This window comes from Amphiura filiformis, chromosome 13 (assembly GCF_039555335.1).
Source record: "Amphiura filiformis chromosome 13, Afil_fr2py, whole genome shotgun sequence".
Classification (NCBI taxonomy): domain Eukaryota; kingdom Metazoa; phylum Echinodermata; class Ophiuroidea; order Amphilepidida; family Amphiuridae; genus Amphiura; species Amphiura filiformis.
In genome coordinates, this window is record NC_092640.1 from 8,422,308 (window position 1) to 8,494,396 (window position 72,089).

Genomic DNA, 72,089 nt, shown 5'->3' on the forward strand with positions numbered 1-72,089 from the left:
ATTAAAAGTGAAAGTAATTAATAAACACCAGCGTTGTTCCTGTAAAAGTCAAAACAATATAGTTGAAATTCTACATGATTACACACAAGAATATTAGTTTCTTTTTGAAATTTATTTTTCAATTCAGTAAACTGAAGAGTTAAATCTGTGTCAATAAGAAGAACGTATAATTTATGTTTTTCTCCATAGTGCCGTATCCACTCTCCAAATTCATGTGCTTCCATAAATACATTGTTCTGATGACCTCCTTCCCTAAAAACAATTTAGGCAAAGAGCCAACCATCAATAAAACCTGATATTTTTGCATCAAAAGATTTAAGACACTCATTTTTTTTCAAACCAGAATTTTTATATTCTGTTTTGTTAAGTATTCGTCCGTCTTTTGTAGGTCTATATTCCGCCGTTTTCAAATTTTTAACATGAATCCCTACTTGACTTACAACCTCATTGCATTTGTCTAAGACAAAAGATTCATCTTTTACACCTTGGCGTGATGCCATTTTACTAATTTTGCTGGCAAGTAATTTTGCAAATAGATAATCATTACAACATTTATTTAGCAAGTCTTCTAAACTAATTTCAAGATCTTCTAGCACGCGGTTAAGCTCACTGTTATTACAATGTTGTTTGATTAAATATGTATTTCCTGTTCTCAATAATTCAAACATAATTTTGTTGTTTTCCTTTTGACGAACAACACGCAAATTCTTACAGTCTATGTTGATAGGAAAAATATCTTGTACAGTTTGTGTCATTGTTTTTATATTAAATTTGTTTATTTAATATGTTTTTTTTAAATCACTTAAGACAAATAAATGCCTATAATTTTTTTATCATGCTGTTTGCCTTTTCCGACAAAAGATATAAAAGTAGACATTAACTCAGTTCTTATTTTGTTTTGTATGTCAAGTGGCATTGCTTCCCATTTTTTAAGAATGGTTTTTATTACATCAGTTAAAAAATTAGTTGCATTTTGATTTATATCCATTTGTATATTTTATAGCATTATATTTTATATTTTTTTAAAGCAATTAAAGACTTATAAAATTATATATAATATATGGAAGATGCTGTAAATATTCAGGTTAAAAAGTTTATGAGCTTTCATAACATTACTAAAAACATAAGCCAAGCATTTGCATTAGACGATTCTGGCAGATTATTTGTCCAGTACAACAATGAATGGTTTCCGCTTAACAAAGTTAAAAATTCTAGTAATTTTTATTCCAAATTTAGTTTGCAAAACCATGGTGTTGGATTTATGCGTGCTTTAAACCTTAAACCACCAGAACAGCCTACTTTATATCACCCTCCAACAATGGCTGATTTAATAAATGAGATGACGCAAGATTATATTTTAGATCAGCCTGTTTTTCAAGGGGGTCTTTCCACTCCCTTAAAACCAATCAAAAGAGCTATGACAACTAAAACATTAGAATTTAAGCAAACAGCTTTTACAATGGAAATTTTTTTAAAGGGTATGAAATGAATGTGCCTGATGGGCAAAATAATGAAAAAGACCCACTTACATTTTTGCAAAATGTTAAACCACAAATTCAAAATATATCATCACAAGAAGTTAAAACCTTAAGTTCGTTAAAATTTCAGTTAGGCTTTAGAATAATGATGTCTAAATATAATTACGGTGAAATAATATATGATACTCCAACATTTTATCATGAGCAAATTCCTATTATAAATGTATATTAAATAAACATGGATACTGTTTTTTGCTAGCATTTTAGAAAAAATTGAGAAGTGGGTTAAAAATGGTTCAAATTGGGTTATTGAACGTGTTGAAAATGTGTGGATCAATATTGCAAATTACCAACCTCTTCGCGGTGGTTCATATATTGATTTACCACCAGCTTTAAAAAAATAATAAACACGCAATTATTAATGTAAAGAACAAAGACGACAACTGTTTACGCTGGTCTCTTCGTAGTGCGTTATTTCCTGCACAAGATCATTCTGACCGACCTGTAAAATACCCTACTGAAGACAGCTTAAACTTTACAGGTATTGACGCACCAACACCTATTAGCCAAATACATCTTGTAGAAAAAAATGAATAATCTTGCAATTAATGTTTTTGGTTGGAAAGGATGTGTAATAGTACATCAGTTAAGTAAACAACCTTCTCATATTCCCCGTACTAATTTGATGATTATTGAGCAAAATGAAAAGCATGGCATTCGTACACACTACACTTGGATAAAAGGTTTGAATCGTCTTTTATATGACCAAACTAAATATCAACATCGAAAATACTTTTGTAAACGATGTCTTCATGGTTATACACGTGCAGATCTTTTAGAAGATCATAAACCCGAATGTGAAGGAAATGGAGAGAGGGCGCTTCGAATAGAAATGCCAAAACCTGAAAAATCAATATTAAAATTCGAAAACTGGCACAAGTAAATGAAAGCACCATTTGTAATCTATGCTGACTTTGAATCTATTATTAATAAAATTGAAGGTCCTGCATTAAATCCTGACAAAAGCAGCACTCAAAAAACCCAGATACATGAAGTGTGCGGTTTCACTTATATCGTTGTACGATCTGATGGACAAACGTGGGAACTAATTACATACAGAGGACCTAATGCAGCTGAAGTATTTTTGCAATGTCTTGGGCAAACAGAAAATGAAATAAAGGAATTTTTAAAACCCAACTTCCTATAAACATGACTAAAGAAGACTGGAATAATTTTAATCATTCAACTCATTGTTATATTTGCAAAAACCGTATGACAATAAAACAAAATAAAAAAAAAACCAACAAGCCTTACTTAGATAAAGTACGAGATCACTGTCATCTGACAGGCAAGTTTCGCGGTGCAGCACACTACATGTGTAATTTAAAATTAGGATTAAAACCAGAAACAACTGTTATTCCAGTTGTGTTTCACAATCTTAAAGGATACGACGCCCATTTAATCATGCAGGCCATAAGCAAAGTGGATGGCAACATTAAAATTATTCCTCAAAATTTAGAACGTTATATTTCTTTTTCATTACGTCAGCTACGCTTTATTGACAGTGCCCAGTTTCTTCTTGCAGTACTTGATAAATTAGTCAAATCAAACAAACCAGAAGACTTTCACATTACAACTAAATTTGAACCTGATCAAACAAAACGCGCACTGCTTCTTAGAAAAGGAATTTACCCCTATGAATACATGGATAGTTGGGAGCGCTTTCAAGAAACACAACTGCCAGCTATTGATGATTTTTATAGTTCACTAACAGATGAAAGTGTTTCTGCAAATGACTATGAGCATGCTCAGAATGCATGGCGAACTTTTGGATGTCAGACGCTAGCCGATTACCATGATCTTTATCTTAGGACAGATGTGTTTCTTTTAGCTGACGTGTTTGAGAATTTCAGAACAACTTGTCTTAAAGAATATGAGTTAGATCCTGCACACTATTTCACATCTCCAGGTTTAAGTTGGGATGCATTACTAAAGAAGACTGAAATTCAGCTAGAATTACTAACAGACTATGACATGCATTTGTTTATTGAGAAAGGTTTAAGAGGAGGAATTAGTATGGTTTCAAAGCGTATTGCAAGAGCAAATAATATACTTACTCCAAATTTTAATCCTAATGAAAACCCAAGTCATATAATGTACTTGGATGCAAATAATCTTTATGGGTGGGCGATGAGTCAATCTTTGCCCATAGGAAAGTTTGAATGGATGCAACTTCAAAACTGGGCACAAGTTCAAGAGATAATAAATAATCCTCCAAATGCTGATAAAGGATATATTAGAAGTTGGTTTGGAATATCCACCTGAAATACACAACATGCATAATGATTATCCTCTGGCCCCAGAAAGTTTAGAAGTCCAAGATGAATGGCTATCTCCTTATCAGAAGAATTTGTTAGACAATCAAAAATTAACAAAGATTAAAAAACTTGTGCCCAATCTAAGAAACAAAACAAAATACATCGTACACTACAGAAACTTACAATTATACTTATCATTAGGAATGAAATTAACATATGTACATAGAGTGTTGCAATTTGACCAAAAACCATGGATGGAACCTTACATCCGAATGAATACTGAACTAAGAAAGCAAGCAAAAAATGACTTTGAAAAAGATTTGTATAAATTAATGAACAACTCTGTGTTTGGCAAAACAATGGAAAACTTACGCAAACGCGTTGATGTTAAACTAGTGCGTTCATCTGAAGAAACAAACCTAAGAAAATTAATTGCACAACCATCATTTGCAAGACAAAAAATATTTGACAATGATTTAGCAGCACTGCACATGTATAAGAGTAAATTGTATCTCAATCGACCTGTGTACGTAGGTATGAGTATTCTTGACTTAAGTAAATTAATAATGTATGATTTCTACTACAATGAAATGAAAAACAGTGTGGCAATAGAGTAAATTTACTTTACACCGACACTGATTCATTGTTAATGCACATACAAACTGAAGACGTGTACAAAGATATGGCACAACACATGAACCTTTATGATACTAACGATTATCCTAAAGATCATTATTTACATAGCACTGAAAATAAAAAAGTGCTTGGAAAAATGAAAGACGAATGTGCAAGTAAACAAATTTTTGAATATGTTGGATTAAGACCTAAAATGTATTCTATCGTAAAAGATGATGGAAACATACGAAAGGCAAAAGGCGTTAAAAAATGTGTTGTTAAAAAAAATATAAATCATGAAAACTACAAAGAAGCACAATCTTCCGACACGGAATGAATATGTTAAGAAGTGAAAATCATCAAATATATGGGCTTCATTTAAATAAAATTTCACTTTCTCCTTTGGATACAAAACGATGGATTGCTGATGATGGAATCAACAGATTAGCCTTTGGTCATTACGCCCTTGGGAGGTAGTTCTGTGTTGGGAGGAACAACAAGTAATTCCTCATGAACAAAACCTCTTTTTGGAGCCCCTTCACTAATATAATACAGAATAGGTTCTTCAGGTTTTATAACACTCCGTTCTATCCGATACACATTTAAACTCCATATAGGGTCCGTACTTCTTCTGCGTTCCCCGCCCTCAAGTTCACCAGGTTGATATAAATACCGCACACCTACAGTAGATGGTAAACGTATTTCATTTGTTTCTTTTGTTGGTGCAGAAGATTTTACTGCAACAGATTTATTTTTTATGGCTTCTGATGGCCTTTTGCCTGTTAATCTAGTTGTCTCATTATTTAATGCTTTGATTACATCTGGTAGATGAGCGACCCATTCTGTGGATCGCACATTTTTTTCGCTTCTTGCTTCCATTTCTTGAGCATATTGATGTCCAAATAATTTGTTTGCTAAAGTAAGATTAAATCTTTCGACAATTCCCTGAGCCCTGTGTAAACCTGTTTCACCTCTTCTTATTGCAACATGTTTTGATTTCATTAATTTGCTTACTTCTCCCATAAATTCACGACCTGGATCAACTTGTAATAATTTAGGCCATGTGAAAGGTCCACGTTTATAAATATTTGAAAACGCTTTTGCAACTTCGTCAGAATTTTTTGAGGTTAGGGGTTCCGCAGCCTTATAACGAGAAGCAACATCCACTACAGTTAGTGCATACTTAAATATTTTACGCCCTCTTGACAAGCGATCATGAGGTAAAAATAACAAGTCTGCTTGATGAGCTTGATTAGGAATAGTAATATTAAATTTTGGTCTAGGAATATATTTTGGAGCAGCTAAATAAATCTGCCATATTGCTTGTTTTTTAGCCAATTTTTTGCTACTTCTTCAGAGACCTTTGCTTGCAGATGATGCTAATTTTTCAATTGCAGATATTCCTCTCCAGTATCCTTTAGGACTGTAATAAATTTTAGCTAATTTTTTTCTATTGAAGACATGATATTGTTTGTATATATATTTAATGAGCACAGATAATTTTGTTGAAAGCCTTCAAAGAATTACTAGATTGGATGACATGCAAGCTGCAAGATTAACAGAAATTTTTTTGGAAATGCATAAAAAATATTTAGATACTGAGGAATATAAAAAATATCAGAATGACATATATAATATAAGAACAGGTCAAACTGACCGAACAAATCAAACTGACCCATGCCCTGACTGTCAAATACCAATGGAACCAGATGAATACAAGTTATGCTGTCCAAATTGTGGCCGTCTAAAAAATCAAGACCAAACACTCATAGAAGACCAACTGCCTATTTATCTTCCAAAGAAACCAGCTCATAATTGTGAAAAACATTTCACAAATTGGATTGATCAAATTTTAGGATTTAATACTCCGCTTATAGTTGGAAATAGTTTAGATACTATACGTGCTTATATTGTGCAGAACAACATTTGTGAATTAACACCTGAGGATATGAGAAACATTTTAAAAACACTAAAGCTTTCTAAATACTACAAACATACAACTTACTTCTATCAAGAACTAACAGGTGTTAAGCTACCTAGCATACCCCTTACGTACTTATACAAGGTTAAAAAAATATTTGTTGTTTTTATTAAAACCCGTGAAGAAATACGAGAAAAAACCCAGGCTTTGGCCCTAACACTCCGTCATATCCTTATCTTGTTTACAAGATTTTTGATTTGATTTTACCACCAGATGATATGGAAAATAGATGCATTTTAAACTTTATTCATTTACCAAGTCCAGCAACGCTTAAAAAAAGAGAATCAGAATGGCAAATTATTTGTAAAAAACTTCAAATTAATTTGTAAGTTAAATATCCTGTAATTAATAACCCTACACCAACAACTGCTATTTCTCCTTTTTGCAATGCTGACTTTTGATCTTCATCAAGAAAATCTGATAATTGGGGTTCTGGAGACATTTCTGTTGCAAATTGTAAATTATCACCAGTTAAATAATAATATTCTTGCATGGCTTGATCTACATTTTGAAAAGTTCTTTCTGCATGTCCTTCTTGTTGAAGCTTTTTATTAACATAATCAATTCGTTCTAAACGTTGTTTGTTCCATTTATCTCGTTCGCTTGAAAGTTTTTCAATGGCTAAATTATGCCGTTTACGATCTGCTGATCCACTTATTTGACTAAATGAGAAATTACTTCCTGAAAATGCAAGAGCATTTGTAATAGCGCCACCAATCATAAGTACTGCAGCTGATGCCATTTGTATAATAATACATTATTTTTTACGCACTTGGAATCGGGTTTATATTAGGAGGTAATATACCATTTTTTATCAAGGCATTTTTAATCATTACTGATATATACACATTGGTTGTTAGCATTGCTCCATCTTTCAAACTTAATTGACCAAGGTCAGCTGGTTTTACTTTAAGAATTTTTTTAGCAATCAGTGAGTTTGTAAGTATTAATCCACTTAATACTGCTGAGTGATATGCTCCATTAAGAATTGTGTTTGGATCCATTATATTTTTAAAAATTTTTTTTTACTAAACCATATTAAAAGGATCTTCTTTAGGAGTTTGTTCAGGTATTTGTGCAGGTGTTTGTTGTACAAAAGATTCCTGCTCTACAGCATTTCCCCGCTGCATAAAATACACAAGAAAAATAACTAACCCACCAACAACGATTGTTCCACTAATAATGTGGTAATTAATTTGAGTTGTTAAAGTATTTTTTGATTCATTAGGAATTTGTTTAGGTGTATCTTCAAGAGTAATTTTTTGTACAGCAGCAGGTTTATTAGTTTGTTTAAGAAGTTCTTTATTTTTTTTGTTCCACTCTGCTAGCATTTTACCCTGCGCGACGCGTTTTGGGTTTTTTTCTTTTTTAGTAATTGGAGTTTCCACTTTTGGAGTTTCTACTTTTGGAGTTTCTACTTTTGGAGTTTCTATTTTTGGAGTTTCTACTTTTGGAGTTTCTACTTTTGGAGTCTCTTCAGCATTTTCATTAATAATTGTTTCTGGGTCCATAGTATATTTGTAGCAAATATTTTTTGTTAATAGCTAGTTAAAATTTGTTGACAGCTAGTTAGCATTTTGTTGATAACTAGGTGGGTCGATAGATAGGATTTTGTTGACAGCTAGTTGAAGGTGCTTGTTGATAGTTAGGTGAATTAACATGCTGATTGTTGCCAGGTTGTTGATTAGCTGGTTGTTCAAAATTCAACAGTGTAGTAGATAAATTAACATTTTGTTGATTAACTGGTTTAACAAAACTACTTGTTAACAAAGCGGCTTCAAGTGGAGCTAAAAAATGACCGTATTCATGATACATTTTACAAGTAAGAGAAGTCAGTGCCAAGTCTACAAAAGGAGCATTGTTTAAATTGTTATCTAATTCATTTGTATTTTGTAATGCAAAACGTCCTTGGCTTACCGTTGGGCAAAGACATTCAACTGTTCTTGTGTAAGCATAAACCATATGTTGTTTTAAAGTTTTTGTTATTAAACCTCCAAGAGTAGCTTCATATCTTGCGTATAATTTTGCTAACTGCGTCTCGTCCAGTTTTTCTATTTCATCTGTGCTATATTGTTTGCCAAGATAAAACATACTTTTTCCGCTCATAACAACTTGTATTAGTCGATCTTTTGTTTTACTTTCTTGAGGTAATAGTGTAGCAGGTTGTTCATTTAAACTTTGTTCCAGCAGATTATCAATGTCCATGTATATATGATGAAAATATTTTTTTATTTGAGACACTTTAATAACTAAAAAATACACTTGCTATAATACAAATATTAGCAATGATGCCTGTTATTTGATATATTTCACTAAGCATAATTATATTTTAAAACAGATAATTTATTTTTCAAACCTATAACTTGTTGGTTGTTCTGTAATTAGTATCAGCTTTGAATGTTTATGTTCAGCTAATAAATCGCGCATTCTTTTTCTTTCTTCTAATGACGGTATTACATCAATTTCACGAATGGCTTCGTCAAAAGAATCTCTATCTTTGCAGTAAAATAAAGCCAGCCATTTTATCTGTTCACGCAGATCAGTAAGGACAGAATTATACTTTTGTGTAAGAATCCAAACAGAACAATTAAGATGTCTTCCACTAAAAGCTAATTCTGATAACATTCTTTTCTTTTTAGTCATGCCTTTTTGTGAGCTGCAGTCATCAATTAAAAAAAGCACATGACTATCGTCTAGCTTTCCGTGTGTTTCAAAAAATATTTTTAATGTATCATTCAAAGAGTCATTGCTCTTGGGCATTAATTCCTGTGGGTCAATAAGAAAAATATGATCTGGGTCCTTAATTACGATTTAGATAAGCTTTGTTATATCTCCATATGGGACAAATAATTATGATGTATTTAAAAAAATTACGATATTCTGTTTCAAGTTGATCTAATGTAAACTCTGTTTTACCGGAACCAGTAGCACCACAAATAATTGCTGAATGAGCTTGTTTTACCGACATATATATTACTAAATAAATTAATACATTGCATTGATAAGTCTGCCGTTTTCAAAGTTAAGTTGGGCATCTTGAATATAATATACGTGTGCATTTAAATCACCAGCGGCTTCAGCATTTTTTTCTATCTCAACTTGAATAGATTGACTAGCGCCCTCTATTCGTCTTCCACTGCCATGTAATGAATCATCATCTGAAACGCGCATATCAAGCCAAAGTCCATACTTTGAAGTTAAGTAATCAGGCAAGGAAACATCAGCCAATTCAAGTTCTTTTGCAACTTGGGGATTAGCACGATGTCGGCCATCAGCAAAGTGTTTTCTTATTTCATCAAAATGTTGATGTGGTTTCATTCCACTTGCAAATAGTTGATTTGGATTTCCATCAAGGGTTGTTGATACTTTTGTAATTTTAGGATTGTAAAACTTTTCTGTATCTCTGCCATATGAAGCACCACCATTTGCAGGATCAACAAATAGTATTAAAATTCCTTTCATGCTTTTTGCTCGTGTTGCCATAGAAATATTCCACACTGTATCTGATTTATTTAAGGATAGCTGAGAGTGTCTTATTACCCGGTCGTAAAGTACAGTAGATTTGCCTTTGTGTTGATTTTTAGCACGACAGCCAGTTCAGGAGAAGTTATTGTTTCAAACTCCAAATGAATATCAGAAATAGTATAAGTCGCATTTGCGTCTGTACTTACTACAACCTTGCCATAATTATTAAATGTAAGTTCGTATGATAAGCGGTCTTTAAGTTCACTTTGAAAAAATGGCATGTGCGATTCAAGTTGCTCAACGTCTAAAGGAATACTTAAAACATTATCATAAGCTGTTCCAACTGCAACATCTTTTACGGCGGCGCCTTTGTCTCCGGCGTTGATTCTAATTTTTCTAACTGCTTCTGATTTTTCAAAATGTTTAAGGTATTAAATATTTTTGATATGTTCAATAAGGAAGTTGCTATATTTATGTTTAAGTATAATAACAAAATGTTACCTAGATCTTTTGAAAATTTCTTCCAGACTCACAAAGAAAATCATAACTATAATACAAGGAATAGGAATGATTATAAAATACCTATCCACAAAATCAACAGTATCTTAACGGTTGGACCAAAAGAATGGAATGCATTGCCAAAAAATGTTAAAATGTCAGCAACCTTAGGCCATTTTAAGTCAAACTTGAAATCTGTTTTTTGATATTTACAAGTAAAATTCATTGATATGGTAACATTTGGTTAATACTACTGAATTTTATATAAATTAATGTTTTACACATATAAATTTATTTTTATGTGCATACCTTTTTATTACATGCCTATGACATTTTTGTGGTGGAGTGTGCCTGGTGTGAGTGTGAGGTGAGAAATCAAGTGTATTATCTTTTTTTCCTTTCAGGCTTGGTATATTGTATTTTTCATTTTGTGTATCTGTGTTTATATATTTAGGCTCTTTAAGTGTTTCAGGGGGCACAACATTTTACAGGCTTTTGCTTCTAGTTGTGTCTCCTCCATCGTTTTATCAGGTTAATTTAGTAGGCACCAGCGATATGAATCGGATACTTGTTACCAGCAGTATTCGTTAAATCTCGCTGCTAGACTACTAGTCTTAGTCTAGCCTACCATGCAACCGATCAATAGTGATACTGTTTTAGTCTCATTATGACACTGGCAATGCTACGAAGTTGCTGCCAGCCACGATGATGTGCTCTGGCTCATGTATACCAGTAAACATGGTAAACAGGTACATGAGTGTCCGATTTATCAGGATTAGCCTATAGGCCTATATAATATAGGTAGGCCAAGGGTGTTCATCCTGGTTGCTCATGTATACATGTACGTTAATGGTGGAATTTGGCCGCTTGGTTTAGCTGGCATTTTAAGTATAATCAGTTAAAATTACGTGGCCCATTATGTGACCTATTTTTGTAAGCATGCGCGTATTTTGGGGGGGCTTTGGGGGCGCCAGCCCCCCGGGGTCAAAGTAGGGGGCGGCAAAAACGAAGGGGCGGCGGAAGAAGAAGGGGCGGCAAAAAAGGGGCGGCCAAAACGAAGTGGGCGGCAAAACGAATTAGCAAATAAAAAGGGCTTAAAAATTGAAAAAGCATAAAATTGTTGAAAAAAGGTTGCTTTTAGGGCGCTAGCGCCTAAAACCGTTTTTTTTTTTTTTTTGCTCTTCACTTTTCAAACGACCGTGAAAAAAATTGGGTCAACCTTTTCGGGCTGTTAAGGAAGGGGCGGCAAAATTGTTTCTTCTTCAGCCCCCCGGGGTTGGGGCGGCCACGGTACGCCACTGGTAAGGGTGTGTGCAATAAGCTTGGGGAGGATAAAATTGGCCAAAAAAAAGGGGGGTGCATTTTTGTCATACATTCATGGGGTGCCTATTAAAGAAAACTCTTTAAACAGGCTTCGGAAAACAGTACGAAAAAGCTTAACATGCTAATTTTCCTGCTTGCTGCGCTCGCAATATATATAGGCCTATCGAGTAAAAGTTTGCAAATTGGGATCCCAAATATTTGACATGTGCAAATGGGGGGGGCAATATTTTTGGTGGACCAGGGGCTGAGATTAGTATACCTCAGCGGGAGGGGCAAGCGAATTTTGGCAGGCCGTTTAGAAATGTATCCCTCGGCTCAGAATTATGGCACAGCCCCTTACAAGTTACAAGAAAATATCATGGAAAAAAATATTAAAACATCAGCTCATAATGCCGAGGCAATCATTATTATTTTCAAGGTTTCATTATAAAGCGGCCTTTCACCGATGCTTAGGGAGTGATCGTTATTTACGACAGGGGGGGGAATGGGCGTTTTGAGGGGGGAATCCGAATTTTTTTTGGGTCTTGAGGGGGGAACGCGAAATTTTTTGTTGAACCAGGAGGGAATGTTAAGTTTTAAATGGAGAAATTCAGGAAAACAAGGCAAGGGGGAATCCGAAAATTTTGAGCGGACGCGAGGGGGGAACGCGAAATTTTTTGTCGATATTTTTTCCAAAACGCCCATTACCCCCCCCCTGCCGTAAATAACGATCGGTCCCTTATTCTATTTGGGTATCGCCAGCCCCAATATGATGTCACGAACACACATAGACGTTAACGTTTGTAAAAGTATAGGCCTAATTATCTTGCTTATATTCCGAAGTATATCAGTCTTCTACACTCCAATTTGTACAAACCTCTCCATATACATTTGAGGATAGGGGCGGGGGTGGGGTGACTCATTTATACAAAAATAACACAGTATGAACTATTTATTATTGGCACCAATAAACACTATCTTGTGTTAAAAACATAAACATCTTCATATTTCTAAACGTGTTTTGGTGTTTATAAACTAACATCCCTGTACCTTCACTGTACAAACAAGTGTTTATGAAGTGCTAAAGTGTTTATTAAGTGTTGCTCTGCTGTTTTTGCAGTGATAAGTATGATGATATGTGGGACTGGGATGAAAAGCCGGCATAATTTTGACCTTTCGTATTGAAGATATGGATTTTCCCCAAAAAAACACCAATTGCTCGTCGTCGGTCTTTCCTCCCAGCTATGAGGTCATGCAGGTCATTGTAAACTACCCACAAAAAAATACGCGACATAGGCCTATAGCAACATGTTTATTATTAAACTAAGGAAAACAAAAATGACACCAAAACGTGAATTTTCTTGCATTATAGGTAGGCCTATACCCATCAACATATTCAAGTAAGGTTTTAACATGGGTAATGTTGTTTTATCTAAATTGGGAACGTGCGGGTTTTGTTAAAAATTTTATGCAGTTGTAAATCTCAGTATTCGATTTGTTTTTGGCATAACCTGAGGTAAAGACAAAGATGTGCACAAGAAGCACGTTCGCCCGATAAGGATGGGGCATGTTCGCCCCATGCTTGCCCGAGGCGGACTTACCCCAAACTCGAGGGCAGACTGCCCCATCCGTGTCCGTGTATTTATGCAAAATATTGATAATAATACATGTACCCGGCATGTACCATTTTAACATGTTAAAACCGGTAAACCTGCTGGAAAGGCTGTTTTTAAATATTCATTTGGTATTAGTATTATACCTGTGTATGTCCTAAACCATTATCCCCCTGAAGTTGTTCAACAAATATGTTTTTGTTCACTTTGGACCCCCATATATACCCTCCAAGTCCCCGGAAGAGAATTTTAAACTCCTATAACACACAAATTTTTATATGAAATGTGTTGTTACACAATTTTTTGAATAGGGTGAACTTACACCACCATATGCAGTGATATGGGCGAACTTGACGAACTTGACATGCCCCAGCATGGGACAAGTTCTACACTTTGAAAAGTTTTCTTTTTGCTTTACGCTGCTGCTATGGTAAGACATGTAGTCCTGAGAATGTGGTGGTATTTAGCCAATAACTTTCACATGAGCCAATCAAATCCGTCCAAAACTTAATTTTGACATTCGCTAGTCGAAAAAAAAAATAGGGCGAACACTCGCTGCTCTCCCTGAATGGTTCCCGGAATTGTGGATTTGAACTAGAGACCTCGGTGTCCCTATGTCATCTTAGAACTGTGCCCCAACCCCGGGCCCCAACATGGCTGTCATTTCAATCAATAATATACTGGTCCGGTTGATTTATTGCATAGGCCTATTTAGGTCTATTATGATTTCCCAATTTTTCACTTCCGATGAGAAATATGCAAAATCAAGACGTAAATATACCCATGGTTGAATGATTCTGCAAGCCACTAGAAAAATATTGATTATTAATTTCTGCTGGTAGCTTTCGAAATTCAAGTACTGAGTTCGACATTTTAGCAGCCTGAAGTGAAAAAGGGTGAAATCAAAATGGAAATTCTGACACAACTATACACTCTAATTCGCGATTTACGTATTTTTTAAACAATCTTATACCGGTGTGTTATAAATACGCTCCCTTCTAGTAGTTGTTAAAAAGCCTTAAACTTCAGTTGCCATTTTTTAAACGTTCAAGCAATTGTTGTTTAAATCTTTAACTCAAAACCCCATTATAAGCTTTAATCCAAAACAGATTTTAAAGGTTTAACTCTTGCTTGGTTTAAAAGTGTTCAAAACTTAAACACTCGCTGTTTAAAAAGTTAAAACATTAATTGTTCAAAACTTTAAAACATTAAACTAGAGGCGTTTAAAAGTTAAAATTGTTAATGGTTAACATCCAACCCTTAACATCTAGTTCTTTAAAAATTTAAAACATTTATTGTTCAATGTGGTTTAAAAGTCTTTTATATGTTTGCAAACACTTTTCTCGCAGAAATAATACTCACTCCATGAGTCTGAATGAAAACTTCACACAAATTTTGCTCTATTTTCTTTTTTATTAAACTTCTAACAAAACAACACAACATAAGTTTACAAAGTACACTGGGAAGTTAACTATTCATAATCACAAATCAGATTTGATTCTTGATTGGGACAAGGTTCAAAATTCGCCCTGGTTTGACTGCCAAAAGTTTGAAAAACTTAGGGATGAAAATATCAATTCAAAATGAAAACATAATTCTTTTAAGGGGGGTACTACACCCCTGGCCAATTTTGTGGCTATTTTTGCATTTTTTCTCAAAATTATAGCACATTGGTGATAAGTAAGATATGTATAGGGGCAAAGACTACAACTACTGTACTGAAAATTCAGCAACTCAAAGCAAGTAGTTATTGATTTATTGATCAAATATTGGTTTCCCTCATTTTTGACTGTAACTCCACAACTGTTATCTGTGCTGAAATAAAATTTTCAGTGCAGTAGTTGTAGTCCTTGCCCCTATATTATACATATCTTACTTGTCCCCAATGCGCTATAATTTTTTAGAAAAATGCAACAATAGGCACAAAATTGGGAAGGGGTGTAATACCCTTAAGGGTACAAGCTGTCTATAGTTTCTTATTTTGCAACCGAAAACCTCACATTTTATGTTGTTATTCCGTTAAAAATACGGTTTTCGGGTTGTAAATGGGCACTTTTTGGTGACAATTGTTTCTACCAACTATTACAAATTGTCCACCATACTCTGAAAATAAAATTGCAATGATCTTTCCGATCTTTTTTTATGATAATTATGGTCGACTACTTAAAACAGTTTCCAAATAAATATATTAAATATTTTGCTTGTAATGGTCTCTTAAAATTGATAAAAATCTCCATAAAAAATTAATTTAGATTTTTCACAAAACTTATTTGGATTTTTCACACAATTTGGTAGGAAGGGCCTAGAATGCGGATTGACCCCTTAATCCAATTGTGTTACCCCTAGTCCATTACCCTTTATTTTTTGAAGGCTTATAACAATACAGGCATTTGTTTAAAAATGTAGAACATGAAAACAAAAAAAGCTAAAGACCAACAAAACAATTGCTTATGCCTAGTACAGTCGCCAATAAGCCATTAATTTTGTAGAGCTGTAGCTAATTTTGTTTTGACGAGCTACTTTTTTTAACACATGAATTTTACCAGATTTCCACTATATTCAGACATTTTGGGCATGTACAATCCAATAGGGAAAAAATCAAGTTCAAGATTTTGCATTTTTGATGTCATATTCTGAAAGTAAATTTATACTTAAACTTTAATATCAACTACATGTACCTTTGGCAGTAAAACCGGGGTCAGATGTTGAACCTTGCCATAAGTGAACAAGCATAATCACAACCAGCCTTGTTTCTTGATTGGTGTAAGCCTAAGTGAATGCTTGCTTAAAGCCATGTGTGATTTGCTTCACAGCGATGCCCTCAATTTTACTCGGATTTCCACTTTTTGCATAATTATAATGCCCAGTTGTGTACCTTAATACCATGTTAAAGACCAAGCCTGAAGTGCTTTAATAACAGTAAAATTTAAGTTTTTATATTAAAACCGGGGAGACCCAGTTTTATTCAGAGTTCACCGATCCAATGCTTGCTAACATGTCAGCTTATGTGTACACACGTCAAGCGCGATGCAGTATTACATGTAATACGATCGGCGAGCGATACGCACATTGTAGGCGCTGGAATGAAATCGCAATTTTCTTTGTTTTACCTCATTTGTTTGGCTCAAAATTAAAAGGGAATAATGTGATCATTGAAAACTAGCATTTAAATAGGAATCTATTCTTTATGCAAATCACACATTATGGCTTTAAGGTTCACTCAAAACTACTCATAATGGTACAAGCATAAGTGAACAAGTTTTTAAAGTTTACTCAAAACTCAGAACCTTCGTTCTTGATTGGTTCATGCCAAAGTGAACACTTTTTTAAAGATTCATTTAAAACTATACTCGTACTCACAACCAGCCTTGGTTCTTGATTTTCGCAATGCTAGGGGAACGCTTTTAAATGGTTCAAGCAAAAATACTCATAATTACATCTAGTTTTGGTTCTTGATTGGTACAAGCATAAGTGAACAAGTTTACAAAGTTTACTGAAAACTACTCATAGTCACAAGCCTCGGTTCTTGATTGGTTTAAGCCAAAGTGAACACTTCTTTAAAGATTCACTCAAAACTTCTCAAAATCACAACCAGCATTGGCTGTACAAGCACAAGTGAACAAGTTTTCAAAGCTTACTTGCAGCTGCTCATAATCACAACCAGCCTTGGTTCTTGATTGGTGCGAGCCGAAGTGAACACTTTTAAATGGTTCAATCAAAACTACTCATAATCACATCTAGTTTTGGTTCTTGATTGGCACAAACATAAGTGAACAAGTTTCATTGGGTTACTCAAAACTACTTATAATCACAACCAGGCTTGATTCTTGATTGGTGGAAGCCTAAGTGAACACTTTTGTAAAGTTTGATTAATCAAAACTACTCAGTTACAAGCTTTGGTTTATGATTGGTACCAATTGAACAAGTTTCCAAGGTTTAATCAAAACTACCCATAATCACATTCAGCCTTGGTTCTAGATTGGTGCAAGCCTAAGTGAACACCTTTTTTTATAGATTCACTCAAGCTTTAACAAGCTCTGATTGGTACAGGCATAAGTGAACAAGGTTTCCAAGTTCACTCATTATTACGCTTTGAGAATCTTCCATCCTATACTTTATACACATTTTCAAAACCAATTATTCTGGATATCTGGCACCCGCTAGAGTCACGAACTGAAATTGGTGCCCAATTTCGCCCGATATCGTAGGTCTCTGCATCTGCTTACAGTCCACGATCACCGTACATGTAGCGTGTAGATATCGTAACACTGTTTAACAACCCACTTTAAATGGTTACAAAATGTAATGGAGAAAATCACATTTTTGACCAAAAATTACATTTTGACCAAAAATCACAATTTTGACCAAAAATCACAATTTTGACCAAATATCACATTTTTGACCAAAAATCTCATTTTTTGACCAAAATTAGATTCTCAAAGCATATTAATGATAAAATCGAATGGATCCTTTCACACGATACTCAAAGATATTGGTCTCGCTGTGAGTTTAAGAGATATCTTTAACTCACAGCTTGACCAATATCTTTGTGTATCATGCTCAATCCATCCAATTTTATATCAAAACTGCACACTAAGATTCCTATGGCTAGTTATTGGGTGCTACTATAGCAGTGTCTTGCCAACAGGGTTTACTTTAACGCACAAAACACGCGTATTTACGCGTTCAGGCACTTTTCTGACTCCTTCAAATCCATAGTCCCAAAGTCCAATGCGTACAAAATCTTGAAAACGTACGCGTTCAGATTGGCCTATTGCAAGATTTGAATAGAGAAACACCCGATATTGTGCATTTATTCTCTGCTTTTGGCATTTAGGACCTACTCCCGATATGTAGGGCCCATCACATTTTGTCAGCATCGATCCATGTATGTTTTAGTGATTGCGAGTCTCTAAAATTGTATAGTGTCAGTTTGAAATCTTGCAAATTGGGTTCGGGTCCTTTTTTCTGTTTAAATGATGCACCAAATATGTCTTCAATTGGACTTTAATTTTGCAAAATTTTCCCTCCCAGGGGGGAACATCAGACACCCCCATGCGTAGTGGATAAACAAGTGACCACTGATTTCGCTTCTGCTTTCGACATTTGCCAATTTAGGCCCTATGTTTAACACGATTTATAGGTCTAATGGGGAAAACGTGACAACGAAAGGCTGTATAGACCGTCATTTCACTATTTTCGGCTTTTCAACTGTTCAAACTTCAATTTTACACAGTAATAGTTCCATAATGGTCCACCAAATTGCTTTCAATTAGGTCTTCATTTTGCAAAAGTTTCTTACTTCTCAGGGGGCATTTTTAAATATTACTACTTTCTTCTAAAATTGGCCTCACCCCTTCTGACTGCTTTAGATCCGCCACTGCTCCAAACAGTGGCGTACACATATTGTTTAAAATGTCTTCAAAAATAATATTATAAAAATACCCCTTGGGCAATGTTTTTGACTCCTTCAGAGGAAAAATTCACAATTGAAAGGGTCAAAAAAATTTGAAAATACCCCTTCAGCAAAATGCTTAAAGAAAACCCTGCTTGCCAAGGCAACACCACGCTGGAGTTGCGCTGGTGGTACTTCAGAGCTACTCTGGTGCTACTTTACAATGAGGTCGCTCGTGGCGAATTAGCTGCACATGCCGTAGCTCATGGTAGACAAGCCGCAGAGTAGCTCTGAAGTACCCCAGCACTATTCTAGCTTGGAGTAGCTATGCAGGTACTCTGCTATAGAAGTATCCATTAACTGGCCATAATGATCTTGGTATGTATTCATAATCACAAGCTTTGGTTCTTGATTATGGTTATTTGGTTCTTGATTGGTACAAACCTTTTTTGAGATATTCACTCAAAACTATTCATAATCACAACCAGCTTTGTTTCTTGATTGGTAAGTGAACAACAAGTGTTCATGGTTTAAAACTACTCATAATCACAAACCAGCCTTGGTTCTTAATTGGTGTAAGCCTAAGTGAACACTTTTGTAAGGTTCAGTCAATTTCACTACTCATAATCACAACCTTTGGTTCATGATTGGTACAAACAAGTGTTTACTCAAAACTACTCATGATCACACAAGGTCCAGCCTTGGTTCTTGATTGGTGCAAGCCTAAGTGAACACTTTTTAATGGTTCAATCATAACTACTCATTATCACATCCAGTTTTGGTTCTTGATTGGTACAAGTGAACAACAAATTATCATGGTTTACTTAAATCCACTCATGATCACAAACCAGCCTCGGTTCTTGATTGGTGGTTGCAAGCCTAAGTAAACACTTTTTAATGGTACAATCATAACTACTCATTATCACATCCAGTTTTGGTTCTTGATTGGTACAAGCATAAGTGAACAACAAGTTATCAAAAACGAGCCTCAGTTCTTGATTGGTGCAAGCCTAAGTGAACACTTTTTAATGGTTCAATCATAACTACTCATTATCACATCTAGTTTTGGTTCTTGATTGGTACAAGCATAAGTGAACAACAAGTTATCAAAAACCAGCCTCAGTTCTTGATTGGTGCAAGCCTAAGTGAACACTTTTTAATGGTTCAATCATAACTACTCATTATCACATCTAGTTTTGGTTCTTGATTGGTACAAGTGAACAACAAATTATCATGGTTTACTTAAATCCACTCATGATCACAAACCAGCCTCGGTTCTTGATTGGTGGTTGCAAGCCTAAGTAAACACTTTTTAATGGTACAATCATAACTACTCATTATCACATCCAGTTTTGGTTCTTGATTGGTACAAGCATAAGTGAACAACAAGTTATCAAACCAGCCTCGGTTCTTGATTGGTGCAAGCCTAAGTGAACACTTTTAATGGTTCAATCATAACTACTCATTATCACATCCAGTATTGGTTCTTGATTGGTACAAGCATAAGTGAACAACAAGTTTTCATGGTTTACTTAAAACTACTCATAATCACAACCAGCCTTGGTTTTTGATTGGTTCAAGCCTAAGTGAACACTTTTTAAAGATTCACTCAAAACTCTTCACAACCACAAGCTTCGGCTCTTGATTGGTACAAGCATAAGTTAACAAATTTTCATTGTTTACCGAAAACTACACACAATCACAACCAGCTTTGGCTCTTGATTGTGCAAGCCTAAGTGAACACTTTTTAATGGTCCAATCAAAACTACTCATAATCACAACAAGCCTTGGTTATGAACACATTTTAAAGATTCACTCAAAACTCTTTATAATCACAAGCTTTGGTTCTTGATTGGCACAAACATAAGTGAACAAGTTTTCAAAGTTTACTCAAAACTACTCATAATCACAACCAGCCTTGGTTCTTGATTGGTTCAAGCCTAAGTGAACATGTTTTAAAGATGCACTCAAAACTCTTCATAATCAGAAGCTTTGGTTTTGATTGGTACAAACATAAGTGAACAAGGTATGTAATCTCTGCTGCAGGATATGGTGCCCAAACATTATAGGCCCAAGGTGAACTCATTATTGAGTTACATAGAGGTTTGTACAGTACTTATTAGGTGCGGGAGTTGTAAGACTGAACAATGTTAAAAAATGCATTGAACTCTCTCACGCAGCTATATATCTCCTGTTTAGGAGCCATCTGAAACACCACTGCCTCCATGAATTGCCACACTGCCTGGCAATGACTTTGATATTTCAATCCCAGGACGTAGTAGTGAGTCTTAAAACAAATGTCTATTGCCTTCAATACAGGTGGAGTGGACATGGCCCTACGTTCAATTATCACAAAGACCTGTCTAGCTATAGGTGTCAGTCTGTTTCCCAGTAACAAGACATAGGGCTGTGGCTTCTCTGTTGCACTAATTGCACTCAAATGTGTCAATGTTGCAATTTTCCTGCAGAGGAAATAAAATAACACATTATTGTATTAATATAGTGTATAATAAATAAGGAATTTCAGAACAGGGTTCCCACAGCTTTCTACGTTCTCTGGATTTTCCAGGACTTAACTTCATTGACCTAAATTTTAAAAAAATTCAGATCAACACTTAATAAAAACAAATTTGACATTGGCATATCAAACTTTTGCTAAATCTCTGGCATTTGTTAACTCATTTGAATACAAAATTCTGATATTTACTGGAATTTGGTCATCAATATTCAAGACTCTTGAATTTTCCTTGACCAAATAATGAAAACACCTCGGCCACCCGATGCACGCTACCGACGAGGAAAGCTAACCGTTTAGCTTTTCCCTCCCTAATCATGAGCGAGGATCATGACGTCATCACACGTGCACGCATGCGCAGATGTCATTTTCCAGTGAGACATAGTGAGATACAGTACGGTTAGGGCTATTGCTCTACACATGTGAATTAAAATAACCCTAACCACATAAATATGTGTTTTTGTCTGAGTTACGTCAAAACCGATTGGCATTGCAAACTCGGATGTAAACGACACCATAGCAACACTAGGACAGACCACTCTCTGCGGAGGTAAATTGGTTCTATTTAGACAAACTAATAAAACCTTATTAAAAAAATCAGCAACCCTATCAGTACATGTAGTAAAAATAAGATGTTTTTTGTCTTTACTGCAGCACTTACACTCTTTTGGTCTGTAAATGAAGCAAGTGATGCTGCATAGCCGCACCTTCCTTTCCCACCTTTAGACCTTCCTTTCATGATTAAAGGTAACAACTGCAGAGCAGTGTTTACTTGCTCATCTGAAATGAAAATTATTAATGGTAACAAATCTTTTGTTGAGGTATATTTAACAATGTAATTAGGATACACTGAAGCATTTAGATTGATAATAAAAGCTAATGCTACGAGGGGCGGTCAATAAGTTCGTAGAACAAGGTACTTGAAAGAGTACTAGCCAAATCCTTTCTATCTCTCTCTTGAGCATGGTCACTACATACCGTAATGTACCTGTCGCAATTTTTCTTGAAACCTTTTATGTCAATAAAATGGAAGTCTTCCGATAGCTCCTTGAGCCATTCTTCAGTGAAGGCTCACTAGCATTGATCACCACCAAACCTGATATTATGAAGGTAGGACTTAAAATTCTAAAATAGGTTTCACTAACTGGAAGTCATGCCTGAACCACAATATATGGTTACTTTAAATAACTGGCCCCTCTGTCGTGAATGGCAGCTTGACAAACTAAGAATAGTGTACAGGACACAATCCGAGAACAGCCACATTCCTACCATCAACCTCCTCCACATGATTGTTTGCCTCAATTTTGCTATCAAAATTTGTATGATATATGCCTATGATTTTACTTTCATTTGGCAAATGATCTGTCATCAAGACTATCCCTGGATGTCAGAAACAGCGATGAAGATCTTGCACTACGGTGACCGAGCGATGATCTTCTGAGGGGTGTCATAATTCCAGTGATTAATGTATTCCTTATCACCTTTAGCCAAATATAGATTAAATTTGCCTTGGTCCTCATTCTAAATGTATAGAAGGTGTGGACCTGAATATGTCAACTGGTATTATTTTGTGCATGAAGATTCTGGGACCCCATCGAGAAGACACCCTGGAATACCCAAATGTTAATGGATTAATATTGAAAACACATTCATCCGAGTTGTCATATTTTGTGGCTATCTCATCTTTCTTATTTGGCTCTTTATTCATTATCAATGCCACTGTACCAGCACATATATCACTAGTGGTGACGTCAGCAAGTCTTTTGGACCTTGGATGATCTTCAAGCACGCTCACTCCATTCTTGAACTCTAAAAATCATTTCGTTGCTATTGAATACCAAGTACTTCATTACCATTTACAATAACTGTACATTGTTAAAGTTCATTTGAGTTTTCTCCACCGTCGGGAGAAATTTCCATGATGACCCTGTATTCATTTCTGGTAGTACCCGGGAATTCATGGAGGTAGGCTTCCTCTGAACAGTGTCCTGCCCGTATACAGTGATGCAAAAATATAATATCTTTGCAGTAATGTTTTGAAGGAACAAGCTTTCAAATGAGACCAAATGCAATACCGTGCGACAAAGTAGCATACCGAGTTCTACAAACTTTTTGACCGGCCCTCGTATATTATACCACATTAAAACATTCTGCAACAGTTATTGTTATCCCTAGCTAGAGTAAACATACAATCATATTCACATGCATGTAGATTAAAATGATGCCCAATACAACACAATATTGATGTTGCTGTCAAGAATTAAGTTACAATACATTCAAGAAAATAGAGGTACTGGCCTATATTTATAGAATGACTTGGCCTATTTTATAGACAAGATGTGTGTTCTTTACAAAATCGAGCACTCTCTATATTTCCTTGAAATCACTATTTTTCACATCATTGTAATGTACATAAAATAACAATACACCAGAAACATGAGTCTACAATTTGTGCTGTAGATTTGACAAAATCTGAATAAGTTTGCTTTTCTGTTGCTTCATTCAAATGCAGGCATCATAATACACATGTACGTACTAAGCATGTTTGCAAAATTCACGTTTGCAAAATGCATGTACGCTCATCTTAAGCATGCACACCAGGGCTCAAAAAAATTTATTTCCCAGGAAGCAAAATTCAAGCATGCTAAAGTAATTCCACAACTTTCTATAGATTCTTACATTGTACGAGCAAATGTAGGGCCTACCAAAAGAAAAATTTCCTCTCTAAATTTCAAGATTTCTCCAAATATCAAGATTTCCTGGGAGCATCCAAAATTCCCCACTTTTTTAAGCCATGGCAAAGACATGCCTAAATTAATAACATTTACATGTACAGGGGCATTTATAGGAAAAATGGGGAATTTGGAGAAAAGTTAGAGAAATCTTGGAAATTGGAGGGAATTTTGCCTTTTTTTACATGAAAATTTGGCTTGCTGGAATCTGGAATTCTTGCTGGAATCTTGCTTGAAATTACCTTTTTTGGAGTCCTGATAGGGGGCAACATTAAATGTTGGCAACAATCTTACACTTCAGTCATCTTATATACTCCTGAGTCCTGACAAAATCTCATTAAGGGGGTACTACACCCCTGCCAAATTTTGTTTGCCTATTTTTGCATTTTTCTCAAAAATTATAGCGCATTGGTGACAAGTAAGATATGTATATTATAGGGGCAAGGACTACAACTACTGCACTGGAAATTTTATTTCAGCACAGACAACTGTTGTGGGGTTACAGTCAAAATGAGGGAAACTCAGTATTTGATCAATAAATCAATAACTACTTGCCTTGAGTTGCTGAATTTTCAGTGCAGTAGTAAGTAGTAATGCAAAAATAGGCACTAAATTGGTCAGGGGTGTAGTACCCCCTTAAAGGGCAATTGAAAGAGCCCAAAAAGCATGTTACATACCCCTTCATATTCTCCAGAGGTGATAATGTTTAATGAGGTTAAATGTAGGTCAACATTTCTTACAAATTTCAGTATATCGTTAGGTTTTCGTTTGGATCTAGACAAAACCCTACTGAAACTATAGAACATCTCCAGTTTACGCTCAAAGTAGTTTTTAGTGCAATATGTATAGGCAAAGTTAGGCAAATTTAATTCTAGGCTATGAATACCTGTTGATGCATGACCCATCTTCACTCAGTGTAATGCACCTGTTTTCTTATTTTAGTTCAATTATATTCATGAAATTGCAAAACAATATATTTTTCTGCTTATGATAAAGACTAATGTTGTTTTATCATTTTGTTAATTATGGAGACAAACCAAGTTTTTTTTCCAGACAACCTTGTGATGAGCTCCTTTAAAAATGACTAGAAAAGCTTACCTTTCGTTCGTTTTCCTAAATCATCTTTATCAACTCAATCAACAGTCCATCCAGGCTCTTTGGTGTTCAAGTATCTCAAATAAACACCAGACACCTCGGGCCAATGCTTTACTTGTCTTCTCAGGGTACATTATTGTGAATTCCTGCTCAATCTGCAAACCAAAATATAACATGCATCATTATTTATTTACATTTTCTGTCTGTAAATAGGCAAATAAACAATTATTTTGGTTGTCAGACCTCGTCCGATCGAACCCTCTCCCGCCAATGAGGATGTCTTCAAATTTTAAAAGGTCCAAGGAAGCAGGGGAAACCAAAGAAGATGTAGAAGAAACAAGTAAAGGAGGCGAGGAAGTAGGTTGATTAGAGGAGGGATGCGGTCAAAGGCTGGAGTGAGGATGATTGTGTATGGTGATGTGAGTGAATCTGGTGACAAACCCTGATCAAAACAGGATTACTACATGCACATGTATCCTGTCACTGTCAGGTAAAAGGCCAGTTATGCCTGCCCGTGGAATGCAACATTTAAGGGGGTACTACACCCCTGGCCAATTTTGTGCCTATGTTTGCACTTTTCTCAATAGTTATAGACCATTGATGACAAGCAAGATATGTATATTATATGGGCAAGGACTACGACTACTGCACTGGAAATTTTTATTTCAGCACAGACAACAGTTGTGGAGTTACAGTCAAAATTGAGGGAAACCAATATTTGATTAATAAATCAATAACTACTTGCCTTGAGTTGCTGAGTTGACTTTTCATACAATAAAAGTCAGCAATAAAAATGCTGTTTTCCTTTCACATGTCATGATTGGCATCACTTACACATTCTTCTGTTGAATTCTACCATTATTACTACCATATTTGTTTTTAAATTGAATTGAATAAAATAATCTAAAACAGGCACTGTAAATTATACCTAATTATAAATACCTATTTTAAATATTGATACTCTTGCCCTGCAGTTGTGCAAAGTAATATAAAAACATGTGAAGTGGTCTATATAGAGTACATACCATTCCAATACTCAGAATTCTTGGAAACTGAGTTAATATTTCTGCCAAAGATGAGCTTTTCACCTAGTTTTGTTGAGCTTTAGCCATTCTATTTTTCCTGAATTTCGTCACTTCTGATGTATCTTCTCCAGTGTCCTTCTCAGGTTTCTTTTCTGTTTTATCTGAAAGACAGAGAGGTAATTTACAATTGATATTAGTGTATTCAATTGTTTGTTTACACAGTTGGTTCATCCAGACCCAACCAGTGAATGCAATACCAATTACAATAATTCTGAACAAACCCTGATCACACATCTTACTATAAATAGGGGAATGTTGTATGTATGTATGTATGTATCTATGTGGTTTATGTAAAAGGCTCCGTCAGTTTCGATCCAAATGTCGCCAAATTCATACGGGAGATCGAGGAATATACGGGAAATTGCCTGGACTTTATTTGGTTGAAATCGGTCAAGAATTGGCTGCAAAAACAGTGAAAATATGGGTAAAAACGGGTTTTTGTTATGAAAATCAGTTGCCAGCCTGCGCGTCACTGCAGCTGGCAGGCAGCGCGTCGGGGCGCGAGCGTAATGCGCACTACGCCAATTCGCGCATAAACGGCGCAGAGCCACGCGACTTGCGAGCCAGAGACCAGTGGACATGATAATACAGAAAGAAGGAAAAATAAATAAAAATTAAAGGGTAAAAAGGTACATGGACGGGTCACGGGATTATGATAACGATGAACACGTCCGCATACACGCTATGAGAGGACGTATACGGGAAAAATATGTGTGTTGTATAAACAAAATGAAGCGGTAGACCTACTATAAAGAAAAAAAATGAAATTAAAATGACAAAAGAGGTACGAGTAATAGGCCAACGGGTTAAAGTAACTAGATGAAACGGGAACGAAACAAAGAAGGAAAGAAACTAATCAGGAAATGTAAGAAAAAGAAGAAGCTTTAATATAAATGATAACAGAATTAAATAAAAAAAACATGGAAACGGGAAATCGCAAGCAGCAAATAAAAAATGAAGCTAAAAGGGAAATGTTACAAATAACAGATTTAGAAAAAAAAAATGGGAACGGGTTTTATAAATAACATGAAAACGGAAAATCACAAGCTAAGCAGCAAATATTTTTTGGGAAAAAAATAACCCCATGTAGAAGAAACTGAAAAGAAAGGAAATGTAAGAAGAGACAAATTTATATAAAGAAAATGTATCTTTTAGATGATTCTATACCTGTTCAGTAATTCTTCCTGTTATAGTGAACGCTCCCATTTACTCATCTAGCGGGGACCCGCGCGAAGCGCGGGTATCCCGCTAGTAGGTTTAAAAATGCTATTTATATCAGTAGATAGGCCTAACAAAATATATTCAAACTTTCTCAATTTCTTTGTATTTTATAAATAAATACTTTCCATATCTATAGCGGAAAAACTAACAAGCAAACAAATAAACAAACAAACAAAAAACATCAAAACAAACTTTCCTAACAGACGTTTTCTAAATTTGTGAAATATATTCTGTGTTGTTTTATTAAGCCCGTAAAGCCGTCTGCGAGTTCCGAGAAAATGATGCAACCGGTAAGTAGGCTTTGAGCGCGTTTTTTACAGCAGTTGATGCGTGATGTCGCAAAGGGCCTATAATGATTTGCAAATCACACTGTAAATTATATATACTAACAAACAAACAAGCAAACAAACAACAAACATATATAGTACAAAAAATATACCAAATGAAATTTCTGACAGGGCCGGATTTACCTTTTTGGGGGCCCTGGGCCAGGCCAAAATTTGGAGGCCCCAAACGCACCGTGAGGAAGGTATGTGCACTCAAGATTTTAGATTTAGATTCTACCATGACATTTGCGCGCGAAGCGCGCGAAAAAATGTCAATTTTAGACTTTTTTAGCCTAAATTGAAGCTGAATTTTGCTATATAGTAGTCCAGTGCACGCGAAGCGGGCAAAATTGTGCAATTTTTGTACCCTATTTTAGCCAAAAAACATGGTGTTTTTCGGCTAAAATGGTAGATGCACAAGTGCTGCACAGGGCAATTTGGGGCATCCCAAAAATTTGGGGGCCCTGGGCCCGGGCCCATCTGGCCCTATGGTAAATCCGGCCTAACAAAATATTGTCAACCCGTAGTTTCTTACTTATCTTTCTATGATAAAATATAAATACTATCTTGAGTAGATAGCGGAAAAAACAAACAAACAAAAAAGCATCAAAAACAAACTTTCCTAACAGATGTTTTCTAAATTTGTGAAATATTTTCTGTTGTTTTATTAGGCCCGCAACTTCTATCTTAAGAAGACAGCTGTTTGTGCGTTCCGAGAAAATGATGCAGGCCGTAAATGATGCAGGCCGTAAATGATCAGGCCATGGCTCTCGCGTGTTCACAGAAGATGCCGTAAAATAGGGTAACTTTGGGCATGCACTTTTCAGAGTTTTTAAACCACTGCTTCCAAACCAAACCAATTATATTTCTAATTAACTCTTTTTTTATGACATTAGGGTTCCCTTCTACACCTTGAAGTTGAAAAAGGTTATTTAATAATTTTGTAAGGGTGCCCTAGAGGTTAAAAGTAGCCTGACCAAAGTTACCCCGCATTTGGGGCAACTTTGGTCAGAGTATTACCATGAAGAAAAAAAAAAATCACAAAAATTGATCTTCACTGTATATGGGCAAGTTGTTGTTTTTTGTGACATTTGACCCCTTGCAAAATTAATCAAGCACACATCCTTGCTCACAGATATCGATTTTTATTTTTTCTGAAATAATGCTCATTTTTGGTCACAAATCCCGATGTTTTCGTAAATTTAGAGGAAATTGGACATGAGCGACTATTATTTCTTCCAAATAAATTTCTTAACAAACTGACACCAAATATGACTAAAAACAAAATTGCTGTACGAAAATATGACCATTAAAAAAAGTAGGCCTATATTTGACCGACCAAAGTTACCTCGCTGACCGAAGTTACCCCATTTTACGGTGATGCATAACGGGTGATTTGCAAATCGCACCGTAAATGGTATCTTGGGTAGATAAAAACAAACAAACAAACAAACAGACAAACAAACAAACAAACAGACAAACAGACAAACAGACAGACAAACAAACAAACAGACAAACAAAGTGGCCTTCTTTTCCTTGTTCTTCAAATCTGTTTCTCAGTTCTCTTTCCATATACAGGCCAGCATGCTTATATAGGCTTTTTAGCCTGGCTTGAGCATTTTGTTTGAGCCTGGTCCCATCAGGACCCAAGCGTGTCTCCACACAGAGCGACCATTTAAACAAACAAACAAACAAACAAACAAACAAACACGCCCGTAAAGTTTGTAAATACGTCACCTACTTAATTATTCATATACCGTTCACTGTTTGAATACAAGATACGATAATCCATGTATTCCAACCGTTCAAGATTGGTATGAATATTTAATCATGTGACGTAACGCACTTACAACCTGATTGCTTTGTTTAAATCAATAACCAGGCATGCAATTGACGGCCATCGCCAGGTGGACAGTTAAAATCTCATGCATCATGCAGTTATTGTTACCTACTGTATGACATGACACAGAGGCACTCACAATCGGTACCGGGTAACTGACCTGTACTGGTAGCGTTGTGTTGTAGCCTTGTAGGTATAGGACGGCAACTAGTCTTACTATAAATAGGGAAATGTTGTATGTATCTATGTATCTATCTATCTATGTATCTATGTATCATGGAAAGGCTCCGTCAGTTTCGATCCAAATGTCGCCAAATTCATACGGGAGATCGATGAATATACGGGAACGTGTATAAACTTTATTTGGTTGAAAACGGTCAAGAATTGGCTGCAAAAACAGTGAAAATATGGGTAAAAACGGGTTTTTTGTTATGAAAATCAGTTGTCAGCTTACGCGTCACTGCAGCTGGCCGGCAGCACGTCGGCGCCTCGTGCGTAATGCGCACTACGCCAATGGGCGCGTAAACGGCGCAGAGCCACGCGACTACGAGCCAGAGACCAGTGGACATGATAATACGGAAAGAAGGAAAAATAAAGGACAAAAAGGTACATGGACGGGTCACGGGATTATGATAACGGGTGAACACGTCCGCAGACACGCTATGAGAGGACGTAATAAATACAGGAAAAAGATGTTTGTTGTATAAACAACATGAAGCGGTACTATAAAGAAAAATTCAATTAAAATGAGGACAAAAAAGTACGACCTGTTCAGTAATTATTCCTGTTATGGTGAACGCTCCCATCTAGCGGGGACCCGCGCGAAGCGCGGGTATCCCGCTAGTAATAATAATAATAAAAGACATTTATTAAAAGCGCACTAATGCATGCAAAGGCAGCCTCTAGGCGCTATAAAAACAGGTTTTTAAAACAACAGCGAAATTCAAATTACAAATAAATTCTATAACAGTATAATACAAAAGTAATTAACTACAATAGATAAAATCATACAACATGCCACATATAATCAAGGCAGTAATAGCATCAAAACATTGCTTAAAAAAGTTATACCATAGAATAATATTTCTTATACAATTGCATTCAAAAACATACATATAAGGCAAGCATATATAATATTGTAATAACAATTAAAAATACTACTGGAAAATGGTTATGCGAGGAACGTTCACATTGTGCTAATGCATGCAAAAACCCATCCGGGGAGGAACAAAAACCACTGGGCGATGCATGCATTAGAAAAAGCGAAACGTAAAAACATTAATAAAATGCAATGCACCAAAACTTAACTGGTCCCCCGCATGGGTGCCTGCAACAATTAGCCAAATAAATTGTTTCCGAGTAGAAAAAAGGAACAACAAACAAACGCCAAGGAGCAGACACCACGAACAAGGGAACAGAAGCATAATAAAAACAAAGCTATTACTGATAACTTGAACAGAAACAATTGAGAAACAATCCGAAAGCTGCATAACACACGATCTTCATGCAGAACAAGAAACAATTACATAAAATATTGCTCAAACAAATTTGTTTTTAGAACTGATTTAAATTAATTGTCCAATGGTATTCTGATGCCTGATACTCGTAGGAAGCTCATTCCACAATGCAGGAGCGTACGCAGCAAAAGCTCTTGCGCCATAAGTGAGACTCTGCGGCATTCGAGACGGTTGCTTCAGAAGGTTTTGAGATGCTGAGTGAAGAGCGTGCGCGGGCTCGTACCAATTGATCAGTTCCTTCAAGTATGATGGGGCAAGATCGTGAAGACACTTAAAAGTCAGAAGTAAGACCTTGTACTGAACTCGTTTACAAACTGGCAGCCAGTGTAGTTCAAGGAGAACTGGGGTGATGTGCTGGCACAGCTTAGTACACGAAACAAGTTTGGCAGCGGCATTCTGGAGTCTTTGAAGGCGATGCAATTGTTTTGTGGGTAGTCCAGCAAGTAAGCCGTTGCATGAGTCAATACGAGATGTTATGTATGCATGCACTAGCCTTTCAGTAGATGAGCGGTCCAAAAACATCCTGATCTTGCCCAGTTTATAGATGCATGCCCACCCTGCACAAAGGATGTTGGAAATATGAGATTCCATCGTGATATGTTCGTCAAAACACTACTCCAAGGTTGCGAGCCTGCGAACATGGGGTAACAACGGAATCGCTGATAATTACTGGATCGATATGTTACAGCTGGTGTCCTTAAAGCGTGTGGTTAGGTGCAGTACGTACCTCAGTCTTAGAGTCATTAAATTGCAACTTGTTAGTGACAGCCCAGGCTTTTATGTCTTTCACGCACTGTTCAACTTGGTGAATGGCGGAGTCTTTGTCATCTGAATGGAAAAGAAGGTCAACTTGGGTGTCATCCGCATACATGATATGGCTGGTGTTGTGGCTCTTTATAATGTCACTGAGTGGGGCACTATAGAATGTGAAAAGTGGAGCTCCTGCAACCGAACCCTGAGGCACACCATAAACAAGATTTCGAGGACGCGATTCAGAATCACCAATGATAACTGTTTGAGTTCAACTATCCAAATAAGAGCGAAACCAGGAATGAACTGCACCGCAAATACCATAGCGCTCTTGAAGTCTGTCAAGGAGAATGGTGTGGTCTTACCTGGTCTATGCATGGTGTCAAAAGCAGCGCTTGGGTCCAGTAGGATCAGCGCTGCTTCCTGATGTTTGTCAAGTCCTTGCAAGATGTCGTTTTGGACACATAGTAATGCCGTTTCTATTGAATGATTGGGCCTGTACGCAGATTGGGCTTCCGCGTTAAGATCATTGGACATAGAGTACTCTTGAACTTGTGTCAGGCAACACGTACCTCTCCAGAAGTTTACCCATGAACTGCAATTGAGAAACCGGGCGATAATTCTTGAAAACGCTCTTGTCCAAATTTGATTTCTTCAGCGACAGAGACACTGTTGCTGTTTTAAAACTCGAAAGCACAGTTCCTAGAGACAGCGACTGGTTGATTATTTTGGTGACTACAGGGAGAAGACTCTCCATGCATTTTTTGAAGAGATCAGTTGGGATAGGATGAAGCGGACAGCTTTTCGTGAGAGAATCCATAATGATTTCGCGGATGTCATCACCTGAAAGTTCACGAAAAGTCTCAAATGAGCTAACACAGGAGCCTCCAGTTGCAGAAGATGTCTTGATCAACCAAGTGCAAGTCATTGCGGATCTTCCGGATTTTTTCATCGAAGTATGTAGCAAATTTTGGGAAGGGCTAGTTTCAGCAGCGGGATTACATAACTTGTCAACAACGCGAAACAACTCCTTGCTGTCACAATCCTCTATCTTGGATCGGTGATGGTTACGCTTTGCCGTCTCAAGCATAGTCTTGTAGCTTTTGCTATGATCGGCATAAATTTGCTTGTCTATTTCAAGTTAGGATTTGGTGTACTTTCTTTCCTCCTGACGCTTCTTCTGCTTTGCCAATCGTAGTTCGTCGGTGTACCAGGGACAGTGCGGTCTGACAATTACAGACTTCTCAACAAGCGGAGCGTGCTTATTGAGGAGCATGCCCATTACCGTTTCATATTGGTTAACCAGTTCTTCCAGATCAGATGCAGGATTAGTATAGAGTGACGATGACTCAATATCACGCATGAATTCAGTTGTGTCTATGTCTCTGATTTTGCGATTATTTCGTAGTCTTTCTGGGTGCTTTGGGGGGTTGTAGATTGAGGTAGCAGCCAACAGGATAATGATCAGAGAATATCTCTGGAATTATTTCAACTACACCTATGATGACATTAGATGTGTCACGACTGATCATCAAATCTAAGGTATGTCCTGATTTATGCATTGCGCCATTGATATGATGTTGCAAACCAACCGCGTCCAACAGATCTTGGAAGGCTCTGGCAAATCGGTCGTCTGCGTCGTTAACGTGGCAGTTGAAGTCCTCTAGGAGAATTATCACGACAGGTATGGCTGAAATGGTCTCAAGGAATGTCCCAAACTCCTCGAGAAACATAGACTGAGTAAGTTTATTTTCCGAGGAGGGTGGTGGGCGATATATATTAAACACCCTGACAGAAGATCCTTGGGAGATTGTCATATCCATATATTCGAAACTCGGGTACACTGTACCCTTATTGATAACAGGATGGTATCCTTTTTTGAGGATGAAACAAATTCCACCGCCTCTTCCGGATTTTCTAGGCGACTGGAAATAGTCAAAGTTAGGCAAGGTGTAACATATGTCCGCAAATGTAAAATTGTCTCGCTCGTCACCACATAGCCACGATTCTTGAATGGTGAGAATATCAATTTCCTTTCTGATTATAAAATCACATTGAATGTAGCAACTTTAGTTTGAATATGAGGTTTGGTTGTCTTACGGAAAGTTTTCAGCAGTTTTACATTCGTTTAGAGCGCTCTGCTGATTATGGTTGATAGGGATATATTGGAATGATTCACTGCAGGCCTGCTCGTCTGGCAATCGGGTATTGAATCGTGACTAATTGTAACAATCGAGGGGATTTTTTGCTGTTTATTTCTAGATTTACCCGCTCGACAGCCGCGTCTGGTTTTCTTTCTGGCAGATATACCAAGCTCATTGATGATGTTCCATGTCTGTGCATCAACCTTGTTCTGAGGTGTTTATCACACTTTCCGCAATATTGATCAGCGTGGAATTGGTGTATTGCAGAGTAGGAATTGTTAAAGTACTAGTTATAAACAAATCGATATGTCGATACTTTTTCGATACGGTAATTGTCTCAAGACATCAGGAAAACACAACACCAAAGCATTGATTAGACTCCGCATTGCCCTCACGATCATGAGGACCATTTATTAAGCTATTTATGACCATTCAACAATTTATATTCATATACATAAATATAATTGAGATACATAATGATAGATTTCATAGCACTTTCATAGCAATTAAGACCTGACATAATATAAATAGAAATAACCATACTGAATTAGTTATCTTCCAATAAATATTATTAATAACACAATACAAGAATTATTGGAAAAATGTGTACAACAAGCCAACCATACAGGCTGGACATGCAAGAATTGACTTCTGTATCACATTTAACCAAATACAGATACCTCTTTGGATCAAACAGAGGATTGAATTGGAAATCAATATTTATAACGCAATTATTAAATAAACAGAAATCTCCAAAAGAAGAAACAATGCCAACTCTATCAATGAATTAAACCTTTAAATCCCTATATAAGCTGGTAATTATTGAAAAGTGAGCCAAAATTTACTATAAAATAATATTAATAAATGAAATAATCCACTGACAAAAACAATCAAGCCAAAAAGATACTTCAAATAAGCATAAATTACTCTACATAAAGCGTAGTAGAAAGTGGAGACAATCTACTGACGAGATTCCTCAGGATTTGAAGAAACTCCAGACAACGCAGCGTAGTAGAAAGTGGAGACAATCTACTGACGAGATTCCTCAGGATTTGAAGAAACTCCAGACAAAGCAGCATAGTAGAAAGTGGAGACAATCTACTGACGAGATTCTTCAGGATTTGAAGAAACTCCATACAAAGCATTTATTAAGCCAGCACAAAGCGTAGTAGAAAGTGGAGACAATCTACAGACGAGATTCTTCAGGATTTGAAGAACTCCATACAAAGCATTCATTAAGCCAGCACAAAGCATAGTAGAAAGTGGACACAATCTACAGACGAGATTCTTCAGGATTTGAAGAACTCCATACAAAGCATTCATTAAGCCAGCACAAAGCGTAGTAGAAAGTGGAGACAATCTACAGACGAGATTCTTCAGGATTTGAAGAACTCCATACAAAGCATTCATTAAGCCAGCACAAAGCGTAGTAGAAAGTGGAGACAATCTACAGACGAGATTCTTCAGGATTTGAAGAACTCCATACAAACCATTCATTAAGCCAGCACAAAGCGTAGTAGAAAGTGGAGACAATCTACAGACGAGATTCTTCAGGATTTGAAGAACTCCATACAACCATTCATTAAGCCAGCACAAAGCGTAGTAGAAAGTGGAGACAATCTACAGACGAGATTCTTCAGGATTTGAAGAACTCCATACAAAGCATTCATTAAGCCAGCACAAAGCGTAGTAGAAAGTGGAGACAATCTACAGACGAGATTCTTCAGGATTTGAAGAACTCCATACAAAGCATTCATTAAGCCAGCACAAAGCGTAGTAGAAAGTGGAGACAATCTACAGATGAGATTCCTCAGGATTTGAAGAAACTCCAGACAAAGCAGCGTAGTAGAAAGTGGAGACAATCTACTGACAAGATTCCTCAGGATTTGAAGAAACTCCAGACAAAGCAGCATAGTAGAAAGTGGAGACAATCTACTGAGGAGATTCCTCAGGATTTGAAGAACCTCCAAACAACGCAGCGTAGTAGAAATTGGAGACAATCTACTGGCGAGATTCCTCAGGATTTGAAGAAACTCCAGACAAAGCAGCATAGTAGAAAGTGGAGACAATCTACTGACGAGATTCCTCAGGATTTGAAGAAACTCCAGACAACGCAGCGTAGTAGAAAGTGGAGACAATCTACTGACGAGATTCTTCAGGATTTGAAGAAACTCCAGACAAAGCGGAGAGTAGCATAATTTGACATACTTTTATTGAAGCATCTTTGACAAATGAGATAACTGATTTACCCTTCCAGCTACTGGGAGGGTGGGTGGGATTTTTGGTCCAGCATGATCGGAGGAGCAAATGCAAGTGGCTTACTAAGAAAGGTATGAACACAACAAAAGAAATGGAATTAAAGCAGATACCTGATTGGCTGCACCCCACTAAAGTGCCATCTGAATGGCCAGGAATCTGGGATTGTTGCTATAACAACACAACAACTCCTACAACATTCCAATACCATGACCCAAATCAATAGCATAAGTTTCAAGAGCACTTAATTGATATGGCTCAAGTGGAACTGATAGGATAATTGTCCAGACTTGGCTGCACATGAACGCCCAAGTTTCCCTGATGCTGAGACAATCTGGTTTTTAAAAGATTTTCAACTTTGAAAAACGTCAATATGCGGAGATTGTACACACGCAATAGCTCAATGTATAAAAGAGCACAGTAGTCGAGACGAAAATGAAGTAAAATACCCCAAAACATAACAGTTAAAACAGTTTCTGCAGCACAAAATATTCTTGATGATCAGATAAATGCAGCAATAAAGTAAAATTTAAAAATTCGAGTCAAATACGGTAAAACAATCAAGTTGATTTCCAGCCCGATGTGATGAGCAGCCAGACGAGCGCCATCCACACAATATGGCACACACACCCCTACCATGTACTGTTATAATGAAAATAGGTACCCGTGATTGTTTCCAATATTGCTGTCAACTGTCAGCACGCTCCATGAAATTCTTTATAAAGGGGTATTTTACTAAAGTACGCAAATGTGGTTGACCACATTGTTTCAAACATTTTTGTTTATAATATCTGAAGGAAATATTTGACTAGGGTAATAAGAAGATATGGGCTTTCTTCTGATACCAAATTCGTCCTTTGATGGTGAAAAGTTGGGGATGATGCTGTCCTTCAGGTCATACACTTTTAATTAAATAAATAGGTTAAGAAATAACCACCGGCCCCTATCCTCCAAAATAACAACAACAACAACAAAATGTTAATGTTATTTTTTTAAATGCAGAAAAGTCTGACCTGCAGATGCTTGACTAGACAATGCGAATAGTCTATCCATATATTATTGATAAAACTATTACACAGGAGAATATCCCTAGGCAAACACATTCATAATTAAGGGGAGTATAGGGTCTATGTAAGGTTCATTATGCTCTTTGTTCTCCCCATCTTGAAATTTCCCATGTTTATATACAGTGTAATGGGCTTTAAGAGCCAATCTCCCTTATTATGTACCCATCTGTGATACAAAAAAAATAGAATTTTCTCTAAAAAATAATTTTGGTACATATTAGCACCAACAACTCACATGTAAAATATGAGCGTGCACAGCGCCCTCGTTCAGCTTAAAAAATTCTTGAAATTTCAGCCTCTCTGAGCCTTACTTGCAAATGGTAAACTTTGGAGGTGCATAACATCGTGCGCCATCATCATCCCAACCTGCATTTTGCATTTTTGTAAAGTACCAAATGGTTACATTACAAAAACCAAGAAAAAATTGGGATCTTGATGGCGCACAAAATCAGCAAATCCAATGATTTGATGAAAAGCGCCCTCGTGCAAACTTCAAAGCATCATAACGGGCTGCGCCATCAAGATCCCAAGTCCGAACAAGTTTGAAATTAAAGACTTCCATGGCAAGTTTCATTTTTCAGCAAAAAATGTTTGGGATTTCGTTGGCGCACCGAGTTAACAGAGGTCAAAGGTCAAAATTTCCTATTTTCACACATTTTTGCACGCCTGTATTATTGCGCGCCAACGTCACACGACTCTCCGAATAGGATTTCATCAAAGAAGAGGTAATTCTCTGCAAGAACTGAAAAAATTAGCTTGGGATCTCTTGATCTTCATATTTTTCTGATTTTTTGAAAATGGACTTAGCCTCATTTTTACTATCCTCTACCTATGATCCATAGACGACAGGCAGGTCCAATATTTTTTTCGTAGTGGGTACCGGCTGCGCCCGCATCCATTACTCAAAATATTGGACCTGCCTGTCATCTATCACACGGTAGAGGATACAGTAGTAAAAACAAAAATTCCTATCGTTTATTCTCTAAATGAGGCTTCATTGGAGTGGTGTTTAGCTAATTGCAAGGCTTACTTTTTTTACCATTCTTGCAAGTCCTGGCATATTTCAACTGTATGTGCTTCAATTCTTCCTCTCCCTGGCCAGCCACTTGAACCTTGACAAAACCATGCTTCCTAAAATGAATAGAAATTATTTATACTAGCATTACTTAATATGAGTATAACACTTATACTTATATGAGTATAAGTATTTTGCAAGATTGACTTTTGCTGTACTCGAGTAGAAAAATAGTTTGCTGTAGCATAGTGATTGCATAATGCGTGGTGTACGCACAGCATGCCTAAACCCTGCAAAACAGCAAAAGGCATTCTTGCAAAATACTGTACACAGTTATGCATGTAGCATTGTAAGACCAGCCGTTTTAAGAGGAAGATTAAAATCCCATGTAGGGATGCAATGAAAATCATGAAGACAAACCCATTTGTAGTTCTAGAAAACAGCTAATCTGTGTGCCCATAGACACTGAAATACCTTTCAACTTTTCGGTTCCTTCGTTTTATTCAAAATTTCGGATTTTGACAAAACTCCAGTACCTACAGTCTTGATTTTTGCAGAGTCCCTTACCAAAGTGAACAGCTAATTAAGCCTTCACTAGGCTGTTACTTAGCAGAAGTTTGAACAGCCAGTAGCTTAGCTTAGCTAGCTGTACCTAATCTGCACTAATTCGTCATTTTGAAGGCTGTTTGAACAGCTAATATCTGAAGGCTAAATTACCTGTTCAGTGAAGGCTTTCAAACAGCTATTTGAAGGCCTTCATTTGTGGTAAAGGGTATCTCTGTTTACTTAAGTACATTACAACCATGTAAAAACCAGAATTTAACATTTTTTAGGGCGTTCTCTTCAGCAAATGTTATAATATGGCTTTAAGTTTATAATGGACATGTGCGGATCCCAGAACTTCATTTGTGCAATGTAAACAGATCATCAGAGCTATGAGAGATCAGTATATGAAAATATTAGGTGACGAAAAAAGAAAACCATGTTCTACGAGGCCCAACCGACCCAGATTTGGCATTTGGGAAACTTTTTAATGTAAAATCCGCCATGGGTGCTTAAAAAAAAGAATTTTGCGGTTCTCAGCTTTAGCGTTTGCTATATTCAGAGAATATAAACCTGTGGGCCACTTCACATTTCCCACTTCTATCCATCACCAATTGTTATATAACTATGAAGTAAACAAAAAAATATAATTTAGGCCAACTGAATCTACATGTACAAACAGACTGTCTATACAATGAATTGAGCGGCATAGTGGAAGCTAAAATTAAAAATACAGTGGTCCCTCCTTGATCTAGACTGTGACAGGGCTTCCTGTCACTATCTCTGAGGACCCGGAGGATGCTGAAGAGCACACATGTGCACCTGTGGCGTGAGCGGAGGTCCAAATGCCGCCTTGGACCAGATCCCCTCAAGCAGTTGCAAAGATACAGGAACAGCAAGGGTGTACATTGCAATGTACAAGCACAACTGTCTCAATCAGAAGAAATATGCAAATGAGCTCATTAATATGCATATTTTCTGTCATCAGTTTGCATGGGTAACACTTGTATCTGTCACTACCCACATGCCAAGCGGCATCAAAATCAGACTTTGCTTTCTTGGTTCACCTTTTTGGCGTGAAAGGGTTGATGGGGGACATCTGTACATACATCCAAGCAAAAGCTAAGTGTCAACATGCTGGCGACCCACAAAAAGTAAAGAAAAAAAGTATGCCAACTGACCGACCGACCTTACTTCAAAAGACTGCTTGCACATAGAGCAGGGCTTTCTTTTTCGTTTGACACCTAATATCGTTGAATAAGTTCATCAGGTTTGTTGATTAAATAAACAAGAGACATTTTTGTGTGACAAAACCAAGTGAATTTTTACTCACTACAATATTTCGTCCTTTACATCGGAGGACTTCATCTGGTATGACTGATATGGTCATCTGATCCACTTTCCCGGGAGATGGGTTTCCGGTGATGGAGTCTTTAAAAGCGGATCATATGTGTGGCCATATACGTGGCTAAGGCCACTAACAAAAAGTACACTCGCTCTGAACGCAAGTTATCAGAAAAAGAACGGACCAAATCAGCAATTTCTGATCATGTTGCCCGGGCCAACCATGTTATTGGGATGATTCAAAGATCCTTGGGCGGGAGCACAACAAGACGTCTAGAGAAGTTCGAGAAGCCATGGAGATAAGAAGAAGGGGGAGCAAGACCTTAAACAGAGAGTAGGGCACATATTTCCTTAGCCACGTATATGATCCGCTTTTAAAGACTCCAAAAGAGTCTAAGCATCACTGGAAACCCATCTCCCGGGAAAGTGGATCAGATAACCATATCAGTCATACCTATTGTAGTCAGAAATATTGTAGTGAGTAAAAATTCACTTGGTTTTGTCACACAAAAATGTCTCTTGTTTGACACCTAATAATATATACTTACATAGCCTGTATGAGCTGTACATCCGGGCAGATCCTTAAGAAAGGGAAAGGCCCTTACAACAGCTTGAGCCATTGCATCCTTGATAAATGAGCCTGGACTGCAAAAGAATTACAATATGTAATTATATAATAGTGGATGTATTTTGTTTCCACAGAAAGTGTCGAGTATTATTTCTGCCATATCCTCTCAAAAACAAGTTTTATAAGTATTTAGGTATCATTTTCTGCAACTTTCATCTCACCATGACCCCTCATTTTACTGCCATTTTTGGCAAAATTGAGCTGTGTGGCGCTTTCCAAAAAGGTTGCACTTCAAATATTTCCTAAAAATCAGACTGTAATTATAACGATGTGCCGCTTTAATACTACATGCATGCTTAAAAGTTTTCAATGAAACACACACAACTATTATAATAAGGTCCTTGCTGACCCTTGTATGCATGAGAGCATTTTATGAAACTTAGAACTTGCCACCAAAATTTAGCACTTTTTCAGATTTCTCCCCAAAATGATTAGTACCCATCAATTGTTTTTGAAATGATCTAAAACTACATGTATAACCTAATATGACCCATAATATAGCCCACCTCTACTATAAATAGCTTCTTTGCAGGGTCATATTTCTTTGCACATAAGGCCTGATATATCTTTTTATTAATTTGTATGCTATAATTTTCTGAATATATATAATATACCATTCATATAAAGAAATGTTGCTTACCTATACCCATACCGTGAAATTATATGCTGTACCAGAATGTTGTTAACAGTGTTATAGTTTCATTGATGGTGAAGAGATGCTTCTTTATGTTGCCATTTTTGAGTAGTTTTCGGCCTTCTGTTGAGGTGTTCAAAATACTCCCAACATCCTGTGAAAAGAATTTTGAAAAGACACAAATTACACAAATTTGCAATTCAGTGTGCAGTCATGTCTGGAACGCACCAATTTCATACTGTATGTGCACTTTCTGTGTACATGTACAGCTGTCCGTCACCTGACAACAAGCGCCCTACGCCCAAGATGCGCACATTGATGCACTTAGCGTATTTCACTGCAATTGCTACGCTCAGTAAAATATTCACTGCGATCTGTGCTGTATGATGTGTCCCAGATTAGACTGAAGACATAGTAAGAACATTTTCACCAGCTACAATAAAATATATCATCTTACGATCATCATTATTTTTTCTCTCTCCATATTCCCCATTCCACACCTGCATACTCAGTTTGATACAGCATGCAGTTTCATCTCCTATGCTAAATTACTTCATATTTCGTATTTAGGCTCCAAACCTGCAAAATATTTATCTAAATTTTGTTTTGAACTCACAAAATTTTCAACAACGGAATGTCATATGAACTTCATATTGCACACAATATGGGAGTATACCATATGCTTTGGAAATTGTTGATAAAGGAATTGGCTTTTTTTGGGCGGGTGCGGCTTGCCGCACCCGCCCTATATTCTCTGACTATTGACCTACTTTTTCACATGCCGCAGTGTTGAGAAAATATTCGTGCCGGTTATATCCCAAACACCCACAGAGGTGATAGTTTACGGCAAGTTTTGTAATTATTACTTGCTTTTGATATGTAAGTAATACGATAAAGTCGTCATAGGCAGTAATGTGTTTGTATTAAAAGAAATAACAAAAATAATTATTTAAGTAATAGAAATACTATTTGGAAATTGCAGCAAGATTTGCAGATGTTTTTATTTGAACAGTACCAGTTCACCAGTTTTGCTAGTTTTCCTAATCTTTGGGCTAAATTAACAGCATCGTGAAGGTCATATATATCATTTTATACTGACAGCTTCTGTATGGAGTTAAATACAGCTTGTATGTACATTGTGTTCAGTGTGTACATAGGCTATTTACTTTTCAAATCTTGTGACAAATTGTGCTTGGTGATGTTTGTATAAGGTATTATAGACAAATTATTAGAATGCATGTGCACCAGTAGAAATGGCCCAGGTTGAATAAAATAAATAAACATATGAATGAATATTTTATTCCTGGATTATTTTGTTGTGACAAAATAATGATATAGTTTGACGCTTTGAAATACAGTTATGTTAATCATGATAAAGTTACAAAGTTAAAAAATAATATCGAAATATTGTAAATTTAAAGTTTTCCCCTCGTAAGTTGTATCAAAACAACATATTGAGGAAATTGATATGACAGATTTTTAAACTTTGATATGGAAAGATACCCCAGCCCTGTTGTCTAATCAGAGAAGATGAGCAGAAGTCTTTCTATCTGATGATAAAAAAAACTCTAGGTATGATTACGAAAATGTTTTAAATAACTATTATCTACAAAAGTTTTATAACAATGTTTTATATAAAATGTTAACATAAAACGTCTTCTGTTATGATGTGAAGGGTTAATATATATAAAAACAGGGAAAATCTGTTCCAACTGACCAGTAGAGAATAAAGGATAAGCAATAGATAAGATTAAAATCAGGGAATATATGACACAACCTCCAATGGGGGAGTAGCAAACGTATAAACGTATAAACGTATAAAGTTAAAAACTCTTTTAACTTTGTTTATACGTTTTGTGTTATTCCCCCATTGGAAATCGATGTTGTGTCATATTTTCCTGTTTTTAATTGTGAAGACTTACTCATTCTTTCATTTCTCTTGACAATTTTTCATTTGCCCGCCCTATTCCTTTTAAAGGAATTTTTATTAGGGAGTGGTCAGTGAAACATAACCTAACCTACACAAATTTTATGATTAGTTGGTCTAAGCTGTCGCGTGCAAAGTAAGTTTTTTGTGCTACATCTCAAAAACAGGAAATCATATCAAATTGTTGTTACTCACAAGTTTTAGGTAGTTATTCTCCTTTTGAAATATGTTACCAAAAATTTTATGGCAAAGAAATTTGTTTATTTAGGGAATAGTTATTGAAAACATCCATAATGCTGAGTTTTTATAGGCCAAATAAACATGTTTTCTAACGAATATTAGGTTGTTCTAATTCAACGCCTATAATTATTGTTGAAAACAAATAATATAACAAAGTAATAGGAATTTGTCATAAATCATTCATTACATAATTATGTATTAGTTATCTTCAGTAGACAACATGGTTCAATGCGTACACGTAACCGCTTGATAAGAACTTGAACTGTTAAACAGTTGAACTGTGCACATTATACGTTGGTGCTAATTTTTAATACAGGGGTAACCTGCCCATAGCAATATACAGGGGTCAACGACCTTTGTATCACATGTAAGTCAATGGAAGCGTCTCTATACATTTTCAAATGGATACCACGCACAAGTGAAATAAGGTCAAATTTGGACAGATGCTGTTATTTATCTGTAACTTTGATTTGATAATAAGAAATTATACAATTTTAGTAGGGGGGATATGTTACAGCTATTAGGCTGAACAGCGCCCTCACATCCTAAATTGGCTCTTAAACTTGCATCAAAACATACGATTTGTGTAAAAATTGCCCAAATATATCCAGGGGCCCAAAATCATGTAAATAATCATTAGAATCCAACAAATAGGCAAAGAAAACGCCTATAATTGTCAAAATAGTGAAAATATGGGGGTCCCAAGAAATCCCCTTTGTGCGTAGTTTTTTGGGTCGGCACTGTCTCATTTTTCAACCGATTTTTTTTTAAAGGTGTCAAAATGCTCAGGAGGATTAGCTGCTTCAATTCAGCTGGTACCCTAAGCTTTTTGAAACATCACCCCTTTTTTGGGGCTGTACAGCCTATCACTATTGTTAATAACATTCACCATTTTATCTTAAATATATATATTATAACTGTATTGATGAAAGAATAAAAGGTATAGTTTCCATCCACTTCAAACATGACGAACGGGTAATTTAAGTTATCAATAAGGAAACACCAGAAATATTAATTCATTTAAAAAGACAATCAAAGAAAAAAATAACAACATTGTCATTCAGATAAGTTTGGCCAAATTAAAATTAACAATTCCAATACAAGTGACCTTTTGAGTGGGAAACAAACAAAAATTGAGCCCAGTTGAGTTTTGAACCGTGTACCTCCCGATTGTGAAGCGACATCTGCTACCATTAAGCTACACGGATGGACGTGAAATTGGTCTTTCATTTTAAGCCATAATGGTTGTCATCATAAAGTTGCAGGGTCATTCAAGCAAACGGTATACCAAAACAAACGCTATTGAATTCAATGGAAACTGCATGGTAATCCATTATATGACAAGTTTTTTTTGGTGGATTATCGAGGAATATCGTCAGTTACTGCACAACACACTGACATCACCTGGCTAGTAATTATACTTTGTCAGCAGTGATACTATAAAATACCCAGGATCGATACACGTGAATTTGCTATGCACGAGTTTGATATGAGAAGAAAATCTTTGGATACCGGGGTAGAAAATGATGAATATCTCCCGTAAATGATTTCGTATAAAGAAACCAGATGTGGTTCCTTTTACACTTGAATGTATATTTTGAACAGATATGATAGTCGTTAGCTTGCGTCATGAGAGACTGGCTTGCGTCTTGAGTCAAAAACTGACAATAATTTGGATTTATATGTGCCGAATTATATATAGCGCAGTGTATAGGCTAATCATGTAGGTAATCTAAAAGCATATGACCTATAGGTGTACCATGCTCGACTCGACACACAGCGAGGTCAGTCACCAAGCTAATCGGGGCTATTGTCAGTAGCCTTAGTCATATGTCCTTCGGCCCATTATGCAATTCAAAACTATTAAACAGATCGATACAAAATGGCCATGCGTGGCGGTGGATTCAACCTACCATGGCGATTTCTGCCATGAAGATATCGGGGCGATGACACTGTGTGCAACGCCATTATATTTTGAGGTGTTTCTGCACACAATATGAATATATATCGTGGATTACCGAGTCAATTTGTAAAACTTCATGCATAGCGAATAATTTATTCAGTTTACACAATAGTTACAGAAAAAAGTATTCAATACGCGTCATGGTTTAACATCTTCTACGTATTAGTACAATGATTCAAGTCGTTATCACAGTTGCACATAATAGTCCAATGGTGTGATTGGCCCATGATCTGGAGTTTCACACATTTGTAGACTTCATGCAGATATCAACATGATGCGTTACTCTGCAGCATATCCACATTATCCAAATATAAGACGCTCTTTTCACACGCAAAATGCATATTACGAATAGACCTCTCAGCTCTCACTTTACACAAGTATTGTCCGATTTTTCTTGGTCTGTTTTGCATAACAACCCTATGTCAGTCTTATTATTACAACCCTATGTTTTCAACAATCCTCGAAGTAAACTTTCAGTTTTTAAGCAATCATTTGAAAATTTTGACCTTTCATATATTTTTTCCCCAAAACAGACTTGCTTCTTTTTTGGGTTTTCTTCGACAACTGTTAAGTAGTCCTATAAACAATATCAATATTTAATCATTTGCCATACAATGTAAATTATATTGCGAATATCAAAATTATTTGATATAATAACGACATTCTTAGTATTCAGAATGCAACTCAAATGCTACCTTAAATGTGTGATATGCTCTCATACAATGTATCATGTCCCACCAAAAATAATATCCAAGCGCTCATACCCCAACCCTTAAGTTCTTTGTGTGTGTGTATCCGGGGTGTGTATGTGTGTCCCAGTTCAGTCATTCATACCATTATATACTTATGTTAAACATTTACAATACCCTAAATCATTGACAGTTTTCTTTGGTACGCCCATTTCCTTTTTAAAGGAATTTTTATTACACCTCCTCTCTACATGCCCAAAAACCTTTTGACACCCCTGTTCATACACCCAAAACATTTACCCCCCCCCCCCCCCCTCCTATTCAGGACTCCAAAAGTGTTATGTTCCCCCCTACATTTTTTACCCCCCCCCCCTAGGTATTTCTGAGCACTCCTGCATGTATAACCATAGACCATATCATTTCTTAAATCCAGCTTAGGCCCTTCACATTAAATTTTTAGTTTACTGTTAACCGCCCGCATCCAAAATAGAAAATCGCAAAATATTTAATTATTTTATTTTTATTTTCCTTAGTTAAAAATAACTTTTAATGAATTTTACTTGCTACTTTATAACATGAATCATATCAACAATAATGATGAATAAACAAACAGCATAACTGCACCTTAGGCCCTTAGTTTCCTGTTTCATGGTTGAAAACAAGGGATGAGGCGACTTTTAATTATTAATTATTAATTATCTATTATTTTCTTTATTTTTAAACAAGTGGTCGCATCCTACATCATTCTGTTTTGATCGGAACATGCATTTAATTATTTTACAACTATGTTTGATTTTATACTTAAAAGTAATGGTACAGTTTAGTCATCATTTATACAAGCAAAGTCAGCAGAAAGTAGCAAATGGAAGTCATTACAAGTTATTTTTTAGAGAAAATCCAAAATTAAAATAAAATAATTAAATATTTTGCAATTCTCTACTTTGGACATGCGCAGGAAACAGGAAACTAAGAATTAATTGTAACGGGCCTTATTCCTTATAGTATGTGTAAAAGTAAGCATAGTAATAAAATAATTAAATGCCGACTCCTGTCAAAACGGGTTGATAATTGGTTGTGATAACTAATACTAAATAAAGAAAATAATAGATTAATAATTAAAAGTCACCTCGTCCTATTTTAAAAATCTTGAACAGTAAACTCGGAATCAATTGTGAAGGGCCTTAGCTAGTGCCTAAAATAAACAATCAGAACATTGTACATTTTTTCGATCCCCTCACTATAAAATGTCAAGATGTTTGTCATACAGTTTGTGTAGAGTTGTGACCTTGTGAACTCATGCATGGCTATATCACATGGTTGAACTGTACAGGTACATGTATGTTTATAATGTACAATATAGTCTACAGGCAGATGAGATGGGTAAACATTACCTAAAATTGCATGCAGCAGTATAATTGTGCTACAACTTGTAGATTAAAGTTTTGACCCTATTTTTTTCATAGCTGAAAACATCAATTTTAAGATGAATGGTATAATAAAATTCCTGGATACCATTTTATGTACCAATTACACAGGCTTAAAAGTAGGCCTATATTCATTGCTGGAAAGCATATTATTGATGTTTATATTTTACAGGGTTATTTATCATTTTGTGTTTATTTCACCATCAATGCTTTTGAAGATACATAGGGGACGCAGTGAGAAGGGTGTCCGATATTCTTTTTCATACCAAATATAGAAATATTCCTGGGATTTTACTATTGATTTTGAAAAAGCATACGATTCTATAGACTAAACTTTATGTATTAAAGTCATGAAGATTTTTAATTTTGGAAGTTCAATTCAAAAATGGATTGGTACTTTCTATAAAAACATATTAACCATGCAGGTGTGTCATGAACAATGGTATGTCTACAGGATATTTTGATGTCATGCATGGTCTTAGACAGGGAGATCCCCTCATCAACTTTTTAATCTGGCCATTGAAATTCTGTGTATTCAATTAAATAACAAAGAGGACATAATTGGGATTCAAATCGATACAATCATACAACCACACATTTGAAATTGTCCTGCTTAATGCAGATGATTTGTGCTTGTTTGTTAAGGATATTGATTCAGTTAAACAAGTTTTGAAAGTACTCAGTGATTTTGAATTGTGTTCTAGCTTTTATAGGGATCTGGAATGAGCATTTTGAGCGTTTAGACAGTATTTTTTGTGGGACATGAGAGCACATCAGACATATCGAATTGCAATTCCCAGGGGCGTTTATTGTTCCGTTAATCGCCCCCAAAGGGGAGGGAATAATTTTACCCCTTTGGGGAAGAATTTTGCATTTTGAAAAAGAAAAAAAAGAGAGGGGAAAAACAGAGGAAAGTCCAGAGGATTCAAGGAAGATTAAAAATAAAATTAACTAATTTGGGGAAAAATGTATAACTGGAACATGTATTATTATGTTTTATGGTATTTTTGGAATGAAATAGATGGTCACTGGCTTGCAGTGACTGCTCTACAGGTGGGTGAATTCATCAAGTGTCATTTAGGGAAGAATTATAATGGGTATAGCATTAGCATACATGTAGTGGTCCTTGGCTTTTTACCCATTCCCATCCCAAAAATAATTATTTGAGGGAAACCATTGACTTTATCATAAAACAGGGAACAGTTGGGTCAGTAATTCTTCCCTGCCTGGGCAATAGTGACTAGTGGTCATACTATGGGTAATAATGCACAGTTTGCACACTAAGATTTAAGGAGCTCTGCTTTGCATATTTCATACAAAATCCATTTTCTTTTTAGTTTGGACATCTGCCTAGATCTAGGGAAGCATTCGGGATTCTAAGGGAAGAAAAGAACCACCAATTAGTTAACAGCGCTATTGTCCAAGTTTATCTTCCCTTTTAAACCTCAGCTTCAGATCCAAATCCTTGATTATTCTTCCCTAGATGCAATAGTTCAGTTGTATTCTCCAAACTCTGCAACAGAAGAATTTTAATTCTAAGGCTTTATAAAATCAGGGGCATGCGAGTCACCACATATAATAAAAGAGCTGAAAACGCAAAAACCAGATAGCAAAAAGCTCAAAACACCTAGCAAAAAGCTACAATTTGGGAAGATCCTACAATGTATACTGTTATCAGAGCAAGTGTACTGGTACAAAAAAAGCTGAAAATCAAAACAAAAAAGCTGAACTCTCACACCCTGTAAATAATAAATCACAGCTAGCTCTGAAAATAATAAAGAGGCTAGATGTGTTTACCAGCCTGTCTTCCCATTAGTCCTTAGATGCAATGGTTCAGTGTCCAGACTGTACCATCTAGGAAAGAATTTGATGTTTTAGGGAAGACAGAATAGAACAACTCACAACACACCTATGTTCATTCAGGGAAGGGAGGGAACAAGAAAATAAGGAAAAGTACATGTAGATAGCACCCGGGGGAGGCACTCGAATATGAAAGTGACATATCTGTGCCCACCAGCGTATGAAACGAGGGGTAAATCGGTGTGGAAATATTCAGAAAAAAGGGGGTCATTCGGTGTTGGCAATGTCAAAAATGGAGTGATTTTTTCACATCATTGACAATCAAAAATAGCTTTTTACCCAATTTTACAGTACAACATAGATGAAACTCATTTATTTTGCTCAAAATGTGTGTGAAGCACGCCGAAATTTCAATTTTGAGAGGACTAATTGTTCAAGAAAGGGGGTCATTCAGTGTAGACTACTGAATAAAACAGGGTCATTGGGTGTAGGATTTGTCAAAAATAATGGGGTCTTCTCAAGGGCTTATGACGTATGTCAATATGGGAGTGCCCCCCCTCGAGATAGCAACCAACCTAAAAGTTTCCGCTTTTGGTCCATTTTGGGGGTTTTCAGTTGGGGAAGAATGTGGGGACGGATGTGACACAGCGCGGTAGGGTGAGGGAATAATTTCAATTTTCTGGAAGAATAGACACCCCTGTTCTGAATACGAAGAATGTCTTTCTGATATAAAATATGAATGAATGAATGAATGAATGAATATCAAATAATTTTCATTTGTTGAAATTCACAATATAATACAAATTTTATGACAAATTATTAAAATTTGACATTTTTCACATTTTTGATATAATAACAGTCCTTGAAGTAAATTTTATCAATCTAATGATGTAGCTGGAAGGAAAAGCTGACGATCAATTGAAAATTTTGATCTTTCATATTGAAGATATGGATTTTTTTCCCAAAAGACCTAATTTTTTTTTTTGGTGTTTTGGGAAAAAATCCATATCTTCAATACAAAATGTCAAAATTTTCAATTGATCGTCGGCTTTTCATCCCACCTACATACACTTTAAGTATAAATCATCAGATTTATAAAGTTTACATCGAGTACTGTTAAATGTCAAAAATATAAATTTTCAATCATTTGCCATAAAATGTGTATTACATTGCGAATTTCAAAAAATCAAAATTATTTGATATCATCAGGACATTCTTCGTATTCAGAATGCAATTCAATATGTCTGATGTGCTCTGATGTCCCATTAGACCTTTCGTATTGAAGATATGGATTATTTTCCACAAAACAATAGGTCTTTTTGGGAGAAAAGTCCATATCTTCAATATGCATGATATGTCAGTCAGTATATGCAGCCTACCATTTTTCTTGTAGCTTCTTGTATAATACACGTCAATGTTTTTATAATTTATACAAGAAATCCACATTAGACCCTTAATTTTATTTCAGGAAATAAAAGATTAGATTACCATAAAAACGAAACAGTAATCTTTGGCGGGGTCTAATGTAATTTTTACATGGAATTTTCAACATTTTTTCTATCGCCATTCTCGCTCAATTAAAAAAATATTTTGGCGTATATAGCATTGAAATAAAATTCTCTGCCTCATAAACGACATCAAATGTGCCACAATTGGGTATCACGAATCATTATGATGTGCAGTTAATATTCATATTTTCTCTTATACAGAGGATGCTTCAGTTTTGACAGGAAAAATATTTGATTGAAAACCCTCTCACTCGGTTATCCACGCTTCCCTAGAATGTGCAATAAATTAGCATTAAAACTTTTCTTATTTTAACAGCATTCAAGAAACTCTTGGCGTTTGGCGAAAAGAGTAGGCGGCTCCCGATCCATGGGCGCTGCCATCTTTGAGCTTGTTACACCGAAAGTAGCCGGATCACTGCTACCCATTGTGTCCATACTTTCATCACAGAAGCTTAACGATTTTGCAGCCTTTTTGCTGTTTTCCATCTGACTTTTCATGGGCGAACCCGCTCTCTTATTTGTCCCTGAGTTTTTATTGTTTGGCATCTTGGGATAAGAGTAGTAAAAATGAAAGCTGAACGGTTAAACTGATGAAAAATTCGGGAGCATCCGCCAACAAACGTGCTCACAGACTGACGTTCATCACGTGACCATTTTTTTAAAAACAATTAACCAGAAAAGAGCTATTTGAAAAGAAAGGGAACCATACCTTTGTTAGCAAATGACTCAACCTGTTTCCTGGATGGCTTGCCTGATTCCTTTTAAAACAATCTTTTTGAAACTTTACAAAGATTCGCAATAACTTGTTCTGGCTGCAAGATCAATCTCATCAAATCCGAAGCTATTTGGATTGGCTCAATCAAAGGTTTAAATCGTCCCTTTTCTGGGCTGGGTCTTCTTTGGAAAACTAGAGATTTTAAAACTTTGGGTATTAATTTTCATTGAATTTTAAGTTAATGTTTGATCTCAACTAGAAGGTTAAGCTTAAACAGATAGAGGGATCGTTAAACTTGTGGCGCGCTAGAAACCTTTCTTTGATAGGAAAAACTTGTGTTATTAAAACACTTCTTTTGCCTCAGCTGCTCTATCTTTTTCAGTTTTGAGTATTAAAATTCCCAATTCTTTATTTAAAGACCTTAACAAACAGTTTTCCAAATTCATTTGGAATGCTGGTAATGATAGAGTCAGAAGAAAATGTGTGTGCAATGATTTTTTTCTGTGTGGCCTTCGTATGATAGACCCTTACACTTTTGCCTTGGCTCAAAAAATGTATTGGTTTAATTTACTGCTTGATGATGATATTTTACGGAAATCATATGCTCCTGAAAGTATTTTAAATAAGCTTAATTGTACCCAATTAGCTGATTCCCTCAGAACTTGGTATGTTTACCTAATCTTGGTGCCTGCCAATCTTTATGGTTTTTAGAAATATTCATTCAAAATCTAAACAGTACTTTTACTATGAAGACTGGTGTGATAAAGGTAATGTGTATGTTGATGATTTCCTTAACCCTCCCCCAGGTAGTAAATTATTTGAAGAATTGATTCTTGATTCTGATATTTCGAATCATGACAGAAAGAAATTTAATTTTTGAATGAAAAATGTTCCTGTTCCTGATAATCCAAACATTGAAATTTCTAGTGTGGAGATTTTTGATAAGCTGGTTTAGTGGTTGATAACCTTATCCAAGCTCCATGCTAAATTCTATTATGATTGAGAAATGTGTTCCTGAAAAACGTATTAGTTTTTGGAATGAGTTGACCCTGAGGACTTGGATTGGGACCAAATTCATCTTCGTAATAGTAAATGTTCAATTGATTCTCGATTTCGCTCATTTTATTTCAAAATCTTCCATAAAGCCATTGCTTTTATGATTTCTTGTTCAAAAAGAAGGGATTTCTCCAAATTGTGCATTTTGCAATAAGATGCTTGAAACAATTACCCATGTTTTTTGTGAATGTGAGAAAATCAAACCCCTTTGGGAAGATATAATTAAAATTATTAAAAATAAAGATGATATTGATTTTGATATCTCGACCTTTGCAAACAATTTTGGGGTGCTCACTGCTCAATGATATGTTTTTGACATACTTGTTTTTGAGTGTCAAATACTATATCTATGTGTGTAAATTTATTTCAAACAAAACTCCCAATACAATTGGTCTTAAGGCTTTTATTAAAATAAACAGAGATACAGAGTATTTCATTGCTAAAAGGTCATGTTTTTTGAGGTGGGCACCCAAAAAAGGTGGAGCTGTCACATTTTCCAAAATATTTTCTCTTCTTATTCTGATATTTTTGCCAAAATCCATCATGAAGAAATGGTTTTGGTCTTATTTTGAAGATAAATTATTAATTAAATGAAATAATAACAAATACAGTTGAACAAATCAATTAATTAATTTCAACAGCTTAATTAAGTTAATTAGTCAGGGGTGGAGCCGGAAGCGGAGGAGCCGGAAGCGGAGGAGCTCTGTGTAATTCCAATGGGAAGTTGGTGTTCATTTTAAAATTTATGCACTTTGTTGCCTCAGTAGGAGTAAAAATGCATTTGCATGATGTTAATTTTATTATTTAACTTTCTATAACTATAATTAGCTAGTTAATCTTAATAAATTTAGTAATTAAGGATTTAACAAGCTTTTAATTAATGCAGTGGAATGTGTGTCATGCAATATAATGGGCTTTAAATTTTGCATGCATTTCATCTGTCATAAATAGATCTTTTAAATTGTTTTATCTTTGAAATATCTATAAAATAAATCTTCTCAAAGGAGATTATTACAGTCAAGGATTTAATCTGATGACATATTGATCTCTGGCTATTGTTAAATAGTTTATTGATGTAGGCTAATTGTGCATGTATGCCTATTGTACATGTACCATTGTTACAAATTATTCACTGTATATTGATTTTTGGAACACCCTATATGGGAATTGGATATTTATGTGATATTATAGCAATTCTTTCCAAATTAATGGCACTTATTGAAATTTTTCATTAAATTAAACAATTTAAAATTTAACTTTTTTCACACCCAATACACAATGGGCTTAACAAATATAGTGCAAACTTTATATTTAATGAAAAAACTAATTGTGTTCATTCCAAATATCAAGTTTATTTTCAAATTTAATATACCATGTAGAAATATTGGAGTGGTAAAGAAATGTAATTTTTTATGTATTTTTCAGTGGAATCACCCTGTATATTTTTGGCACACCCTGTATATCCACTCAAACTTTACAGATTTGCAATCCTGACAATATATGCTTTCTAAAAATGTATAATTTTACATAGTTTGGGTGAAAACTTTTTGAAATATAATCAGAAATACAAAAAAGGAGTTGATTTTTGGCAAATTGCAAGATGTGACGCAATTGGGTCCCACCTCAAAAAACATGACCAAAAAGAAAAACAAACTCGCATGCCACTTTCGTAAATGGAGATTTGACATAGTATCTAGATTTTTTGTTCATTTTTGTATTATTTATAAAACTTTGTAGAATGTGTGACTGGATTATATTGTGACCTTGTGCATATGAACAGGTTATTTAATAGCATGATTACATCCGGGGGAGGGGGGGTCACTCTCACACAAAAGTGCTACCCACCCGCGTCCGACCACCTCTGAAATGCACCCTTAATGGCCTGTTTTTCACTCAAACAATAATATTACTAACCCTTATAAGGATCTGGCTGAAAAAGGACCCCTAAATTTAAAATGGCGATGCCTTCTGAAATGTACCCCTTTTTCAAAAAGACGTCGACAACGCTGTGTGGTGAAAAACATACCCTTTTAGACGTTTTTCTTGGACGCGGGTGCGTAGCAAGTCAAATAGTGAGTGACCCCCCCCCCCCCCAGGGATTACATGTAGTGTATCTGGGTAGAAGTGTCGACTGCATAATTTGTGTAACCATTGTTGCTACCTTTTTGTCCCTTTTTGTGTATGATTTGATGTTAATTGTCATTTATTTTTGTTTATGAAAAACCAATAAATATTGAAAGATAAAAAAAAAAAACTATAATATCTTCTGTAAAACTCCAGGACCAGGGGTAAAACTGTGCCGGGGCGCCCCTCGGGATATTCCTCGGTTCCAAAGCACAATGTATAGATATATCACAATACCCAAACAACTGATGCGCAGTCATTAACCTCTATTAAGTGGCGGTGCCAGGAATTATTTTCAGGGGGCATTGAGGGGCAAAGTGAATTTCAGGGGGGCAAAATAAAAATTGCCCAAAATGTGGTAATAAGTGGGAATTTTCGTACCGTATTTTACTGGGGGAAACAAGGTGGGAAGGGTTCTGACTGGGGGTGGGCATTTTTCCACCATGTCCCCCCGTGGCGCCGCCACTGCCTCTAATTGAGGTACAGCATCACATGATCATGATGATCAGCACGTACAGCAGTGGCATAGCCAGTCGGGGAGGGGGCAGGGGGGCCTGCTAACAATAGACTATTTTTTATCCACGGTGACAGAAAAAGGGGCGAAATTTAAAAAAAGCATGAAAAATTGTGAATTAAATTGAATTATACATAAAAAAATTGTGTTTTTATGTCGGTACCGCTTATATTCCCCTTTTCTTTTTTTTTTTTGCTCTTCACTTTTTCAAACCATGCAAAAAAATTGGGTCAACAAATCATAACTTCCGTCGGCAAAAAATATTTCCGTCGGTAGGCCTACAATGTACATTTACAAGTTCTTTTTGTGCCCCCTCGGTTCCAAAATCCTGGCTATATACCAAGGGCGGCGGAACGATTTTGAAAGTGGGGGGGCCAGTCCGGGTGATGCAAAAAATCTAAATAATGGCCGCGAAGCGGCCATCTCGTCGCGCTTGCGCGACGCAGGGGGGTGTCTGAGGGGGGATGTGCCCCCCTCAGAAGTGAAAAACTTTTGCAAACTGAAGGCCCAATTGAAGCATTTGGTGGACCATTCTGGCACTATCAGTGTGTACAATTTTAGTTTGAAAAATCCGAAAATGGGTTAAATGAAGGCCCAAATTGAACGCTATTCGTGGATAAGTTTTCACTATAATTGTATAAATTATTGCTTTTAGTGTTGGGTGTCCTAATACAGGGGAGTTGGAAAATTTTGCAAAATGAAGGTCCAATTGAAGCCGTTTCGTGCATCATTTTTACACTTTTTTAAGCATGTTAAGGGTCTAGAATAGAGATTTGATTTTTATGTTCACCAGGACATGTTACACACAGCACATTATGGGTTAAAAGTGGGGGGGGGCCAGGCCCCCCCAGTCAAAAAGTGGAGGGGCCACTGGCCCCCCTGGCCCCCCCGGTTCCGCCGCCCTTGCTATATACGCCACTGACGTACAGTACAGTACCCGGGTAACGTAACAGTATAGGAGAAGTAAGCTTAAAAGTCTAAAAGTAAAACAATCATGATTTTTAATATAATATGATAATAATAATAATATATGAACAATAGAGATACCAGCTTACCTTAGAGTAGACACACTCATGTCGGTTGACGGAATTTGCTACCTCGATTACTACGGTAATATATGTAGCATTCCCAGGCATGATGTTCTGCACTCCGTTCTACCATGCCCATGGACGTAAAAGAGACACACGAATAACACACTCACACAGTCGACAAGGTCAAAGAAAATGTTCACATACTTCTCGAATGCACTGCACACAGGTACATGTACGGTGACCAGTACAGGAACTGAATGCTGATCGATGTGGCTTATAAGCCAATTTTGTGAGACGACCCCTTAATTGGACCTATACTCTTACGTAAATTGCTATCCTCCATAATATGCCTCGCTATTCATGAACGAAATATAGAATCATGTGATAGCTGTAAGCCTGTAACAGAGATTTCATGAGGGCGTTTTTGCAAGAAGCGACTATAATATACAGACAATATAAACAAAAATCATTCGTAGAACTTACAACTTCAGATTTTTTTCCAAATCTATTATACTTTTCCTACAGGGAAGTTTTCTCCTCATTCACACTGTAAAATGTTTAAAAGGCAAGCAAGCGTAACCTACAAAGAAATATACGCAAATTGATAAACACAAAATACATTTTGACACACAATTAGACTGTGCAACCATTTTGCACCTTTTCATGCCCGACTTGATCAGAATGTGATTTTCTGGTTGTGCAGATTTTTTTTTTAATAAAAAAATTCAGACATCCAATTGATTAAATTTAGTTTAAATGACAGCAAAACACTATTATCTAACTACCTGTGTCAAAAAAATCGAGAAAAGCGGTATATTTTTTCATTTGAAGCATTTCTGGGAAGTAAAATACATGTTACAAAAAAATGAAGTAATAATGCATAGTAATGAACAGCTTCATTTTTTTGAGATACTAGCGCCCAGAAAATAAAAGGGAGTAATTTCTTTGATTTCCTTGATGAAAGATAGCCTATTTTTGTTTCGCACTTGTATTCTACCCAAACAGCTTTTTCAAACAAGGGTTAAATATATTTTGTATGGTTTTTTCTGCAAATATGAGCAACAAACTACTGTTTTTGGTCTAAAAATGGCAATTAGGCCTATACAGTAGGCCTATATGCCCAAACATTAAAATATGGTGAGGTAATATCATGATATGTGCTGGATCGATGCAGTGGCATAGCCAGGATGTTTTCGGAGGGGGGGGGCAAGAGGGTTAGACAAAGCAACTCAGGGGGGGGGAGTTTGACAAAAATGGTCAAAATGACCGAAAATGTACAAAAAAGGGTTTGAAAATCCAAAATATCAAGGTGGTCAAGATCCTGCGGGTGGGGTGGGCTGGGTGGGGGTCGTTCGAGACTTACCATAGAGCTACCGGAATGCCGGATGAGTAGGCCTGGTGAGAAAGGCTGGTGCGATTGGCTGAGGGGCCGGGCTGTGCAATAATTTGAGCCCGGGGTAAAATGGAGGGGGGGGGGGGATATTTGGCCAACCAGGGGGGAGAGCAATTTTCGGCAAGCCGAGGGGGGGGATTTTTGGCTATAAAATTATAAAAAAATGTTTCTCGTTAGGGGCCACATTTTCTTTGAAATGTGGGCTCATGAATATACTGGGGGTCATTGAATTTTTATACCAAAATATGGGGGTCGTGATTTTTTGACACCAAAAATACAGGTTTAAAATTATTAGGTGCTGTGACTCAAAATATTTGCGCACTACACACACATTTTTTTAACTTGCATGCATGCAATCAAATTGTGTGCACAATGCCACAATCTTTAGGTAATCAAAATTTTTGTACACTCAGAATCTTTTCTTTACACTTATGATCAAGCCTTGAAATAAGTAGACTGAAAACAGGAGCAATTTGTTTTTGAATATTGCTCCTTGTTCACTGCAAGTGCAATCACAGGGAACCAGGAGCAATTTGAAGAACGGGCAGCAATTTTCAAATAGTAAATCCTGTTCTGCATTATACAATGCAGCATATCAGCACTGCTGCATCTACTGCATCATTTGCTCCCAGCACCTGCTTATTTCAAGGCTTGCTTATGATCAAAATTTGTGTGTACTCAATTTTGTGTGTGCATCCTTTGTCCTTACAAATTAGACATTTTTGAGCGCTCCACACCTTCGTTCCAACAAGGAATAATTTGTTTTGAGTCTTGTGGGCAGAAGGGGATCATAAACATTTTCAACCTGAGATGGGAGGGGGTCCATAAAATTATTCAGCAAGAAAAGTACACACCAAAAATCCTGCTACAGTTATAGCAAAATCAATCATGTATATCTGAAGCATGAAACAAAAGTGCACAAAAAATCCTTTCCTACTTAGCATGGCTTAGTAGTACCGTTAGTTAAAGGTTCTACTCTAAGTTCCATTTTGCATTCTCTTCCTACATCAGCTGTCAAATTATTTATCTCAAATAATGAATTATTTTGGGATTTGGGGGTGGGCACTGGGCAGCAACAGGAAATCAAACATTAATTATGTAGAGCCTCATAGCCAGTATCCCCGGCCAGTATCCTAATTGATTACTCTTGTACATAATATACATTTTTTTGAGCCCAGTACCCCACTTTGAACACTATAGTGGGACCCTAAAAATTCATTATTTTGATTCCCGGGCAATCTCGGCAATTATTTCAAACAACTTTGGTGCCCACTTTTAAGAAGAAACAGTTTTACATTTCCATTGTTATTTTGTTTTCTTGTGCCATAACAATCACTTACAACTAAAGGTTCCTCGAAAGTGCTCGGAGACTTCATACATATTTTCAAAGGTGGGGAAATTGAAATATTGGTGACCCTGCATAGGCTATGAAGAACAAAACTCTAGTTTCAGTGGTTTTTTTTTATCTTTCATGCCCCAACGGGGCTTTTATTTCCCTGTGCTCAAAGAGGAAAAAAAACATACATATAATACAACAAAGACAAAACCATACATCACATGAAATTGTTTTACATTACATTGATCAAGTAAATATATTGATGAAATACAAAAAGGTATAGTTTACATTATACATTATACATGTTAACATATACTATGTACTATTCGGTACAAAAGGTTTCCAAGACACCCCACTTGTTTATCTAGTTTCAGTGTTGCATTTTATTTAATGTACCATAAAAGTATGCATACACACATACTATCATAATAGCATATTATGACACTTTATTTTTTTTCATCCATAGGCCTATAAGTGCACCAAATTTCAATCAGTTAGGGCAGAAAACATGACACACACAAAAAGAAAGACAAGTTGGAGAACATACATTTATTATTTCTGTAGTTTATCAGTATATGCTGTATATCTGTCCAGGAGAAATATTATTGATTTATTTCGAATCCAGGGGTAGCGTTAACCCCCGATCGGGGGTGAATGAACCCCTAAATTTAAAAAATATTAAATTTTCACCCTCTATATTGAGAATATGTGCATGCTCGGGGTTGAACTATGACCCTCTACTTTTGGACCTTACTCCTATCCCTGACTACACTGCAAAATATTTTTCACCCCCGAGATTTAATTTTCACCCCATGTATTTGGATTTTCTCCAAGCTCGGGAGTGAAAAACACGGGAAATCAACCCCCGACTTTCGGGCCTTAATGCTACCCCTGTTCGAATCTATGCCAAGTTTACATTTTTTGTTATACCTCATTTCACCTGGAGTTTGTAGTGACTTCATAAAGCATCCACATGTGCAAGAGCATTTTGATTGCCCCACCAGTACTGGCTCGATGAGAATTATGCTGCGAGATAAATTACCACAGCGATAGGTGAAAAGGTCGCTGTCGGATTGTGTTTTTTGATGTGTCGCCCTACATTATATAAAGTAGGCACACTCATCACCTGTCATGTCTGTGAATGTGTGCAATCATAGATTAAAAACATTACCGCTCTTTGCAAAGACACTAATCGTACCTGTGCAAATGAAACGTACATGGACCAGGTACAGGTCTTTATGCATGTTCTTTGATCATTAATGGTGCGATACAGAGTTACCATGTATGTCTAGTGCAGGGCAATACGTTCAAAAATGTTTTCATACATCGCTTTGGTAATTAATCCTGTTACATCACTACTTGAACTTCTACAGCAAATTAGAATGATCATACATAACGATTATATTATTTTATCTCCCACAATGTCAGACATTGTCAGCTTTCTACAGAATATGTATATTCTGATGAGAAATCAGATACAGATTAGCTATGTACACTACATGGAAAGCTCAAAATGTTCCTAAATATCTTGATGCACTTTGTAAAACCACGAGTCGCATCATCAGGCGCAGGCACATGTAGTCATCGCTGTTGTTATTACGCTCACACCATTCATCTCATGGACAAAATCCCAGGTGACATGTCAGGATTTGATTGGATTTGACAATTTCTTCGAACCGAACATGTTGTGTGTGGGAGATTTCAATTACCCAACTCTACCAAAACCAGTGGGCCAATATTGACACTGGGATTAGTAAGGTTGAGCAATCCTTTTCTCCCCAAGCAGAGTCCCAAGTCAATGGATGCTGATTGCTGATCTCTTCACCACTTGAGTATCAGTAATGGATGGTGTCCTGAAATAAAAAAAACAATAATAAAAAAATTATAAAAGCGACGATTCGCATTATTTCCTTGAGTCGCAAAAGTTGTTATCAATAGCAAATCACCACTGTCACTGAATTGGATAATTCTACCGGCATTTGAATTTTGATTACCATGATTACGGTACCATACTTTACTAGCGATTTTTAATCGCACATTTTACTCAAGAACTTTAGCTTCAAATTTGTGCACGATTGTACGCATTTGATACTGGAGTCCATTCTGTCGTTTTCCGGTCGATCAACATCAACTGACATTTTAGGCAATGGATGTTATTTTGTTATGTAGAAATGCAGATTGCAAGTTATTTACAATGATTCAAGTGTATCTTTTGTGTAAAGGTTGCCTATTTTAGCAAAATTGTAGTGTTATGATCGGCTGTGTTTACTTCTAAACTTTCACTGCTTTACAGTGTCATGCTTCAGTAAATTCGACTAGATTTCGAGTGCAATGATCTCTAAGCTTGAGTTGCTCGAGAGGTCTAGCCACGAATTTGCTCACTGATAGCTTCACATTCGAGGCTAGAGACCATTGCATTCAAAATCTAGTTGCATTCGCTGAAGCATGGCACCATGTAAAGCAATGGAAGTTCAGAAATAAACACAGTGGGTCACGGCGGGCGATCACATCAAAAATGTTGCTAAAATTGCAATTCAACAAAATTTTCGACTTCAATAATAGGTAAATTTATATCAAAAGGTCCCGGCAAAAGGTACAGACTCAGTTGACTCATTGAAATAATGCACAAATCAATTGTAGTCCTGGCCCCCAGGGGCCAGGGACCTACCTGGGATGTAATTTTGGAAACTGTTACAAACATGTTACAGTCCCGGCTTTATCCCTGCAGGGCGGGGCACTATTTCTGTGTACATCCCGGGGTACATCCCCGGCCAAGTCCCCGCCCCCTAGCCCCGGGCACCATGTTCGAAGTCCCAGCGAGTGTTTCCCCTGCATACGACCCAGCACAGTTATGAGTACTCTTCTATTACGTCCCAGGTACACTCCCGGGGTAGATCCCGGCCACCAGATCAAGACACAGCATTTATTGCCCATCATGGCACAATATCAGAGCATCTCTGCCAAATAGAAGAATGATCTATTGATCTTGTTACTGCAGTTTAATACTTACCCTGGTCTCACTGTGCTTCTTCGCCTTTGCCAGAGGAATATTAACTTTGAAGTCCTCTTCTGTGAATATGCTGCCTTCTCACAGCTACGGCATTTCTAGAATGAGCTTGGTTTTTTTTAACTTTCCCTTTAAATCTCTGTGGAAGGAAGGGAAATATTTAATGATAAAAATAAATTTCAATTATAAATAATCACAGAAACATTTTGATGCATATTATAAACTCTTCATAAACAAAAATGTGATTTTCATTTCACAATGCTTCTTCCACAAAATTTGCATAACAGGTGATAATACAATATTGCTTTTTTAAAACTTGTCTTAAGGTCATTAAGGGGTCAATAAAGGGGTCAAAGGTCAAGTTTTCAAAATGGTCCATTTGAGCTGAAATTTAAATGCAATGATCCTTATGACATTCTAAACATGTTTGAAATATTTTAAAATGCATTTAAGGTCATTAAGGAGTCATAAAGGGGTGATATATACATGTACCACAATATACTGCCAAAGCCCCATGGTTCAGCTATTGTGCGGTAACCGCTCTAGTTTATACATGTAACAAATATTGGGTTACAAGAATTAATGCATTGACACTCGAAAACCAAACACAAACAGGCCCTGCTTTTAATTGATAACTTTCTTGTGAAAAACTCTACACTTTTTAATATGGAAAGCTTTAAAGACTTACAAATTATGAACAAAAAATGGAAGAGAAAATTGGGAAGATTGTTTCCCACCAAAATTCGCCCTGATTATGGGTCATAATTTTTGAGTGCTTCATGCACACATTGCCCGAATAAAGCCCTTTTTTGGAAGCTCGAAGACTTACCATACATGTAGTCTTGCTAAAAAAAACAGTATGTGTATATCGCACCGATAATACCAAAATGATGCAACCGGGAATTTTGTTTTGCCTTTCCACTCAAATATTACCCTCCAGACTAAGAAAGCTGGCTACGCCCCTGATGCTGCTTCGAGTTGGTCTCAATCGAAAGAGGAAGACTGGTACCAAAATCATTTAAGTATCTGGTGCTCGAGTGGGTGGTAACCATCCACAGGTAAACAAAGGCTTGGTGAGAGGAGGGTTAAGACTTTAAAAACTTAAAACTAAAGACTTGTGGGTGGGGTGTTTAGGTGTAGTGTTGTGGTGGCTTTGGAACTCAACTCCATCATAGTTAGATGGCAGTTTGAAAATAGGGTGGAAAACCTGCTATTTCTTGTCTAAGGGTGTTGAATTCAGCTACAAAAATGGGTGGTTGTATTCAACCACCCAACTTGAGTTTGCTATGAGCAATTGCAACAATTGTTTTTATTTAGACGTGTAGAATTTGCTCTTTCCAGTGGTATTTTCATTTTAGCAGATTCCTTACAGATCTCGAGTTACAGCCCCTCAAACATGAGTTTACTTCTTTTTGACTCAACCTGTAGAATGCAACTTTGCAGCTCTCTATCTGACCAGAAAAGGAAGTTGCATGTATGAGCCACTTAAGTAGGTAAAAATCACCACTGACACTCACAAGTACACCCCTACATCGAATGTATGGAGCCAGCAGGCGGTGGATGACATCATGAATAGAGAGAGACAGCAAAACTGCTCAGCCGTATGGCACTTTCCATACAATCGGAACACGGAAGTAAATCAGGACTGAATTTCGCAGCTGCCGTGATCATGGTACGCGCCATTCAATTTGCACACTGAGTGTTCGGAGCTTAAAACCAACACGGCAAATTTAAAAACCATCACAGCGACTCTCACCCAGTAATAATTAAATTTTACTGTAAAATTAATTTGAAGGTTAGTTTTGAGGGTTTCATTAGCGAACCCCAACGGTTTTAGATTCTATTATTTATTAACATAGGCCTATTTGTTTGTGATATTTTAAGGTCATGCGCCATGAATTGGGGTATAGGAAAAGGTGGGGGTGTTACATTTTTTCAGTTTCTTTAGGATGTTCTGCCTCAGATCTCAAGAATGAAGAGGGGTACTGAACTTGTTTTGGTCTATTTTGTTGCTAATTTATCTAGCTAAACTTGTGGAAAGTAAAAACTTCACACTGTATTTACTTTTTGAGATATTGCAATTCAAATGATGCAGAGTCAGGGGTGGAGGTGCCTACGGTTGAGGTGCTTACGGTTGAGGCATGTGTTAAAGTATAGGGATTATTGATTTTTTGTGCCTCCCAAATTTATTTTTTACTGTAACTTTGTAACCCAGCAAGGTATTGAGATGGATGAATAGAACCCTGTTCATACATGTTTACGTAACATTCTGCGTGCTATTATTTTCCACGACTAAAAAATATCGTCATTTTAGACTAAAACTACCAATTTCTTATCCTTTTTAAAAGTTTTTCCATTGCTAATTGTAAGAAAACGTTTACTTGCATAGTCCACCGTGTTTGGACGCGCGCCAACATCGCGTACATCATTCGCGCTTTGCGTAAATAGCTCGCAAGCATACGTGCGTATATCCTACTCGCGAGCTTTCATCGGTTCTGACGCGGCTTGTTTATGACCAGAAAGCAGGGCATAAACGTTTATGCCCGCCTATCGACCAATCACATATGCTGTTATATAACGCGTATGTATGAACCGTTGTTTTGGTATTGATGTCTAGTTTAGGCTACAATGTGACCAGTTTTACTCCAAGCTAGGTTAATGTGTTGCAAGTGTGCTGCATGATCTATGTCATGGGTTCTAGGTTTTCATATACGTTTACTATAAAGTACGTAGGGACAACAAATTATTTTGACGATGCGTGAGATTTTACTTATTTTCCAGCATTTTGCGTGAGATTTACTACCTAGGAGTGAGATTATACTACCTTGGCGTGAGACCGTGAGAAAGTGACCCAATGCGTGAGACTCACGGCCAATGCGTGAGACTCACGGCCAATGCGTGAGAGTTGACAGCCCTGGACTCTAGCCTCCCCAGGTTGATTTGACATGGACTGACCCAGCTAGCCTATTCAATTCTCTCCCACTTCAATGCCAGGCAATGGACATGGTGAATCATGGAACAGAAATGATGGCCATCGAGGTCGCGTACATGCTCAAATGCTGAATATCATATGAATAAATGTATTTAATTATTCATAACCTCATTAATATACAGATATATGTGATGTGTTTAATCCAATCACTGTATAACATTAACAACTTTTAAATACGCTGACGCAAGTGCAGGCTATTAAAAAGGATAATGTGATGGCTGTGTCTCGTGACGTAAAAGGTTTTCTACCTATTGCGCCCCAGCTGAAATACAGCAGTGAGATAATGTAAGATAGTACTGTAAAATTTACTTCATGCTGGTTTCATACTTTCCTGCCGCTTGCCGCTTTGAAGATGATTTTACTTCACTGCGCAATCTCACCAAAAATGCTAGCGGTGACCAGCGGCAAGCCGGTATATACATGTATCAATCACTCCACCGCTTTGTCGCAGCGGCAGCACCGCTGGGAGTTGAATTCAAATCAACTCGGAGCGGTGCTGCTCTAGAGTACTAGTCTTTGTCAAAGACCTCGCGATCCTAGGGGGCGAGCGGCGAAGCCGCGAGCTGAGCGCCGAAGGCGCGACAGAGCGGCAAAGCCTTGCCTTCAGTGGAATATTTGGGTAATACCCAGACAAACAAGTACCTAGAGTAGACCTATAACTTTGGTTTGCGTAGTGAAGTCAACACTGCTTAGCAACGATTTTGACAAGGACGCAACCCGGACGCAAACAAGCAGACATGTTTGCGTCTACAGAAGTGTTGCATTTGACGCGGGCGATAACGGCGCAGCAATCACGCAAACGATCGCGTTTTTCGTTCCAGACATGAACGCTTATTTCTCCGCGTCCGACCACCCGACCAAAATCACCTTGGATACGTGGCTTCAACTACTGCCATGGTTAGGGATGGGCAGTTATAGGTCTAGGTGGTATGTGACATGGTAGTATGAAACCAGCATAAGATAGGCATGATAGGGTACCTCGAGCTAAAACATGATATACAAGCACTAAATTATCTGATTTATCTCGCCATCATGGCCATGCGACTGAGCGGAGTCAAATTCGGCAGGCTTGTGCATGCAACAATGTCATGTCGATGACACATCCCCACTACATTCATGACCTAAAACTACTGTTACGAATTCAAGCGGAATACAGTATAAATGTTCAACAGGACAACACTCTGTACGTGTTTTATCTTACCTTAAATTTTGACGAAGTTCAAGAATTTGACCCTAAACCAGCTGCAGAATCACCCCCGGGAATCACCACCCGATCACTCGCAACTTCATTTGTCAACAATTAATGCTCCCGGTGCATTGCATTTAATTAATAATTCGCCCATACGAACGTTAAATAGCACCAACAAAATGCGAAAACTTGCCCATGGAAAATGCAATAAACATACCATACACCATATCATGTAAAAACTAACGAAGGAAGTGTATTATTAAAATGGTCCTAGAGCAAAATATGTTGACAAAAGCTCAAACTCACGTAAAATCCTCTGTTGTCATGTATTATCAGGTCGTAGGGATTTCTGAATAAATTGAGTTATAACTTTCAAGTTTGGCAACACGCCGTGCTCTTCTAGTCTGGAATCGATACATAACGATATACTGGTTAGCCTGGACTAAGACTACTCTGCTGGTACCAACATATATCGATACTGTTTGTACACCAGTAACCCTTATATATGGACACTGCTATATTCGACGGGTGGTTTTATCATGTTTGTTATTTGTATGTTTTAATTTTGATGGAAATAAATTTGATTGATTGATTGATTGATTGATTGATTGATTGAATTCCTTGGTAGGCAGCATTTTCACGCTCTTTTGAAGTTTTCCACAAGTCTTGGTAACAGAAAAATATATCACTGTCATTTAAAACAAAAACACTTTGACCTTCTAGTTTACTTCAAGTTTGCTTACAATTGCTCGGCCAAGATTATTTACAATTGATCTATTAGCGTCGTTTTCAGAATTAAGAGTTATTTTAAAAGACAGTTTTGATGTACCCGGAGTAATAACATCATCTTTGCCAAGATCAGGAAATCTTACAGTTAAAATACCACCTTGGTCAATTGTGCTTGGCACGTGGGTGTTGTACAGAGTACGTCGTATGCCTTTAACGCCTTTTGGTTTGCGAAGTTTACGGTAGGGATTAAGTTTGTGGCCGTATTCAGTTGACATGTTATATTATAGGATATTTTTTTTTTTAAAAAAATGTTTTACTTTTTTCAAAATTTAACAATAGCAGAATTTCATTTTTGCTTCAAAAACCTTTTACACTAAATCAAAACCATAGTACGTTTGTGCAGGATTCTTTTTACTTCGCTTTAGGCCTGTTGATCTGATAAAGCGGGGAAAAGGTTTAACATCTGTTTTTTAGTCTTTTAGCTAAACCTGAAGGCGCCCAAACCTTATTATCATCAAGTACTACAACACACGCCTCTCCGTACTGCGTATCGAAATATTCAACACTTGTAAGTTTATAAATTGGGCCTTCTTCAATTTCTCGCCATTTGATAGCATCAAATGAGTCTTTTTGTTCTTGAATTTTTTGGTTAAATTGCTCAACAGAAATGTTTGCCATGTGTGTATATATATAGAAATATTTTTTTCCAACATTAATTTATTTCCAAATTGTTATAAGAACAACATACTAATTTTACTCTGAATCTGTGTTTGTCGTTGTCCCTGTATGTTTCATTATATTCTGGAGGTTTGTCATCGCCATCTCCTGGCCTTTCAAAAGTCCATTTTTTCTGCCTTCTCACGAATTTCTTCCTCTCTTTCAGTGCTTAAGTCATTGCGAATTTTGTTTCTTGCTTGTGATTTGTGTTCGCGGTAATTTTCCATTTCTTGCAAAATTACATGGAACTCTTCATCGTTTATTTGATTATCTATCAGAGCTCTGCTTACAAGACCATTTAAACTAGATAATTTTGATAAAGCTGTTAATTTTATTTTTTCATGCTTCTCTACTTTTTTCAAAACAAGCTTAGCTATTCCTGAACTTATTACACCAATAACACCTGTTGCAATAGCTGTGATTCCTAAAGGTATAGATGCAATTGCACCAATGCCTGTTGCTAATGAAACAGCAGCTGCTGTACTTGAACCAATAGCAAGTAAACTAGAACCAGCGTTGGTATAATGTGCAGCGTTGAAAAATGATTTATATCTTCTTCTTAATCTTCCACGCGTTTCTGCTTCTTTTTCTAAATAATCGCGTATATCACGTATTTGTTTTAGTCTAAATGACATGCCTCGATCTTCAGGTGGTGGTTGTTCCACCTGAGATATATCTGGATAAAGTGGTGGTGCTGTTGGGTTTTTCTGCGGCATATATAATATAGATTTTTTTTGTTGAGATTATATTAGCACATTGTCATTTGTAAAATTTAAAACGTGGTGATCTATAAAATGCTGTATACTTTCTTGTTTTTCTAAGTTTCTGGAGTAGAAGTAGAGACTTACAATTCCCAATTCTTTAACACCCAAAGATATAATAGCAAGTTCGCCTAATGTTTTATTATGCACTTCCTTTTGTTTTCCGTTTAGCCACACACAGAGTTTAGTTCCAGTATATTCTGTTGCTATATGATTTAGTTGTGCTGTATCTACGTTGTGGATTATAGCATTTTCAGGTGTTATGCGATCCGTAGTAATTGCATATTTAAAGATATTCTCCGTCCACTTAATTAATAGACGATTATTAGTTTGGTTGGGAGAGGTTAAAAAGTTAAAATGGATAAATGTTCTGAAGTAATTGGGGGTTCACTAGGTCGTGCCGAAAAAAGCAAAGTCCACGAAGATGCCAAAACGGGTCTAGATATAATTTGAAGGGGGGCAATTAATTCCATTGTACCTAGATTTTTATCAGGATTTGGCAGCAGATTAATGTTTTTAGTTATTGTTATAATATTTGGCTGATTGTTAAATTCATTTTCAGCACTATCTGCAATGTTATTCTTAATTTCAACCTCAATTGCATTAGTTAAATCAATTTTCTTTCTCGCTCTGACAGAAAAGTATGTCTTACTGCCATCTTTATGCGGGAAAACAATGTATCTTCCCAAGTTGTATAGAATAACTTCATTTTCTATTAATTTATCAACGTATTGTTTATTTACAGCGTCTTTATTATCTTCTGGATTTCCAACGTTAGTAAGTTTGTGATTCCCAAGGCTTAATTCTCCCGTCATTTGTCCCCCTGACCATTCAACTTTGCTATTCTGCAGGTGTGAAGCATAATTGCTAACATAACCAGCCGTTGCAGCATCTGTTCTCCTTATGGGAGCTGCTAAACCAGTAATTCTTTTCCCACCTAAATCAAGATTTTGATCAGTATTCCACTCAGTGCCCTTGTTTTCTACATGTTCTTCATATCCCCAAATGCTTGAATGTGTTTTGTGTTCTAAAATGGACATATATATTAGTTTATTTTTTTTAGCGTGCAGGGTTAATTTCCAGTGTTAAATCAATGGGTAGGGCATGATTGTCAAGTTTATGCCCAACTTCATTGCCCCACTCTATTTTAAAATCAAAGTCCAGTTCATGAGCATCACTTTGCAATTTTTTGAACTGTGGGTTATTAAATTTAATTGTATAAAATGACCCAAATGGTGCAGCTGATAGTGGAATGCTAGACAATAATTAAGATGGCTGGATTTTTTTATTTTTGTTTTCATAATTTTCGCTTGTTGATAATTGTTTTCAATAAACAAGCAACCTTTTTGGTGTAAATTCAGGTGGCCTATCACCAATGTAATCACCTGTTAACCAACCCACAGGACCCTCAATTCCAAGCAAATATCTAATTGGTTCAGTCAGCCAGAGTTGAAATCCAGCCGGAATTGATAATTCAACAAGTCCTTTTGTTTTATCGTTTGTGATAGTCAAATTGTCTACTACTGTCAATTGTTTAACTAAGTCATCAAAATTGTACAATCCTGCCTCAACGGTAATAGATTGTGATGAGCTGCCACTTTGTGCCCATCTGCATGATTGATCTTCGTAAATGTTGTAATAGCCAATCCATATATCAATTCTATGTAAACCAATTTTGTGTCCTTCCAATGGTTCTTGCAATTTAAATGGTTTGCCTTTACTGGCGTCTGTTATTGTGAGAAACATATTTATATTATATAATATATTATTATGAGTATTCCATCATCATCCAACTTATCGTGTAGGCGGAGTATATGAGCCAACACATCGATTTAGTTTAGTAAACCAAACTATACAAGTAAATAAACGCAAAACATTTTCTGTTCGCTTTCCAAATATATGGATTGATTATAAATTACCAAGAGTAGAAAACCCTGAAATTTATAATGATTGGATCTCTAACCCAATGCAGTTTTGGCAAAACCAACTCAACTTTGCTGTATGGTGTGCTACTTCTGGGTGTGGAATATCAAAATATAACCATTTACGACATATAAATCCAATGATTCGAAGTCTGTATAGATTTCACACATACTATCAAATTCGTCGAATTCTTAATGAAATGAATTGCCCACTGCCTGCAGAAGAATCGTTTAATCCTTTAAATAATGGAATAGATATGAGTGCGTTTGAAAAAATTTGCAACGAATTTAGAATTTCCACCAATAGCAATTTTCGACAAAAACTAGATGAATGGAATGGAATAGGAACAGCCAAATTTACAAGAACATACCACCATGATTTTAGTTTGAAAACAAACGATAAGGTAGAGCTTGCTATAAAACCAAATGTCAATAACTTTACCCAATTCATAAAAGGCCGTGTAAACTTTTTAGGCAACAGTAAAGATGCAACGTATAAAATTTGGATGGACCAATCATTTACTCGCCAATCTGATACGGTTGATACTAGCTCAGATGGAAGCCCAATGTCAGCGATTGGAAGTTTTGTGATTGATTACGGCAAGGGCTTTACACAAGCCGGCATAACAAGAATCAATGACTCTATCCGCACTTATGTATGGGCAATTTTGGGGGCACAATCTCAGACAAGGTCATCGATTTTAGGAACAGGTAAAGCATTTGATGCACAAAAACAATGTTTAGCCAACGTTGAAGATGCAATAAATTCTGAAGTCGACCTTCCAAGTTCAATTGGGCGATACCAATCCACTTTACAATTTGCTAGAAGCCAGGTTGATTATGTTGTTGGGTTAGGGTTGTATATGATTCCCAGCGATATGGATTTGTATATCGGTACAATTAATGGTTATAAGAATTTGATTGTAATTGCATCATCTGATGAGATTAAAAAAATACAATTAGGCCAAAATGATATTAATGATAAACAACTACTTCAAGAAACATTTGATCCACCTCAAGTTGATAATAAACCCAAAAGTGAATTTGATACACTTGATAATTTACCTCAAGATGATGTGCCTATTCAGACAGATACTACACTTGTAGATACGGCTCCTGTTCAAACTTTGGCCCAAACAGATACACCTTTACTTCAAGAAAAAGAGCAACTTACACATGAAGAAACTAAATTACTTTTAACACTAGGTGGAGTAGTTGCTGGTACCACTATAATTTGGACTTTGAAATAGATTGCATAACATAATTATACAAAATTCCACTAATAGCTATTACTAATATCCATAAATGTTCAGCTACAAATCCAATAGCGGCTGACGCAGATTTTAGTATAAAACTGACAATACTCCCAATAATACCAGGCAAAGCAATTAACATTTTATCAGCTATTTTTAGCAATAAATTTGCAATATTTTGCAATTGTTGTTTAATCCAACCTTTAATACCTGGTTCAGGTGGTGTTGGGTCAGGCTTGGGGTCAGGTGTTGGGTCAGGTGTTGGGTCAGGCTTTGGCGCGGGTGGTTTAGGTTTAGGGGGAATTACAGAAGTTGCGGATTTAGCAGCTAACAAAATTCCTTCAACTATAACACCAATTATTGTCATACCTAAAGCAGTTATGATAGAAATTATAGTTATACCCTGCTCACGAAATAACGTT

General features: G+C 36.4%; 1 long non-coding RNA gene across 4 annotated transcripts; it reads right to left on the reverse strand.

The window, feature by feature from the left end:
- Nucleotides 1-14,941: 14,941 nt before the first annotated feature.
- On the reverse strand, nt 14,942-56,513 carry LOC140167952 (uncharacterized). 4 transcript variants are annotated; one of them, XR_011861101.1, is made up of 8 exons: nt 56,393-56,513; nt 41,384-41,531; nt 40,664-40,760; nt 38,244-38,344; nt 26,033-26,193; nt 25,011-25,162; nt 21,842-21,960; nt 14,942-21,127 (listed from the first exon to the last, which is right to left on the reverse strand). It is a non-coding gene; the product is annotated as an uncharacterized lncRNA (long non-coding RNA). The 4 variants fall into 4 exon arrangements; XR_011861102.1 differs by having other exon boundaries at nt 56,385-56,513; XR_011861103.1 differs by lacking the exon at nt 38,244-38,344.
- Between the last annotated feature and the right edge of the window lie 15,576 nt (nt 56,514-72,089).